This window comes from Oncorhynchus masou, unplaced genomic scaffold, assembly GCF_036934945.1.
Source record: "Oncorhynchus masou masou isolate Uvic2021 unplaced genomic scaffold, UVic_Omas_1.1 unplaced_scaffold_1543, whole genome shotgun sequence".
Classification (NCBI taxonomy): domain Eukaryota; kingdom Metazoa; phylum Chordata; class Actinopteri; order Salmoniformes; family Salmonidae; genus Oncorhynchus; species Oncorhynchus masou.
The window spans coordinates 64085-136173 of record NW_027005475.1 but is presented as its reverse complement, the minus strand read 5'-3'; the positions used below and the strand labels follow the sequence as shown (position 1 = coordinate 136173).

General features: G+C 47.2%; 1 protein-coding gene across 2 annotated transcripts; it reads left to right on the top strand.

The window, feature by feature from the left end:
• Nucleotides 1-22080: 22080 nt before the first annotated feature.
• LOC135531186 (voltage-dependent calcium channel gamma-1 subunit-like) lies at nucleotides 22081-66210 on the top strand. Of its 2 annotated transcripts, XM_064959299.1 has the most exons (5): nucleotides 22081-22269; nucleotides 23696-23738; nucleotides 62684-62758; nucleotides 65503-65640; nucleotides 65853-66210. In XM_064959299.1, the coding sequence occupies exons 1-5, from the start codon at nucleotides 22081-22083 to the stop codon at nucleotides 66095-66097; spliced, it is 690 nt and encodes a 229-aa protein (XP_064815371.1). In that variant the 3' UTR covers nucleotides 66098-66210. The 2 variants fall into 2 exon arrangements, with proteins under 2 accessions (XP_064815371.1, XP_064815370.1); XM_064959298.1 differs by lacking the exon at nucleotides 22081-22269 and having other exon boundaries at nucleotides 23092-23738.
• The last annotated feature ends 5879 nt before the right edge of the window (nucleotides 66211-72089 follow it).

Genomic DNA, 72089 nt, shown 5'->3' with positions numbered 1-72089 from the left:
CATGTATCGTGAGATTTTGAGTGAAAACCTCCTTCCATTAGCAAGGGCATTGAAGATTAAACGTGGCTGGGTCTTTCAGCATGACAATGATCCCAAACACACCGCCGGGCAACGAAGGAGTGGCTTCGTAAGAAGCATTTCAAGGTCCTGGAGTGGCCTAGCTAGTCTCCAGATCTCAACTCCATAGAAAATCTTTGGAAGGAGTTGAAAGTCCATGTTGCCCAGCAACAGCCCCAAAACATCACTGCTCTAGAGGAGATCTGCATGGAGGAATGGGCCAAAATACCAGCAACAGTGTGTGAAAACCTTGTGAAGAGTTACAGAAAACATTTGACCTTTGTCATTGCCAACACAGGGTATATAACAAAGTATTGAGATAAACTTTTGTTATTGACCAAATACTTATTTTCCACCATAATTTGCAAATAAATTCATTAAAAATCCTACAATGTGATTTTCTGGATTTTTAAAAATAATTTTGTCTGTCATAGTTGAAGTGTACCTATAATGAAAATCACAGGCCTCTCTCATCTTTTTAAGTGGGAGAACTTGCACAATTGGTGGCTGACTAAATACTTTTTTTGCCCCACTGTATATGATTAAATGACCATCTGTTATAACAAAAAACACATCCAAACGACTGCTAATTTCCGGATTAAGAATGTGTTGTTGTCCATTTTCAACTTTAGAAGGAAATAGCACCTTTGAATGTGCATACACTGAATGTACAAAACTTTAAGAACACCTGCTCTTTCCTTGACATACAATGACCAGGTCAGTCCAGGTGAAAGCTATGATCCCTTATTGATGTCACCTCTTAAATCCACTACAATCAGTGTAGATGAAAAGGAGGAGAGGTTAAAGAAGGATTTAAGCCTTGAGACAATTGAGACATGGATTGTGTATGTGTGCCACTCAGAGGGTGAATGGGCCATACAAAAGAATCTTTGATGGTAGTTGGTGCCATGCACACCGGTTTGTGTCAAGAACTGCAATGCTGCTGGGTTTTTCATGCTCAACAGTTTCCAGTGTGTGTCAAGAATGGTCAACCAGCCAGGCAACTTGACAACTGTGGGAAGCATTGGAGTTAACATGAGCCAGCATCCCTGTGGAACGCTTTCGACACCTTATAGAGTCCATGCCCTGATGAATTGAGGCTGTTCAAAAGGACAAAAGGGGGTGGAACTTGATATTAGGAAGGTGTTACTAATATTTGGTACACTTAGTGTATGTTTAATTCTTTTTTAAATTGATACTGGATTGATGACATTTCATCCATAACTGCTAAGTCTAAACAGCTGTCTTAAAACTTATCTCTGATACCCTTCATCCTATAGCAATCTCAATTCATCCCCATCTCATCTCATGACATCTCTGTGTCAAATATCATTCCTATTGCTCAGTCCCCATAGAGTCCAGTCCAATATGGCCGACCTGATGATGTCAGTGCAACACCTTTGGACATTCTGCCATCTTTATTTATGTATATGTCAGTCCCCTTCCTTCAGTGTTCTAATCAAAAACCCTACTGAGATTTGACATCGTGGGGGCACTGGTCACAGCAAAAGAGCAGCTAACAAAGCCGACTCGCCCAGGAATTGAGAGAGCACAGGACGTCTTTCAGCTTTTCAACAGCCAGGCAGCTGGTTGGATAAGGATCGAGGACCGACAGAGAATGAATTGGCTGAAAGGGTACCTGTCTGTCTGTCTGCCTGCCTACCTGTCTTTCTGCTCTCTGTCTGGGTAGATGTTTTCTAGATCTCCACCATCTAGTGCAGAACAGAGAAGTCGATCTGAAGGTTGGGAGAAAAGAAAGTGAGCCATCTCTCGAGAGGCCTTGTGACAATCCACATCTCTAACCTGGAGCTCCAGTCATCCATGGCATCATTGTCCTCCAAACTTCTCTTCCATTATGGTTTCTCAGGAAATATTCCATTAAAATTTCTACAGTTCAACCCCTTGAGGTTTGGAGATTCAAGGATTCACTGCTTTATTGCCATTGTTGTGAGGAAGAGAACTGGACTATGGGTGGGGATTTCAAAGTGGATGTTGGTCCCTGAGGGGCCACCGTAAGCAGGAAATGCAGATATAATTCTGGGACCATTGAGAGTAGTTCTAACTCTGTTCTTACTCATCTGTTACCGTTGGAAACAAACGTGTGGTGGTTTGAAATGTGAAAATGTATATACAAAAGTCAAGCCAACACAAACCATGTATAGAGAGAGTATTGCTGAATTCACATCACATCTTTTAGTAGAATAATATATCAAACAAGATGTGATGACGGAAAATAATTTGATAGTTTGTTGCATCGGTCATGCTTTTTACTCATGGAGGTGGATACCATTGTTCCTGTCTGGGATACCATTTAATACACTGAAAACACATTCCTGTTTCTTTCTGTAGAGTGATGAACGTAGAGGGAGAGGAACACATATTTTCTATGACTCTGTGTTCAACAGCTTTAATGTGCTTTCAATGTTCTAAATAGGACTACTATTGAGCCTTGCTGTAATAACAATAAAAAAAAAACACACACACACACACACACACACACACACACACACACACACACACACACACACACACACACACACACACACACACACACACACACACACACACACACACACACACACACACACACACAGTATACCTGTACTCTTCTCCTCTCCTAACTCTGAGGAACTACCTGCTTATTCTCATCACATCTCTGTTAGCTGATATTGCTGTTCTCTATATTTCTTTTAGTCTACATCCAACAGTCAACATAAAGTTGTTGATATGAATGAGAATAAATCAAATTGGGGTACAACCTCTTGTTCATTGGCTTGTGCATGTTTTGTCTGTCATTCTATTGTGTGTCTGATTCCCTTCAACTTCCCTATTGTTTATTCTCTTTCAGGCAAGACAAGTGTAAAACGTATCACATCTCAAATCTAATGCATAGGCATAATAGCACATACAAAGTGTCAGTATTCATGTATTCATTCTCTATGTTTTAAATCAAATCAAATCAAATTGTATTTGTCACATACACATGGTTAGCAGATGTTAATGTGAGTGTAGCGAAATGCTTGTGCTTCTAGTTCCGACAATGCAGTAATAACCAACAAGTAATCTAACTAACATTTCCAAAACTACTGTCTTATACACAGTGTAAGGGGATAAAGAATATGTACATAAAGATATATGAATGAGTGATGGTACACAGCAGCATAGGCAAGATACAGTAGATGGTATCGAGTACAGTATATACATATGAGATGTGTATGATAACAAAGTGGCATAGTTAAAGTGGCTAGTGATACATGTATTACATAAGGATGCAGTAGATGATATAGAGTACAGTATATACCTATACATATGAGATGAATAATGTAGGGTAGGTAAACATTATATTAGGTAGCATTGTTTAAAGTGGCTAGTGATATATTTTACATCATTTCCCATCAATTCCCATTATTAAAGTGGCTGGAGTTGAGTCAGTGTGTTGGCAGCAGCCACTCAATGTTAGTGGTTGCTGTTTAACAGTCTGATGGCCTTGAGATAGAAGCCTTCCTGTAACATCGGGTGGTGTAGGTATCCTGGAGTGCAGGTAGTTTGCCCCCGGTGATGCGTTGTGCAGACCTCACTACCCTCTGGAGAGCCTTACAGTTGTGGGCAGAGCAGTTGCCGTACCAGGCGGTGATACAGCCCGCCAGGATGCTCTCGATGGTGCATCTGTAGAAGTTTGTGAGTGCTTTTGGTGACAAGCCGAATTTCTTCAGCCTCCTGTGGTTGAAGAGGCGCTGCTGTGCCTTCTTCACGATGCTGTCTGTGTGAGTGGACCAATTCAGTTTGTCTGTGATGTGTATGCCGAGGAACTTAAAACTTACTACCCTCTCCACTACTGTTCCATCGATGTGGATAGGGGGGTGTTCCCTCTGCTGTTTCCTGAAGTCCACAATCATCTCCTTAGTTTTGTTGACGTTGAGTGTGAGGTTATTTCCTGACACCACACTCCGAGGGCCCTCACCTCCTCCCTGTAGGCCGTCTCGTTGTTGTTGGTAATCAAGCCTACCACTGTTGTGTTGTCTGCAAACTTGATGATTGAGTTGGAGGCGTGCTTGGCAACGCAGTCGTTGGTGAACAGGGAGTACAGGAGAGGGCTCAGAACTCACCCTTGTGGGGCCCCAGTGTTGAGGATCAGCGTGGTGGAGATGTTGTTGCCTACCATCATCACCTGGGGCGGCCCGTCAGGAAGTCCAGTACCCAGTTGCACAGGGCGGGGTCGAGACCCAGGGTCTCGAGCTTGATAACGAGCTTGGAGGGTACTATGGTGTTGAATGCCGAGCTGTAGTCGATGAACAGCATTCTCACATAGGTATTCCTTTTGTCCAGATGGGTTAGGGCAGTGTGCAGTGTGGTTGAGATTGCATCGTCTGTGGACCTATTTGGGCGGTAAGCAAGTGGGTCTAGGGTGTCAGGTAGGGTGGAGGTGATATGGTCCTTGACTAGTCTCTCAAAGCACTTCATGATGACGGAAGTGAGTGCTACGGGCGGTAGTCGTTTAGCTTAGTTACCTTAGCTTTCTTGGGAACAGGAACAATGGTGGCCCTCTTGAAGCATGTGGGAACAGCAGACTGGTATAGAGATTGATTGAATATGTCCGTAAAAACACACCAGCCAGCTGGTCTGCGCATGCTCTGATGGCGCGGCTGGGGATGCTGTCTGGGCCTGCAGCCTTGCGAGGGTTAACACGTTTAAATGTTTTACTCACCTCGGCTGCAGTGAAGGAGAGTCCGCATGTTTTCGTTGCAGGCCGTGTCAGTGGCACTGTATTGTCCTCAAAGCGGGCAAAAAAGTTATTTAGTCTGCCTGGGAGCAAGACATCCTGGTCCGTGACTGGGCTGGTTTTCTTCTTGTAGTCCGTGATTGACTGTAGACCCTGCCACATACCTCTTGTGTCTGAGCCGTTGAATTGATTATTGGTTTCAATAGAAGCTGGAATTCATGTTAAGCCTCGTTCTTTTTTCTATCCACAGATGAACTGTACAATGTCAGGAACATAAAACACCAATCTTAACTGAGCAAGCAATGCAGGTTTTCAACAGGCTTTTACTATTGATCTGAGAGCTGTACCTTTTTAAAAGCACAAATCAGATGAAACTGTTTTCTTTGTTTCAGATGACGTATCATTGTACATTGCTGGGGAATGATCAGTAATATACAGTAAATAAGAACATACAATGGAGCATTATGAAGCCTGCAGGCTTATCTAATATTCTGCTGAATGGAAAAAAAAGCTACCTCTGGTTTGATTGCACTTCATTTAGTGATCTACAATTCAGGTTGCTCTGAGACCTTGTAGACAACCTCACTCCACTGGTTCTTCTGGACTTCAGTGACTTTGAATACCTTATAGGGCAGAATTAAAACCTCACTCATTTGCATAGGCAGAGTAATATGTCAGGTTACCCCAGAAACATGTTTTGATCTCAAAGCAGGAAACGTTACCGAAAGTGTATCAGGTTTTGAGTTGATAGCTTGAGGTGAAAGAAACAAAACGGATCTCTTTGTCAACAACACTGATTACAAGAAGAGGCAGTTCTGCGGTAGGTGGACCTATATGCTGTTTGACTTAGTTTAAGGATGCGAATGGCATCCGTCCGATAGAAGTGCAGGGAATGGTACTGGAATGTTTTTCCATACAGTGATTTGCCATTTCCAACCACATTGTTGAAGTCAAATTAGAAGGATTGTGATTGAGATTTGGTTTTGGGTTTGTTATTAGTGTATAAATACATAGCATCGGAATGCTCTCTGTTCAGACCACGTTTAGGTGACTTTGCTTTTTGTTTGGCTATCTTCCAGGCTTCATAGAACTTTGAGACACTTGGCCGCTTTAGTGTACATTTCCGTTGTGCAACTTTCATATTTGTCATCAACAGAATCTGGGGCCATGTCCAGTGCGAACGGCTTGGACTGTAAGAACAACATGTCATAGTGTCAAATAAAGACATGCCTGGTCTCCAAATCCAAAGGGATATTTTTGTTCTATGGAAACAGTTCAGCACTTGAAATCACATTTGCATAGTTGGGGGGAGGATGGATTGTATGATGGAGCGATGGCTTGGCTACCCCAGGATGGATTGTATGATGGAGCGATGGCTTGGCTACCCCAGGATGGATTGTATGATGGAGCGATGGCTTGGCTACCCCAGGATGAATTGTATGATGGAGCGATGGCTTGGCTACCCCAGGATGAATTGTATGATGGAGCGATGGCTTGGCTACCCCAGGATGAATTGTATGATGGAGCGATGGCTTGGCTACCCCAGGATGAATTGTATGATGGAGCGATGGCTTGGCTACCCCAGGATGGATTGTATGATGGAGCAATGGCTTGGCTACCCCAGGATGGATTGTATGATGGAGCGATGGCTTGGCTACCCCAGGATGGATTGTATGATGGAGCGATGGCTTGCCTACCCCAGGATGAATTGTATGATGGAGCGATGGCTTGGCTACCCAGGATGGATTGTATGATGGAGCGATGGCTTGGCTACCCAGGATGGATTGTATGATGGAGCGATGGCTTGGCTACCCCAGGATGGATTGTATGATGGAGCAATGGCTTGGCTACCCCAGGATGGATTGTATGATGGAGCAATGGCTTGGCTACCCCAGGATGGATTGTATGATGGAGCAATGGCTTGGCTACCCCAGGATGAATTGTATGATGGAGCGATGGCTTGGCTACCCCAGGATGAAGGTGCTTGTAATAGAGTTTGGTGTAAACACTGATCGAGGGCAATAAATGTCAGTAAAATGTGTATAACAGATGAACAGTGAATAAATATGTCACCAGTGTGTAGTAAAGACAGATGAGGGGACCAACGAGGGGATCAACACCAGCAAAGTGAAAAGGAGACACCAATCAGCCATCCTTTCTTATTCTCACACTCACAGTCACACCCCATATCTAAAAACGAGAGAGAAATCAGTCAAATATGATACAAGAGATTTCAACAAGAACCCAGGACTAACTGTTCCTGTTCCAATGACATTAATACAGAAGCACAATGACATTAATACAGAAGCACAATGACATTAATACAGAAGCACAATGACATTAATACAGAAGCACAATGACATTAATACAGAAGCACAATGACATTATTAAAGAAGCACAATGTGTCACGACTTCTGCCGAAGTTGTTGCCTCTCCTTGTTCGGGCGGTGCTCGGCGTTCGACGTCACCGGTCATCTAGTCATCATTGATCCTTTTTTAATTTTCCATTGGTTTTGTCTTGTCTTCCCACACACCTGTTTTCAATCCCATTCATTACCTGTTGTGTATTTACCCTCTGTTTCCCCTCATGTCTTTGTCAGAGATTGTTCTATTGTCAGTGTAGTTGCTTGTTGTATAGGTGCGCGTGGGTCCTCGTACCCATGTTTGTTTGTATGTGTACATTTTAGTGTGATGGAACATACTACGTGGACTTTATTAAAAACTCCATTTTACACTCCTTTTGACTCTCCTGCGCCTGACTTCCCTGCCATCTATACACCTATGTTTGACAGAATCTCTGACCAATATATATGAAGTCAGCAGGAGAGGACACTATGCCCATGGACCTGGAGGAACGTGTTCAGGAACAAGCGAGGGAGCTTGACTTTATCAGCTCCGTCATGGATCACATTGTCCAGAAAATGGATCGCTGGGAGAGACAGGGAGTTTCTCCAGCGCCACCACCACCACCACCGGAATCTCCCTTGAACGTTTTTCCTCTCCGGAATCGAGGATCCATTTATCCCTACCCACGGGATACAACGGAGATACTGCCGGCTGCCAGGGTTTCCTCCTCAAACTGAACTTATATCTAGCCACGGCCTCCCCAGTACCATCTGACCGTGAGAAGAGTTACGCCCTCGTCTCATGCCTCACCGGGAAAGCCCTGGAATGGGCCAGCGCTGTGTGTAGTAGGGAGGATGCGGCGTTGGACCATTTTGAGGAGTTCACCCGCCAATTCCGGATAGTATTCGATCATCCACCTGAAGGCAAAGCAGCGGGTGAGCTCCTCTATCATCTGAGGCAGGAGACGAGGAGTGCACAGGATTTTGCTTTGGAGTTTAGGACCTTGGCTGCAGGCGCTGGATGGAGCGACAGGGCCCTGATCGACCATTACCGTTGTAGTCTACGCGAGGACGTCCGTCGGGAGCTGGCCTGTAGAGACACCACCCTCACCTTCGACCAGCTGGTGGACATGTCCATCAAGCTGGACAACATGCTGGCTACTCGTGGACGTCTAGATCGGGGTCTGGTTGTTCCATCCTCCCGCACCCTCTCTCCCGAACCTATGGAATTGGGAGGGATGGTGCGCAGGGAGACCGGAGGGGTTCCCGCCGAGCACCATTCATGGTCGCAGAGGGCACACTGCTGGTCGGTGCCGGGTTGGTTCCTCTGGGAATAGAGAGGGCAGGCAGGGCATTCTGGCGTCACCCCAGGTGAGTAGGCACCATTCTCATCCAGAGCCCTCTGCTGCACTAATGTTTGTCTCTGTCTCTTTTCCTGATTTTTCACTGCATTCCCAGTATAAGGCACTAGTAGATTCCGGTGCGGCTGGGAATTTCATTAATAAAAGTCTAGCTCATAGTTTAGGGATCCCTATTGTTCCTGTGGATATGCCTTTCCCTATTCATGCCTTAGATAGTCGACCATTAGGGTCAGGGTTTATCAGGAGGTAACCGCACCTTTGTGTATGATAACGCAGGAGGGTCACAAGGAGAAGATTAGTCTTTTCCTTATTGATTCTCCTGCGTATTCTGTGGTGCTAGGCCTACCCTGGTTAGTTTGTCATAACCCCACTGTTTCTTGGCCACAGAGTGCTCTCACAGGGTGGTCGCGAGAATGCTCAGGTAGGTGTTTAGGGGTTTCCGTTGGTGCTACTACGGTGGAAAGTCCAGACCAGGTCTCCAGCGCATTCCCCGAATATGCCGATTTGTATATGTATATCCCATTTAGCAGACACGACTTACAAGTGCGCCACTTTTTACATATGGGTGGCCCCAGCGGGAATCGATGGCGTTGCGATGCTCTGGCCACACAGGACACGCTCTCGCCTTCTGTAATTGGCCGACTCCAACCACGGTAAAGGAGTTGCAGCGTTTTTTGGGGTTTTCCAATTACTACCGGAGGTGTATCCGGGGTTTTGGTCAGGTAGCAGCTCCCATTACCTCACTGCTAAAGGGGGGCCCGGTGCGCTTGCAGTGGTCGGCTGAGGCGAACAGGGCTTTTGAGCACCTGAAGACTCTGTTTACCTCGGTGCCTGTGCTGGCTCATCCGGATCCCTCTTTGCCATTCATAGTGGAGGTGGACGCATCCGAAGCTGGGATAGGAGCAGTGCTCTCTCAGCGTTCGGGTACGCCACTGAAGCTTTGCCCCTGTGCTTTCTTTTCGAAGAAGCTCAGCCCGGCGGAGCGAAACTATGATGTGGGGAACCGAGAGCTGTTAGCTGTCGTAGAAGCCTTGAAGGTGTGGAGGCATTGGCTTGAGGGGGCTAAACACCCTTTTCTCATCTGGACTGACCACCGCAATCTGGAGTACATCCGGCAGGCGAAGAGATTGAATCCTCGCCAGGCAAGGTGGGCCATGTTTTTCACTCGTTTTGTGTTTACTCTTTCTTACAGACCAGGCTCCCAGAACGTTAAGGCAGACGCATTGTCTCGGCTGTATGACACAGAGGAGCGGTCCATGGATCCCACTCCCATACTCCCAGCTTCGTGTCTGGTGGCACCGGTAGTGTGGGAGCTGGACGCGGACATTGAGCGGGCGTCACGTGCAGAGCCTTCTCCCCCTGAGTGTCCAGCTGGTCGTCTGTACGTTCCGTCTGCTGTCCGCGACCGATTGATATATTGGGCTCACACGTCACCCTCCTCTGGTCATCCTGGGATAGGTCGGACGATGCGCTGTCTTGAAGGGAGGTACTGGTGGCTCACTTTAGCTAAGGACGTGAGGATTTATGTTTCTTCCTGCTCGGTGTGCGCCCAGTGCAAGGCTCCTAGACACCTGCCCAGAGGTAAGCTACAACCTCTACCCGTTCCTCAACGGCCATGGTCGCACCTGTCGGTGGATTTTTTGACTGATCTTCCACCTTCACAGGGTTACACCACGATCCTGGTCGTTGTGGATCGGTTTTCAAAGTCCTGTCGTCTCCTCCCTTTGCCCGGTCTCCCTACGGCCTTACAAACTGCAGAGGCCCTGTTTACACACGTTTTCCGGCACTATGGGGTGCCTGAGGATATAGTGTCTGATCGGGGTCCCCAGTTCACATCAAGAGTCTGGAAGGCGTTCATGGAGCGTCTGGGGATCTTGGTTAGTCTTACCTCAGGTTTTCACCCCGAGAGTAATGGGCAGGTGGAGAGAGTTAACCAGGATGTGGGTAGGTTTCTGCGGTCTTATTGCCAGGATCGGCCGGGGGAGTGGGCGAAGTTCGTGCCCTGGGCAGAGATGGCTCAGAACTCGCTACGTCACTCCTCCACTAACCTTACTCCCTTTCAATGTGTATTAGGGGATCAGCCGGTTCTGGCTCCTTGGCATCAGAGCCAGACCGAGGCCCCTGCGGTGGACAACTGGTTTTGGCACGCTGAGGAAACCTGGGAGGCAGCCCACGTCCACCTTCAGCGTGCCATAAGGCGCCAGAAAATTGGCGCAGACCATCGCCGCAGTGAGGCCCCAGTGTTCGCACCAGGGGACAGGGTCTGGCTCTCGACCCGAAACCTGCCCCTTCGCCTGCTCTGCCGGAAGCTGGGTCCGCGGTTTGTGGGGCCGTTTAAAGTCCTGAGGAGAGTGAACGAGGTATGTTATAGGTTATAACTACCCACTCATTACCGTATTAACCCCTCGTTCCATGTGTCTCTCCTCAGGCCGATGGTGGCTGGCCCGCTCCAGGAGGCTGAAGTGCGTGATGTTCCTCCGCCTCCTCTAGACATCGAGGGGGTTCCGGCGTACTCTGTTTGATCCATTTTGGATTCGAGACGTTGGGTCTAGGGGCCTTCAGTACCTCGTGGACTGGGAGGGGTACGGGCCGGAGGAGAGATGCTGGGTTCCGGTGGAGGACGTGTTAGATCCTTCCATGTTATCAGAATTCCACCGTCTCCATCCAGATCGCCCTGCACCTCGCCCTCCGGGTCGTCCCCGAGGCCGGTGTCGGGGGGGTACTGTCACGACTTCTACCGAAGTCGTTGCCTCTCCTTGTTTGGGCGGTGCTCGGCGTTCGACGTCACCGGTCTTCTAGCCATCATTGATCCTTTTTTCATTTTCCATTGGTTTTGTCTTGTCTTCCCACACACCTGTTTTCAATCCCATTCATTACCTGTTGTGTATTTACCCTCTGTTTCCCCTCATGTCTTTGTCAGAGATTGTTCTATTGTCAGTGTAGTTGCTTGTTGTATAGGTGCGCGTCGGGTCCTCGTACCCATGTTTGTTTGTATGTGTACATTTTAGTGTGATGGAGCATACTACGTGGACTTTATTAAAAGACTACATTTTACACTCCTTTTGACTCTCCTGCGCCTGACTTCCCTGCCACCTATACACCTATGTCTGACACAATGACATTATTAAAGAAGCACAATGACATTAATACAGAAGCACAATGACATTAATACAGAAGCACAATGACATTAATACAGAAGCACAATTACATTAATACAGAAGCACAATGACATTAATACAGAAGCACAATGACATTAATACAGAAGCACAATGACATTAATACAGAAGCACAATGACATTAATACAGAAGCACAATGACATAATTTAGCTCTGTCCTAATGTTCTAAATGTGACTTTCTATTTCTCCATTCGTCTTACGGTGGCAATGGTTCACCTCACACATTTAAAGATTTGAAGTAACTTAGTCAAGAAAGGTGCTATTTCAACAAGGATCTAGGTCTTACTAAGCCTGGTCCAAAGACAGGCATACAAACGCACAGCCTGTCAAATAGTGAATCACTGGCCTGTACTGAAGGTTGACACGAGATGTTTGAATCTCTGCAGTGAAACTCTTTGTATTCTATAATTCAGTAAATGGTCAATCATTTGTATGTTTTAATTACCTTGACAAGGACGTTATGGACATGAAAAGGTAAGATATGATAATATAAGATAAGAAATCTTTCTTCCACACGCTGACCTAACACTCGTCACTTGTCCTGGCTCAGTGCGGTATAACGACTCCTCAAAAGTTACATTCTCTCTCAGTTTGGTAAATGTTTAACTTTATGATTGTTGTTTCAGTAAGTAACTTCCAGATGTTTTTTCTCCAGATTTCACATAAATGTAACATTCTTTCATAAAGAGCACATGTTCAACTTAATAAAAAAACGTTTCCCATCTCAAGAGGTAAAATAAATCAAGTATTTCTAGCGGTCGTTCAGTGGGGAACAGGATGTCCTGTTATGCTCGACCCGCTCAGTTTCCCACCACAAAACAGCAGGTCATGGTCAAGTAAAAAGCAATGACAGTTTTAACACTTTATAAGACTTTATTCACATAAAAAACTGATTTACTGAATGTTCCATTTGGTCTTTATTGAAGGGCACGTCATTTAAAATAGCAGGCTTTAAAAATGTAATATTTGTGCACAACTTATTTAAAAAAAAAACATATTTGGCAATGACATGCAGTACAAGTAGTGGAATGTTAGATAATCAGACTGGTACCCAGGCTACACTGATAGTGAAGCATATTTCAAACTAGATACAGCTTTGCTTAGAGGCTGAAGGTAATATTTGTTTACATGTAACGTGTAGTTGCTTTAGATGAGGTGGAATATATCCTTCTTAGAACAGAAGCAGTGGATAAAAAGGACTGTCGTAATGCTTTCTTTTTCTGTTTTTACTCATTGCTTTCAATACAAGCAGCAGTGCACATGCAAACAAATATCCATCAGTCACATTGCTTTCAATACAAGCAGCAGTGCACATGCTAACAAATATCCATCAGTCACATTGCTTTCAATACAAGCAGCAGTGCACATGCTAACAAATATCCATCAGTCACATCGATCACACTGTCAGGGGAAATATAATCAATCCAAGAAAATAATGCAGGTATAATGTTTTTAACAGGATAGATGTAAGGGAGCTGATAGATTCCACAAGAAAGACATGTCTGCGCTTCACAATATATGTCTTCCAGAAGGATCCGTAACTGAACACGAGACGGAACTGTGCTCCTTAAAGAATCTGAAGTGCCCCTTTAACTCTACTTCATGTGATTGTTGGGTTCTAACTTGAATTATAAACTGGGTGGTTCAAGCCCTGGATGCTGATTGGCTGACAGCTCTGGTATTTCAGACCATATACCAGGGGCATGACAAAACATGTATTTTTACTGCTCTAATTACGTTGATAACCAGTTTATAATAACAATAAAGCTCCTCGGGTGGTTGTGGTATATTGGCCACATACCACACCCCTTGTGCCTTATTGCTTCTGCTTCTTCCTGTCACCACATTAGAACTGATTGATTATGTTACATGAACAAGAAATAAACATGTCAGAGGTCAATGAAGGGTGAAGCAGAACTTTGTGAATGAAAAGTTACTGTGAGAGAAAAGGGGAACAGAGTATATGACCCAGGTCTGTTGAGGAAGGTGAACAGGAGGTCACTGATAAACATTATGGAGAAGTGACTAGAGAAAGAACAACTGCTACCAGACTGCCCAACCCGAAGACAACAGTACAACAGTTAGGCAATGTTGGGCAACAGATAAGGATTTCCAAGAAGTTGAGTACCCCTACTCTTGTCCTGACATATAAATGGTTTTTTGATCATGTGCAGAGTGTGCTTGCAGCTGAGGCACCCAGTGGGTTGAAGACACTTTTTATAGTCTTTTTACTTGGTTTGTTCAGAACCAAACTCTGTCATTTTAGAGTGAAATATGACTCACTTTGGCCTCTGCTCTGAGACATTGTTTGCAAAGGTACATGGATATACCTGTTTTTAAGGAATGACACTGCTCTTAAAAAATGTTAAAACACAGTCACATTGGCCCACAGACAGGAACTAACAGAGAGTGGCTCCATTTCCACCAATCAACTGATTGGTTTCAGATCAGTCACCCACTGGGCACAGATGTCCGTTCAAAGTCTAATTTTGATTTACATTTCAACTAATGTGAATTCAATGTGAAATCAACAAAATATTTCACGATATCATTGGATTTTGGTTAAAAGTTTGGTGAAAAAAATATGAAATTTTGTAAATTCAATCAGTTTTCCACATCGGTTCAATGTCACATAGATTTTGTTTTTAAATGATGTGGAAACAACATTGATTCAACCAGTTTTTGCTCAGTGGGCAGTGTCATACGAAGGAAAGTGATGTGGTGGTTGGACTCACTCAATCAACATACCAACCACATTGGACCAATCAATCAATGGAACCATTTCCCCTCCTGTCCTTCCCTACATTGTTCTATAAAAGCATGAATAAAATAACAGTGGTAGAATGAGAGGAGAGGTTGAAGAAGGAGAGGAGAGGTTAAAGAATGAGAGGAGAGGTTGAAGAATGAGAGGAGAGGTTGAAGAATGAGAGGAGAGGTTGAAGAATGAGAGGAGAGGTTGAAGAATGAGAGGAGAGGTTGAAGAATGAGAGGAGAGGTTGAAGAATGAGAGGAGAGGTTGAAGAATGAGAGCAGAGGTTGAAGAATGAGAGGAGAGGTTGAAGAATGAGAGCAGAGGTTGAAGAATGAGAGGAGAGGTTAAATAATGAGAGGAGAGGTTGAAGCATGAGATGAGAGGTTGAAGAATGAGAGAAGTCACAGGCTGCAGATGGAGACAGACATTTACATTTACATTTAAGTCATTTAGCAGACGCTCTTATCCAGAGCGACTTACAAATTGGTGAATTCACCTTCTGACATCCAGTGGAACAGCCACTTTACAATAGGGCATCTAAATCATTAAAGGGGGGTGAGAAGGATTACTTTATCCTATCCTAGGTATTCCTTGAAGAGGTGGGGTTTCAGGTGTCTCCGGAAGGTGGTGATTCACTCCGCTGTCCTGGCGTCGTGAGGGAGTTTGTTCCACCATTGGGGGGCCAGAGCAGCGAACAGTTTTGACTGGGCTGAGCGGGAACTGTACTTCCTCAGTGGTCGGGAGGCGAGCAGGCCAGAGGTGGATGAACGCAGTGCCCTTGTTTGGGTGTAGGGCCTGATCAGAGCCTGGAGGTACTGGGGTGCCGTTCCCATCACAGCTCCGTAGGCAAGCACCATGGTCTTGTAGCGGATGCGAGCTTCAACTAGAAGCCAGTGGAGAGAGCGGAGGAGCGGGGTGACGTGAGAGAACTTGGGAAGGTTGAACACCAGACGGGCTGCGGCGTTCTGGATGAGCTGTAGGGGTTTAATGGCACAGGCAGGGAGCCCAGCCAACAGCGAGTTGCAGTAATCCAGACGGGAGATGACAAGTGCCTGGATTAGGACCTGTGCCGCTTCCTGTGTGAGGCAGGGTCGTACTCTGCGGATGTTGTAGAGCATGAACCTACAGGAACGGGCCACTGCCTTGATGTTAGTTGAGAACGACAGGGTGTTGTCCAGGATCACGCCAAGGTTCTTAGCGCTCTGGGAGGAGGACACAATGGAGTTGTCAACCGTGATGGCGAGATCATGGAACGGGCAGTCCTTCCCCGGGAGGAGGAGCAGCTCCGTCTTGTCGAGGTTCAGCTTGAGGTGGTGATCCGTCATCCACACTGATATGTCTGCCAGACATGCAGAGATGCGATTCGCCACCTGGTCATCAGAAGGGGGAAAGGAGAAGATTAATTGTGTGTCGTCTGCATAGCAATGATAGGAGAGACCATGTGAGGTTATGACAGATCCAAGTGACTTGGTGTATAGCGAGAATAGGAGAGGGCCTAGAACAGAGCCCTGGGGGACCCCAGTGGTGAGAGCGCGTGGCGAGGAGACAGATTCTCGCCACGCCACCTGGTAGGAGCGACCTGTCAGGTAGGACGCAATCCAAGCGTGGGCCGCGCCGGAGATGCCCAACTCGGAGAGGGTGGAGAGGAGGATCTGATGGTTCACAGTATCGAAGGCAGCCGATAGGTCTAGAAGGATGAGAGCAGAGGAGAGAGAGTTAGCTTTAGCAGTGCGGAGCGCCTCCGTGATACAGAGAAGAACAGTCTCAGTTGAATGACTAGTCTTGAAACCTGACTGATTTGGATCAAGAAGGTCATTCTGAGAGAGATAGCGGGAGAGCTGGCCAAGGACGGCACGTTCAAGAGTTTTGGAGAGAAAAGAAAGAAGGGATACTGGTCTGTAGTTGTTGACATCGGAGGGATCGAGTGTAGGTTTTTTCAGAAGGGGTGCAACTCTCGCTCTCTTGAAGACGGAAGGGACGTAGCCAGCGGTCAGGGATGAGTTGATGAGCGAGGTGAGGTAAGGGAGAAGGTCTCCGGAAATGGTCTGGAGAAGAGAGGAGGGGATAGGGTCAAGCGGGCAGGTTGTTGGGCGGCCGGCCGTCACAAGAAGCGAGATTTCATCTGGAGAGAGAGGGGAGAAAGAGGTCAGAGCACAGGGTAGGGCAGTGTGAGCAGAACCAGCGGTGTCGTTTGACTTAGCAAACGAGGATCGGATGTCGTCGACCTTCTTTTCAAAATGGTTGACGAAGTCATCTGCAGAGAGGGAGGAGGGGGGAGGGGGAGGAGGATTCAGGAGGGAGGAGAAGGTGGCAAAGAGCTTCCTAGGGTTAGAGGCAGATGCTTGGAATTTAGAGTGGTAGAAAGTGGCTTTAGCAGCAGAGACAGAGGAGGAAAATGTAGAGAGGAGGGAGTGAAAGGATGCCAGGTCCGCAGGGAGGCGAGTTTTCCTCCATTTCCGCTCGGCTGCCCGGAGCACTGTTCTGTGAGCTCGCAATGAGTCGTCGAGCCACGGAGCGGGAGGGGAGGACCGAGCCGGCCTGGAGGATAGGGGACATAGAGAGTCAAAGGATGCAGAAAGGGAAGAGAGGAGGGTTGAGGAGGCAGAATCAGGAGATAGGTTGGAGAAGGTATGAGCAGAGGGAAGAGATGATAGGATGGAAGAGGAGAGAGTAGCGGGGGAGAGAGCGAAGGTTGGGACGGCGCGATACCATCCGAGTAGGGGCAGTGTGGGAAGTGTTGGATGAGAGCGAGAGGGAAAAGGATACAAGGTAGTGGTCGGAGACTTGGAGGGGAGTTGCAATGAGGTTAGTGGAAGAACAGCATCTAGTAAAGATGAGGTCGAGCGTATTGCCTGCCTTGTGAGTAGGGGGGGAAGGTGAGAGGATGAGGTCAAAAGAGGAGAGGAGTGGAAAGAAGGAGGCAGAGAGGAATGAGTCAAAGGTAGACGTGGGGAGGTTAAAGTCGCCCAGGACTGTGAGAGGTGAGCCGTCCTCAGGAAAGGAGCTTATCAAGGCATCAAGCTCATTGATGAACTCTCCGAGCGAACCTGGAGGGCGATAAATGATAAGGATGTTAAGCTTGAAAGGGCTGGTAACTGTGACAGCATGGAATTCAAAGGAGGCGATAGACAGATGGGTAAGGGGAGAAAGAGAGAATGACCACTTGGGAGAGATGAGGATCCCGGTGCCACCACCCCGCTGACCAGAAGCTCTCGGGGTGTGCGAGAACACGTGGGCGGACGAAGAGAGAGCAGTAGGAGTAGCAGTGTTATCTGTGGTGATCCATGTTTCCGTCAGTCCCAAGAAGTCGAGGGACTGGAGGGAGGCATAGGCTGAGATGAACTCTGCCTTGTTGGCCGCAGATCGGCAGTTCCAGAGGCTACCGGAGACCTGGAACTCCACGTGGGTCGTGCGCGCTGGGACCACCAGATTAGGGTGGCCGCGGCCACGCGGTGTGGAGCGTTTGTATGGTCTGTGCAGAGAGGAGAGAACAGGGATAGATAGACACATAGTTGACAGGCTACAGAAGAGGCAACGCTAATGCAAAGGAGATTGGAATGACAAGTGGACTACACGTCTCGAATGTTCAGAAAGTTAAGCTTACGTAGCAAGAATCTTATTGACTAAAATGATTGAAATGATACAGTACTGCTGGAGTAGGCTAGCTGGCAGTGGCTGCGTTGTTGACACTACACTAATCAAGTCGTTCCGTCGAGTGTAATAGTTTCTACAGTGCTGCTATTCGGGGGCTAGCTGGCTAGCAAGCAGTGTTGATTACGTTACGTTGCGTTAAAAGAACGACAATAGCTGGCTAGCTAACCTAGAAAATCGCTCTAGACTACACAATTGTCTTAGATACAAAGACGGCTATGTAGCTAGCTAGCTACGATCAAACAAATCAAACCGTTGTACTGTAATGAAGTGAAATGAAAATGTGATACTACCTGTGGAGCGAAGCGGAATGTTGACCGGGTTGTTGAAGTTCTATTCAGTAGACGTTAGCTAGCTGTTGGCTAGCTAGCTAGCAGTATCTCCTACGTTAAGGACGACAAATAGCTGGCTAGCTAACCTCGGTAAATTAAGATAATCACTCTAAGTCTACACACTCTAAACTACACAATTATCTTGGATACGAAGACAGCAAAGACAGCTATGTAGCTAGCTAACACTACACTAATCGAGTCGTTCAGTTGAGTGTAATAGTTTCTACAGTGCTAGTAGACGTCAGCTAGCTGCTGGGCAGATAGCAGTGTAGACTACGTTAGGACGACGAAATACGATAATTACGCAATTATCTTTGATACAAAGACGGCTATGTAGCTAGCTAAGAAGAAATTGCTAAGATTAGACAAATCAAACCGTTGTACTATAATGAAATGTAATGAAAATGTAATGAAAAGTTATACTACCTGCGGACCGAAGTGTAGATGCGACCGCTCGCTCCAACCCGGAACCGGAAACAGAGGCAGTGGGTTTAGATGACCTCAGTTGTGATGACAGTCCTGCCTCTGAAACTAGCCAATCACCAGTGGCTGAAAAAGCAGCGTGTCGACTGACCAACTTCTGTTGGGAGGCCATTCACACCACATGATGATGCAATCCCATCACTTTGTAATTGACCTTTCACAATAGAAGGAGACGTTCAGAGGCGTGATGTGGTCTTTGAAATGCCTATTCATACATAAAGTGAAGGATCTGCGCATCAAATCTATAGCCAATCAATCAACTGAAAATACTTTATTTGGAGAAAAATGCTTACAGTTCCATTACTCCAGTGGCAAAAATCCTGTTATCTAAGATTGTAATCAACCTTTAACTATTCTAAAAGGGTAAACACAGGTAGATGTAGAAACTGTATGAACACCATAGTGGATTGACACTCACTGCAATAGACATAGAAACTGTATGAACACCATAGTGGATTGACACTCACTGCAAAAGATGTAGAAACTGTATGAACACCATAGTGGATTGACACTCACTGCAATAGACGTAGAAACTGTATTAACACCATAGTGGATTGACACTCACTGCAAAAGATGTAGAAACTGTATGAACACCATAGTGGATTGACACTCACTGCAATAGACGTAGAAACTGTATGAACACCATAGTGGATTGACACTCACTGCAAAAGATGTAGAAACTGTATGAACACCATAGTGGATTGACACTCACTGCAAAAGATGTAGATACTGTATGAACACCATAGTGGATTGACACTCACTGCAATAGACGTAGAAACTGTATGAACACCATAGTGGATTGACACTCACTGCAATAGACGTAGAAACTGTATGAACACCATAGTGGATTGACACTCACTGCAAAAGATGTAGAAACTGTATGAACACCATAGTGGATTGACACTCACTGCAATAGACGTAGAAACTGTATGAACACCATAGTGGATTGACACTCACTGCAAAAGATGTAGAAACTGTATGAACATCATAGTGGATTGACACTCACTGCAATAGACATAGAAACTGTATGAACACCATAGTGGATTGACACTCACTGCAATAGACGTAGAAACTGTATGAACACCATAGTGGATTGACACTCACTGCAATAGACATAGAAACTGTATGAACACCATAGTGGATTGACACTCACTGCAATAGACGTAGAAACTGTATGAACACCATAGTGGATTGACACTCACTGCAATAGACGTAGAAACTGTATGAACACCATAGTGGATTGACACTCACTGCAAAAGACGTAGAAACTGTATGAACACCATAGTGGATTGACACTCACTGCAATAGACGTAGAAACTGTATGAACACCATAGTGGATTGACACTCACTGCAAAAGCAACATCTTCCTTACTGTCTAGTTCACATTTACTGATGTTGTAGAATGTAATTTATAATAAAGAGGCATCAGCGCAATGGATCTAGCAGGGGAAATGATCCTTGGATATGAATATCTGATACCAGACTACAAAGGCGATGCGAGCCCTGGAACATTTACATTTAATTGACTTTTTGTATGATATTGCACTCATTAACTGCCAGCCCTCATGATTGCATAATTGCACCTCATAATGTTCCTGTTTTGAATTCTGTTCTGATACGTGCTGGAAGCTAGCGCAACGTTAGCATAACAATAGGCACATTAGTGTAAACTAGCACTATAAACGCTTGTTGATTCATTGTGTGATAGCTGAGTATTAACATGACCCTCCTAGACATGGCCTGGGGCCGGGCTAATCTAATTTATCTTGAGTAATGTTGTCTGTCATTAGCAAAAAAATACAATCGCTCCCTCAGAAGGCCCTAAAATTGTGATCTGCGCTGGGTAAAATTAGCCACCAATTAAAGCTATTTTTCTAAAGACAAAAATGGATAACTCAGAAACGATTAAGGGAGAACATTAAGGAGATCCGCTAAATGGCCTCGGAGTTCACTGCGTAACACTCCCAGGTGAGAGACAGAGACAGACGGACGATGTTGAGCCTATTCACTGTTTCTCATCCTTCACAGGTTGACAGAGGTTCTGTGGTGTGATGATGTTGATCATCATTACCAGGGATGCTGGGGACATGTGTTGTCGCTGTTGGCTGTTGCTTGGCGACACCGCAGGTGGATGGTGTTTGATTCTACACCGAAACAGATAGGAGGTTAGTTGGGGAGACAGGCGGCACGGAAATATACCATTATTACAAATATAGAAAGGTCTCCCAACTGACATGTCATCAGAGATAGAGAGAGAGAGAGGGAGGGAGGGAGAGAAAGGGAGAGAAAGAGAGCGAAAGTGAGAGGAGGAGAGGGAGAGAGCTCAAAAGAGAGAGAGAGAAATTGCTAATCTTTCTCTCAAGAAGGGTGGGAGGAGGTTTGGAGTTGGGTTGAGAAAGAGAGAGGTTTCACAGAGAATGAATCCAGGTGAACAAAAGTGCTAATGAACACAAAGGTCTTGATTCAACTCCATGGGCCTTAGTTTGTCTTCCAGTGTTGCTGATTCCTGTCCATCTGCTGGTTCAGTAGGCTTCTGATTGTGCTTCTGAAGAGCACATTAGTTCTATCAGAGTGCATTCTGTTTCTGTAAGTGTGAAACATTATGATTCTCTGCGGCTTTTTAAGCACATACACGCATTCGTGCACGTGCACATAAACACACACAATTGCACACACACACAATTGCACGCACACACAATTGCACACACACACACACTGCAGAGTGTGCCCTTTTCCCCTTTTGTCACATCGTCACCCTCCATTTATTGTGTTAAAACTGCAGGCTGTGAGAGACTTGACACTACAGAAAATGGGCCCTGCCTAAAGTTGGGCACAGTAGTTTATAAAAAGCCTAGACATCTGTATCCTCATGTCTTACACATTGAAATACAGTATGAAAGGTGTCTATAATGACGATTCTACTATTTCACACTCTGATTCTGTTTCATCCCACACACACACCCTCTGAACCCACACACACCCTCTGAACCCACACACAACCTCTGAACCCACACACCCTCTGAACCCACACACACCCTCTGAACCCATACACATCCTCTGAACCCACACACACCCTGAACCCACACACCTCCTCTGAACCCACACACACCCTCTGAACCCACACACACCCTCTGAACCCACACACACCCGCTGAACCCACACACACCCCACTCACCCACCCCACACTCACTCTCGCAGCACCATGTTGGAGGAGAAGAAAACCAAGGTGAGGATCACGTTCTTCGACCTCCTGGAGGGCATCTCCTGCATGCTGGCTGCCATGGTGACGGACCACTGGACTGTACTGAGCCCGCCGTTCGACAAGTTCAACACCACCTGTGAGACGGCCCACTTTGGCCTCTGGAAGCTCTGCATGAAGACCATCTTCATGGTGGAGGAAGATTTCTCTGATTCTTCATTTCTCTGATTCTGTTTCATTCATTAAGTCCAAGAAAATCCCTTTTTCACTATTTAGTCTGAGGATTCATTCCATTTATATTCCAGTATAGTATAAATTATGGATTTAGTAGCATCTTCAAGCAGCTATACATATAGAATAGCAGACACTTAAAACACAACAACCAAAATAGTATGAAACAGCAGAGGAACAAGTGGAGACACCTGTTGCTATACAATTACATGCCCTTTCAAGGACTTAACTCATTCATCTGCAGAGTGGATGTACTTGAATAACAAAGGATGTATATCGCTAGACAGTGGATTAAATACAATCCTTTCATGATTCCTTAACTGTCAACTATTAAGGTGTAAAGATATATTATCTTTAGTCCTCTGTCGTCCTCTGTTAGATTTAAATATATCCTTGCTTTTCCCGAATTTGGATTGGGTGCAGCAGTCAGGTGCCCCCCCCCCGTGTCTCAGGCCCCTCAGTGATTGGTGGAGAAGTAGATCAGCTCGTAAAAAAGGAACTCTCCCATGAGCCCCTTAAATGGAGCCAGAGAGCAACAAGACACTTTCTGATAGGTAGAAATAACACAGAAATCTATTAAAAAGAACATGTTCTAAATATTCACATTTGATTTCCAGGGTATCTAGAACAACAATTTGGCTTAGATATCAGTCTTTTCCACCTCTGAATCGTCAATGTCGTATAAAAGCTTAGACCAGGTCGAGCCCTCAACCCGTCTGGTTCGATCGTATCCCATCACAGCACCTAACCCCTGACCCCAAGTAGCTCAGACTGGTCGAAGTTGGTAAATATTTCACATCCTTCTTCACAGCAGTGCTGTATAGACTTGGGCTAAACACTGTAAACATGTTCCTGAGAGGGAGCGTAGGAATCTAGGGCACTGTCATCTGGCCCCTTTTCTTCGAGCAGAAGCAGAGATCTGTGGATGGAGAGAGAGAGAGATGGAGAGAGAGAGAGAGAGAGAGAGAGAGAGAGAGAGAGAGAGAGAGAGAGAGAGAGAGAGAGAGAGAGAGAGAGAGAGAGAGAGAGAGAGAGAGAGAGAGAGAGAGAGAGAGATATTTTGTGCTTTATTGAGGCTGCTGGAGAAGACTAATTCTTAATACTCCGTTCAAGGAGCTAGACAATCTCACAGGGACCTGTACTATAATACACAACCACACACACACACTTCATACACTCTCTCAGCACCATGTTGGAGGAGAGGAAGACCAAGGTGAAGATCACGTTCTTCGTCATCCTGGTGGGCATCTCCTGCATGCTGGCTGCCATGGCGACGGACCACTGGACTGTACTGAGCCCGCCGTTCGACAAGTTCAACGCCACCTGTGAGACGGCCCACTTTGGCCTCTGGAAGCTCTGCATGAAGACCATCTTCATGGTGGAGGAGGACCCTGAGGGCCAGGGCTGTGGCCCCATCAGTCTGCCCGGAGGTAAGGGCTGCTTCTACCCTCCGTCTCTGTTAGGGTCAGGGAGTCTACCCAGAGCTAGGGGTCCTTTACTGTAGATCCTCCAGGTGGTACGCAGAACTGAGTGATCTCCACTTGTTTGGCCAGCAAGTCAAAATAGGCTATATATTGTAAAAATGTAGGTTTAAAGGTTTAAAATTGAATTTATGACTTTGTGACTGTGCCAGCTGGTGACCACCCTGCAGAGCTGCCTCCAGTACATGAGTCATCCCAATAAATGCCAACCTGCAGGTGGTGCAGTGTGATTGTTTCTAACCCTCTGTGTCAGTTCGTGTAAGGTTGTGTCCCAAATGATACCCTATTCCCTACACAGTGTACTACTTCTGACCAGACACAACATAGGTAATAGTGTGCCATTTGGGACACAGACAGAGATGAACAACTAGCAGAGCAGTAAATGTCTCTTTGCTCTCCTGTCTCTGTGTTAATGTCTGCTTGCCAGGAAGGTGTTTGTTTCTAACCTGTTTCTTCTGAGGCTAAAAGAACACGGTTAACCCCTTTCTCTGTCCAGTAGTGTCTCCCCAGAGGCAAGGGGTGATTGACCATATCTGTCTCTATTAGTGAGCTACAGTAAGGGTGAGGGGTTACATGGGCTGCAGAAATTCATCTCCTGGCTTTCAGTCATTGTATCATCTTGTTGCTGGTGGGGGTCGTTACCAATATGCGGCCTTCCAATTAGAATTTGGCTAACTTGTCAGGGATTCAGGGACTCTCCCCCTGCTTTTCTGTCTGAGCGTACAGTAAACCTGCCCCTCTCCAGTTCCATCTCTGCAGATGTCAGATGGTAGAGGAGAGAGAGCTGAGAGTGAGTGGTGTGAGTGTACTGCCCTCTCATATACACACACACACACACGCACGCACGCACGCACCCAGAGTTACTGTGTGTGCCTGTGTGTGCCTGTGTGTGTGTGTGTGTGTGTGTGTGTGTGTGTGTGTGTGTGTGTGTGTGTGTGTGTGTGTGTGTGTGTGTGTGTGTGTGTGTGTGTGTGAGAGAGAGAGAGAGAGAGTTTAACTATGTGTGTTTCACTTGCTCTGGCAATGTAAGCATACAGTGCCTTGTGAAAGTATTTGGCCCCCTTGAACTTTGCGACCTTTTGCCACATTTCAGGCTTCAAACATAAAGATATAAAACTGTATTTTTTTTTCTGAAGAAGCGATAATATTGAAATGGAAGGAGTATCAGACCACTGCAAATCTACCAAGACCTGGCCGTCCCTCTAAACTTTCAGCTCATACAAGAAGAAGACTGATCAGAGATGCAGCCAAGAGGCCCATGATCACTCTGGATGAACTGCAGAGATCTACAGCTGAGGTGGGAGACTCTGTCCATAGGACAACAATCAGTCGTATATTGCACAAATCTGGCCTTTATGGAAGAGTGGCAAGAAGAAAGCCATTTCTTAAAGATATCCATAAAAAGTGTTGTTTAAAGTTTGCCACAAGCCACCTGGGAGACACACCAAACATGTGGAAGAAGGTGCTCTGGTCAGATGAAACCAAAATTGAACTTTTTGGCAACAAACGTTATGTTTGGCGTAAAAGCAACACAGCTCATCACCCTGAACACACCATACCCACTGTCAAACATGGTGGTGGCAGCATCATGGTTTGGGCCTGCTTTTCTTCAGCAGGTACAGGGAAGATGGTTAACATTGATGGGAAGATGGATGGAGCCAAATACAGGACCATTCTGGAAGAAAACCTGATGGAGTCTGCAAAAGACCTGAGACTGGGACGGAGATTTGTCTTCCAACAAGACAATGATCCAAAACATAAAGCAAAATCTACAATGGAATGGTTCAAAAATAAACATATCCAGGTGTTAGAATGGCCAAGTCAAAGTCCAGACCTGAATCCAATCGAGAATCTGTGGAAAGAACTGAAAACTGCTGTTCACAAATGCTCTCCATCCAACCTCACTGAGCTCGAGCTGTTTTGCAAGGAGGAATGGGAAAAAATTTCAGTCTCTCGATGAGCAAAACTGATAGAGACATACCCCAAGCGACTTACAGCTGTAATCGCAGCAAAATGTGGCGCTACAAAGTATTAACTTAAGGGGGCTGACTAATTTTGCACGCCCAATTTTTCAGTTTTTGATTTGTTAAAAAAGTTTGAAATATCCAATAAATGTCGTTCCACTTCATGATTGTGAAAAATTGGGCGTGCAATATATATATTCAATTCAATTCAATTAAGGGCTTTATTGGAAAAGCTCTGTCTATATATATATATATAGAGAGAGAGAGACAGAGCGAGAGGGTTTTCTTTGCCATGAAAAAGGAACATAAATTTGACATACTAATTAGGTTCAGGCTAAAAATACTTGAATCAGTTATAGAATCCATTGCACTTTATAGTTGTCAGGTCTGGGGTCCGCTCACCAACCAAGAATTCACAAAATGAGACACACACCAAATTAAGACTCAGCATGCAGAATTCTGCAAAAATATCCTCTGTGTACAACGTAAAATATCAAATCGTGTATGCAGAGCGGAATTAGGCCGATACCTGCTAATTATCAAAATCCAGAAAAGAGCTGTTAAATTCTACACCCACCTAAAAGGAAGCGATTCCCAAACCTTCCATAACAAAGCCATCACTTACAGAGAAATTAACCTGGAGAAGAGCCCCTAAGTAAGCTGGTTCTGAGGCTCAGCTCACAAACACAAACAGACCACACAGAGCCCCAGGACAGCAACACAATTAGACCCAACCAAATCATGAGAAAACAAAAATATAATTATTTGACACATTGGAAAGAATTAACAAAAAAACTGCCAAAGGCAGACCTGGCTCTCAAGAGAAGACAGGCTATGTGCACACTGCCCACAAAATGAGGTGGAAACTGAGCTGCACTTCCTATCTTCCTGCCAAATGTATGACTTTTTTAGAGATACGTACTTCCCTCAGATCACACAGACCAACAAAGAATTAGAAAACAAATCCAATTTTTATCAACTTCTATATCTATTGGGTGAAATACCACAGTGTGCAATCACAGCAGCAAGATTTGTGAACTGTTGCCACAAGAAAAGGGTAACCAGTGAAGAACAAACACCATTGTAAATACATCCTATATTTAGGATTATTTATAACTATTTTCACATCATTACAACACTGTATATGATTGACATTATATGACATTTGAAATGTCTTTATTCTTTTGGAACTTTGTGAGTGTAATGTTTACTATTATTTTGATTGTTTATTTCACTTTTGTTTATTATCTATTTCACTTGCTTTGGGAATATTAACATATGTTTCCCATGCCAATAAAGCCCTTTAAATTGAAATTGAGAGAGAGAGAGACAGGTTTAACTGTGAGGGAGAGACAGAGAGAAAGAGACAGGGAGAGAGTGAGAGAGACAGAGAGAGACAGAGAGAGACAGAGAGAGAGAGAGAGAGAGAGAGAGACAGAGAGAGAGAGATAGAGACAGAGAGAGAGAGAGAGAGAGAGAGAGAGTGAGAGAGAGTGAGAGAGAGAGACAGAGACAGAGAGAGATAGATAGAGACAGAGAGAGACAGAGAGAGAGAGAGAGACAGAGACAGAGAGAGACAGAGAGAGAGAGGGGAGAGAGAGACAGAGACAGAGACAGAGACAGAGAGCGAGAGCGAGAGCAAGAGTGAGAGCGAGAGCGACAGAGACAGAGATAGAGACAGAGACAGAGAGAGACAGAGAGAGAGAGGGGAGAGAGAGACAGAGACAGAGACAGAGAGCGAGAGCAAGAGTGAGAGCGACAGAGATAGAGATAGAGACAGAGACAGAGAGACAGAGACAGAGAGAGAGAGCGGCTGGTTTGTGTGTGTGAGTGTGGACAAGACAGAGCTGCTCTTCCTCCTGGGGAAGGCCTACCCGCTCCATAACATCTCCATCACAGTTGACAACTCCAGTGTCCCCCTCACAGAGTGCAAAGAACCTTTACGTGACCCTGGACAACATCCTGTCGTTCTCTGCAAACATCAAAGCACTGACATGATATTGCAGGTTCATGCTCTACAACATCCATAGAGCATGACCCTACCTCACACAGGAAGTGGCACAGGTCCTAATCCAGGCACTTGTCATCTCCCATCTGGACTACTGCAACTCGCTGTTGGCTGGGCTCCCTGCTTGTGTCACCAAACTCCTGCAATTTATCCAGAACACCGTTCAACCTTCCCAAGTTCTCCCATGTCACCCCGCTCCACAGCCCATCCCACTGGCTTCCAGTCGAAGCTCACATCCAATACAGACCATGGTACTTACCTATGGAGCAGAAAGAGAAACTGTCTCTTCCTTCCTTCAGGCTCAAACCGTACACTCCAACCTGAGTACTCCGTTCTGCCACCTCTGGTCTCTAGGCCCTCCCACCTCAACAGGAGGTCAGCACCCGCTCAGCCCAGTCAAAGCTCTTCTCCTTCATGGCACCCTAATGGTGGAACCACCTTCCCCCTGAAGAGGCCCTGCCCTGTCTTCCAAAAACATCTGAAATCCCGCCTCTTCAAAGAGTATCTTGAATAATTCCACAGCACCCCCGTTTAGGAAATTGCCTTCCGTAAACTAAAATTCAGACTTGCTAGTCCAACTGAGTGACTTGACTCGCTAGTCCAACCGAGGTGTGTGAATTGACTCGCTAGTCCAACCGAGGTGTGTGAATTGACTCGCTAGTCCAATCGGGGTGTGTGAATTGACTCGCTAGTCCAACCGAGCTGTGTGAATTGACTCGCTAGTCCAACCGAGGTGTGTGAATTGACTGGCTAGTCCAACTGAGGTGTGTGAATTGACTCGCTAGTCCTATTGGGGTGTGTGAATTGACTCACTAGTCCAACCGGGGTGTGTGAATCTTGCTAGTCCTAGTGATGTGTGTAAATTGACTCGCTAGTCCAACCGAGGTGTGTGAATTGACTCGTGAAACTGGATGTGCTAGATGTACTACATTCAGTCGTTCACACTTAGAAGAAAGGCAGTGGGAACTGTCTAATTACATCTGTGGAAGCCATGAGGATGTGGAAGACAGGCAGTGGGAACTGTTTAATTACATCTGTGGAAGCCACGAGGATGTGGAAGACAGGCAGTGGGAACTGTCTAATTACATCTGTGGAAGCCACGAGGATGTGGAAGACAGGCAGTGGGAACTGTCTAATTACATCTGTGGAAGCCATGAGGATGTGGAAGACAGGCAGTGGGAACTGTCTAATTACATCTGTGGAAGCCATGAGGATGTGGAAGACAGGCGGTGGGAACTGTTTAAATACAGGTGTGGAAGCCATGAGGATGTGGAAGACAGGCAGTGGGAACTGTCTAAATACAGGTGTGGAAGCCATGAGGATGTGGAAGACAGGCAGTGGGAACTGTCTAAATACACGTGTGGAAGCCATGAGGATGTGGAAGACAGGCAGTGGGAACTGTCTAAATACACGTGTGGAAGCCATGAGGATGTGGAAGACAGTTCCCACTGCCTGTCTAAATACAGCTGTGTAAACCATGAGGATGTGGAAGACAGGCAGTGGGAACTGTCTAAATACAGCTGTGGAAACCATGAGGATGTGGAAGACAGGCAGTGGGAACTGTCTAAATACATCTGTGGAAGCCATGAGGATGTGGAAGACAGGCAGTGGGAACTGTCTAAATACAGGTGTGGAAGCCATGAGGATGTGGAAGACAGGCAGTGGGAACTGTCTAAATACAGGTGGGGAAACCATAAAGATGTGGAAGACAGGCAGTGGGAACTGTCTAAATACATCTGTGGAAGCCATGAGGATGTGGAAGACAGGCAGAGTGGGAACTGTCTAAATACATATGTGGAAGCCATGAGGATGTGGAAGACAGGCAGTGGGAACTGTCTAAATGCAGCTGTGGAAACCATGAGGATGTGGAAGACAGGCAGTGGGAACTGTCTAAATACAGCTGTGGAAACCATGAGGATGTGGAAGACAGGCAGTGGGAACTGTCTAAATACAGCTGTGGAAACCATGAGGATGTGGAAGACAGGCAGTGGGAACTGTCTAAATACAGCTGTGTAAACCATGAGGATGTGGAAGACAGGCAGTGGGAACTGTCTAAATACAGCTGTGGAAACCATGAGGATGTGGAAGACAGGCAGTGGGAACTGTCTAAATATGTCTGTGGAAGCCATGAGGATGTGGAAGACAGGCAGTGGGAACTGTCTAAATATGTCTGTGGAAGCCATGAGGATGTGGAAGACAGGCAGTGGGAACTGTCTAAATACATCTGTGGAAGCCATGAGGATGTGGAAGACAGGCAGTGGGAACTGTCTAAATATGTCTGTGGAAGCCATGAGGATGTGGAAGACAGGCAGTGGGAACTGTCTAAATATGTCTGTGGAAGCCATGAGGATGTGGAAGACAGGCAGTGGGAACTGTCTAAATACATCTGTGGAAGCCATGAAGATGTGGAAGACAGGCAGTGGGAACTGTCTAAATACAGGTGTGGAAGCCATGAGGATGTGGAAGACAGGCAGTGGGAACTGTCTAAATACAGCTGTGGAAACCATGAGGATGTGGAAGACAGGCAGTGGGAACTGTCTAAATACAGGTGTTGAAGCCATGAGGATGTGGAAGACAGGCAGTGGGAACTGTCTAAATACATCTGTGGAAGCCATGAAGATGTGGAAGACAGGCAGTGGGAACTGTCTAAATACAGGTGTGGAAGCCATGAGGATGTGGAAGACAGGCAGTGGGAACTGTCTAAATACATCTGTGGAAGCCATGAAGATGTGGAAGACAGGCAGTGGGAACTGTCTAAATACAGGTGTGGAAGCCATGAGGATGTGGAAGACAGGCAGTGGGAACTGTCTAAATACATCTGTGGAAGCCATGAGGATGTGGAAGACAGGCAGTGGGAACTGTCTAAATACAGGTGTTGAAGCAATGAGGATGTGGAAGACAGGCAGTGGGAACTGTCTAAATACATCTGTGGAAGCCATGAGGATGTGGAAGACAGGCAGTGGGAACTGTCTAAATACATCTGTGGAAGCCATGAGGATGTGGAAGACAGGTAGTGGGAACTGTCTAAATACACCTGTGGAAGCCATGAAGATGTGGAAGACAGGCAGTGGGAACTGTCTAAATACAGGTGTGGAAGCCATGAGGATGTGGAAGACAGGCAGTGGGAACTGTCTAAATACAGGTGTTGAAGCCATGAGGATGTGGAAGACAGGCAGTGGGAACTGTCTAAATACATATGTGGAAGCCATGAAGATGTGGAAGACAGGCAGTGGGAACTGTCTAAATACAGGTGTGGAAGCCATGAGGATGTGGAAGACAGGCGGTGGGAACTGTCTAAATACACGTGTGGAAGCCATGAGGATGTGGAAGACAGGCAGTGGGAACTGTCTAAATACATCTGTGGAAGCCATGAGGATGTGGAAGACAGGCAGTGGGAACTGTCTAAATACAGGTGTGGAAGCCATGAAGATGTGGAAGACAGGCAGTGGGAACTGTCTAAATACATCTGTGGAAGCCATGAAGATGTGGAAGACAGGCAGTGGGAACTGTCTAAATACAGGTGTGGAAGCCATGAGGATGTGGAAGACAGGCAGTGGGAACTGTCTAAATACATCTGTGGAAGCCATGAAGATGTGGAAGACAGGCAGTGGGAACTGTCTAAATACAGGTGTGGAAGCCATGAGGATGTGGAAGACAGGCAGTGGGAACTGTCTAAATACACCTGTGGAAGCCATGAAGATGTGGAAGACAGGCAGTGGGAACTGTCTAAATACAGGTGTGGAAGCCATGAGGATGTGGAAGACAGGCGGTGGGAACTGTCTAAATACAGGTGTGGAAGCCATGAGGATGTGGAAGACAGGCAGTGGGAACTGTCTAAATACAGGTGTTGAAGCCATGAGGATGTGGAAGACAGGCAGTGGGAACTGTCTAAATACAGGTGTGGAAGCCATGAGGATGTGGAAGACAGGCAGTGGGAACTGTCTAAATACACGTGTGGAAGCCATGAGGATGTGGAAGACAGGCAGTGGGAACTGTCTAAATACACATGTGGAAGCCATGAGGATGTGGAAGACAGTTCCCACTGCCTGTCTAAATACAGCTGTGTAAACCATGAGGATGTGGAAGACAGGCAGTGGGAACTGTCTAAATACAGCTGTGGAAACCATGAGGATGTGGAAGACAGGCAGTGGGAACTGTCTAAATACATCTGTGGAAGCCATGAGGATGTGGAAGACAGGCAGTGGGAACTGTCTAAATACAGGTGTGGAAGCCATGAGGATGTGGAAGACAGGCAGTGGGAACTGTCTAAATACAGGTGTGGAAACCATAAAGATGTGGAAGACAGGCAGTGGGAACTGTCTAAATACATCTGTGGAAGCCATGAGGATGTGGAAGACAGGCAGAGTGGGAACTGTCTAAATACATATGTGGAAGCCATGAGGATGTGGAAGACAGGCAGTGGGAACTGTCTAAATGCAGCTGTGGAAACCATGAGGATGTGGAAGACAGGCAGTGGGAACTGTCTAAATACAGCTGTGGAAACCATGAGGATGTGGAAGACAGGCAGTGGGAACTGTCTAAATACAGCTGTGTAAACCATGAGGATGTGGAAGACAGGCAGTGGGAACTGTCTAAATACAGCTGTGGAAACCATGAGGATGTGGAAGACAGGCAGTGGGAACTGTCTAAATACAGGTGTGGAAGCCATGAGGATGTGGAAGACAGGCAGTGGGAACTGTCTAAATACATCTGTGGAAGCCATGAAGATGTGGAAGACAGGCAGTGGGAACTGTCTAAATACAGGTGTGGAAGCCATGAGGATGTGGAAGACAGGCAGTGGGAACTGTCTAAATACATCTGTGGAAGCCATGATGATGTGGAAGACAGGCAGTGGGAACTGTCTAAATACAGGTGTTGAAGCCATGAGGATGTGGAAGACAGGCAGTGGGAACTGTCTAAATACATCTGTGGAAGCCATGAGGATGTGGAAGACAGGCAGTGGGAACTGTCTAAATACATTTGTGGAAGCCATGAGGATGTGGAAGACAGGCAGTGGGAACTGTCTAAATACACCTGTGGAAGCCATGAAGATGTGGAAGACAGGCAGTGGGAACTGTCTAAATACAGGTGTGGAAGCCATGAGGATGTGGAAGACAGGCAGTGGGAACTGTCTAAATACAGGTGTTGAAGCCATGAGGATGTGGAAGACAGGCAGTGGGAACTGTCTAAATACATATGTGGAAGCCATGAAGATGTGGAAGACAGGCAGTGGGAACTGTCTAAATACAGGTGTGGAAGCCATGAGGATGTGGAAGACAGGCGGTGGGAACTGTCTAAATACACGTGTGGAAGCCATGAGGATGTGGAAGACAGGCAGTGGGAACTGTCTAAATACATCTGTGGAAGCCATGAGGATGTGGAAGACAGGCAGTGGGAACTGTCTAAATACAGGTGTGGAAGCCATGAAGATGTGGAAGACAGGCAGTGGGAACTGTCTAAATACAGGTGTGGAAGCCATGAGGATGTGGAAGACAGGCAGTGGGAACTGTCTAAATACATCTGTGGAAGCCATGAAGATGTGGAAGACAGGCAGTGGGAACTGTCTAAATACAGGTGTGGAAGCCATGAGGATGTGGAAGACAGGCAGTGGGAACTGTCTAAATACATCTGTGGAAGCCATGAAGATGTGGAAGACAGGCAGTGGGAACTGTCTAAATACAGGTGTGGAAGCCATGAGGATGTGGAAGACAGGCGGTGGGAACTGTCTAAATACAGGTGTGGAAGCCATGAGGATGTGGAAGACAGGCAGTGGGAACTGTCTAAATACAGCTGTGGAAACCATGAGGATGTGGAAGACAGGCAGTGGGAACTGTCTAAATACATCTGTGGAAGCCATGAGGATGTGGAAGACAGGCAGTGGGAACTGTCTAAATACAGGTGTGGAAGCCATGAGGATGTGGAAGACAGGCAGTGGGAACTGTCTAAATACAGGTGTGGAAACCATAAAGATGTGGAAGACAGGCAGTGGGAACTGTCTAAATACATCTGTGGAAGCCATGAGGATGTGGAAGACAGGCAGAGTGGGAACTGTCTAAATACATATGTGGAAGCCATGAGGATGTGGAAGACAGGCAGTGGGAACTGTCTAAATGCAGCTGTGGAAACCATGAGGATGTGGAAGACAGGCAGTGGGAACTGTCTAAATACAGCTGTGGAAACCATGAGGATGTGGAAGACAGGCAGTGGGAACTGTCTAAATACAGCTGTGGAAACCATGAGGATGTGGAAGACAGGCAGTGGGAACTGTCTAAATACAGCTGTGTAAACCATGAGGATGTGGAAGACAGGCAGTGGGAACTGTCTAAATACAGCTGTGGAAACCATGAGGATGTGGAAGACAGGCAGTGGGAACTGTCTAAATATGTCTGTGGAAGCCATGAGGATGTGGAAGACAGGCAGTGGGAACTGTCTAAATATGTCTGTGGAAGCCATGAGGATGTGGAAGACAGGCAGTGGGAACTGTCTAAATACATCTGTGGAAGCCATGAAGATGTGGAAGACAGGCAGTGGGAACTGTCTAAATACAGGTGTGGAAGCCATGAGGATGTGGAAGACAGGCAGTGGGAACTGTCTAAATACAGCTGTGGAAACCATGAGGATGTGGAAGACAGGCAGTGGGAACTGTCTAAATACAGGTGTTGAAGCCATGAGGATGTGGAAGACAGGCAGTGGGAACTGTCTAAATACATCTGTGGAAGCCATGAAGATGTGGAAGACAGGCAGTGGGAACTGTCTAAATACAGGTGTGGAAGCCATGAGGATGTGGAAGACAGGCAGTGGGAACTGTCTAAATACATCTGTGGAAGCCATGAAGATGTGGAAGACAGGCAGTGGGAACTGTCTAAATACAGGTGTGGAAGCCATGAGGATGTGGAAGACAGGCAGTGGGAACTGTCTAAATACATCTGTGGAAGCCATGATGATGTGGAAGACAGGCAGTGGGAACTGTCTAAATACAGGTGTTGAAGCCATGAGGATGTGGAAGACAGGCAGTGGGAACTGTCTAAATACATCTGTGGAAGCCATGAGGATGTGGAAGACAGGCAGTGGGAACTGTCTAAATACATCTGTGGAAGCCATGAGGATGTGGAAGACAGGCAGTGGGAACTGTCTAAATACACCTGTGGAAGCCATGAAGATGTGGAAGACAGGCAGTGGGAACTGTCTAAATACAGGTGTGGAAGCCATGAGGATGTGGAAGACAGGCAGTGGGAACTGTCTAAATACAGGTGTTGAAGCCATGAGGATGTGGAAGACAGGCAGTGGGAACTGTCTAAATACATATGTGGAAGCCATGAAGATGTGGAAGACAGGCAGTGGGAACTGTCTAAATACAGGTGTGGAAGCCATGAGGATGTGGAAGACAGGCGGTGGGAACTGTCTAAATACACGTGTGGAAGCCATGAGGATGTGGAAGACAGGCAGTGGGAACTGTCTAAATACATCTGTGGAAGCCATGAGGATGTGGAAGACAGGCAGTGGGAACTGTCTAAATACAGGTGTGGAAGCCATGAAGATGTGGAAGACAGGCAGTGGGAACTGTCTAAATACAGGTGTGGAAGCCATGAGGATGTGGAAGACAGGCAGTGGGAACTGTCTAAATACATCTGTGGAAGCCATGAAGATGTGGAAGACAGGCAGTGGGAACTGTCTAAATACAGGTGTGGAAGCCATGAGGATGTGGAAGACAGGCAGTGGGAACTGTCTAAATACATCTGTGGAAGCCATGAAGATGTGGAAGACAGGCAGTGGGAACTGTCTAAATACAGGTGTGGAAGCCATGAGGATGTGGAAGACAGGCGGTGGGAACTGTCTAAATACAGGTGTGGAAGCCATGAGGATGTGGAAGACAGGTAGTGGGAACTGTCTAAATACACCTGTGGAAGCCATGAAGATGTGGAAGACAGGCAGTGGGAACTGTCTAAATACAGGTGTGGAAGCCATGAGGATGTGGAAGACAGGCAGTGGGAACTGTCTAAATACAGGTGTTGAAGCCATGAGGATGTGGAAGACAGGCAGTGGGAACTGTCTAAATACATATGTGGAAGCCATGAAGATGTGGAAGACAGGCAGTGGGAACTGTCTAAATACAGGTGTGGAAGCCATGAGGATGTGGAAGACAGGCAGTGGGAACTGTCTAAATACATCTGTGGAAGCCATGAAGATGTGGAAGACAGGCAGTGGGAACTGTCTAAATACAGGTGTGGAAGCCATGAGGATGTGGAAGACAGGCGGTGGGAACTGTCTAAATACACGTGTGGAAGCCATGAGGATGTGGAAGACAGGCAGTGGGAACTGTCTAAATACATCTGTGGAAGCCATGAGGATGTGGAAGACAGGCAGTGGGAACTGTCTAAATACAGGTGTGGAAGCCATGAAGATGTGGAAGACAGGCAGTGGGAACTGTCTAAATACATCTGTGGAAGCCATGAAGATGTGGAAGACAGGCAGTGGGAACTGTCTAAATACAGGTGTGGAAGCCATGAGGATGTGGAAGACAGGCAGTGGGAACTGTCTAAATACATCTGTGGAAGCCATGAAGATGTGGAAGACAGGCAGTGGGAACTGTCTAAATACAGGTGTGGAAGCCATGAGGATGTGGAAGACAGGCAGTGGGAACTGTCTAAATACACCTGTGGAAGCCATGAAGATGTGGAAGACAGGCAGTGGGAACTGTCTAAATACAGGTGTGGAAGCCATGAGGATGTGGAAGACAGGCGGTGGGAACTGTCTAAATACAGGTGTGGAAGCCATGAGGATGTGGAAGACAGGCAGTGGGAACTGTCTAAATACAGGTGTTGAAGCCATGAGGATGTGGAAGACAGGCAGTGGGAACTGTCTAAATACAGGTGTGAAAGCCATGAGGATGTGGAAGACAGGCAGTGGGAACTGTCTAAATACACGTGTGGAAGCCATGAGGATGTGGAAGACAGGCAGTGGGAACTGTCTAAATACACATGTGGAAGCCATGAGGATGTGGAAGACAGTTCCCACTGCCTGTCTAAATACAGCTGTGTAAACCATGAGGATGTGGAAGACAGGCAGTGGGAACTGTCTAAATACAGCTGTGGAAACCATGAGGATGTGGAAGACAGGCAGTGGGAACTGTCTAAATACATCTGTGGAAGCCATGAGGATGTGGAAGACAGGCAGTGGGAACTGTCTAAATACAGGTGTGGAAGCCATGAGGATGTGGAAGACAGGCAGTGGGAACTGTCTAAATACAGGTGTGGAAACCATAAAGATGTGGAAGACAGGCAGTGGGAACTGTCTAAATACATCTGTGGAAGCCATGAGGATGTGGAAGACAGGCAGAGTGGGAACTGTCTAAATACATATGTGGAAGCCATGAGGATGTGGAAGACAGGCAGTGGGAACTGTCTAAATGCAGCTGTGGAAACCATGAGGATGTGGAAGACAGGCAGTGGGAACTGTCTAAATACAGCTGTGGAAACCATGAGGATGTGGAAGACAGGCAGTGGGAACTGTCTAAATACAGCTGTGGAAACCATGAGGATGTGGAAGACAGGCAGTGGGAACTGTCTAAATACAGCTGTGTAAACCATGAGGATGTGGAAGACAGGCAGTGGGAACTGTCTAAATACAGCTGTGGAAACCATGAGGATGTGGAAGACAGGCAGTGGGAACTGTCTAAATATGTCTGTGGAAGCCATGAGGATGTGGAAGACAGACAGTGGGAACTGTCTAAATATGTCTGTGGAAGCCATGAGGATGTGGAAGACAGGCAGTGGGAACTGTCTAAATACATCTGTGGAAGCCATGAGGATGTGGAAGACAGGCAGTGGGAACTGTCTAAATATGTCTGTGGAAGCCATGAGGATGTGGAAGACAGGCAGTGGGAACTGTCTAAATATGTCTGTGGAAGCCATGAGGATGTGGAAGACAGGCAGTGGGAACTGTCTAAATACATCTGTGGAAGCCATGAAGATGTGGAAGACAGGCAGTGGGAACTGTCTAAATACAGGTGTGGAAGCCATGAGGATGTGGAAGACAGGCAGTGGGAACTGTCTAAATACAGCTGTGGAAACCATGAGGATGTGGAAGACAGGCAGTGGGAACTGTCTAAATACAGGTGTTGAAGCCATGAGGATGTGGAAGACAGGCAGTGGGAACTGTCTAAATACATCTGTGGAAGCCATGAAGATGTGGAAGACAGGCAGTGGGAACTGTCTAAATACAGGTGTGGAAGCCATGAGGATGTGGAAGACAGGCAGTGGGAACTGTCTAAATACATCTGTGGAAGCCATGAAGATGTGGAAGACAGGCAGTGGGAACTGTCTAAATACAGGTGTGGAAGCCATGAGGATGTGGAAGACAGGCAGTGGGAACTGTCTAAATACATCTGTGGAAGCCATGAGGATGTGGAAGACAGGCAGTGGGAACTGTCTAAATACAGGTGTTGAAGCCATGAGGATGTGGAAGACAGGCAGTGGGAACTGTCTAAATACATCTGTGGAAGCCATGAGGATGTGGAAGACAGGCAGTGGGAACTGTCTAAATACATCTGTGGAAGCCATGAGGATGTGGAAGACAGGCAGTGGGAACTGTCTAAATACACCTGTGGAAGCCATGAAGATGTGGAAGACAGGCAGTGGGAACTGTCTAAATACAGGTGTGGAAGCCATGAGGATGTGGAAGACAGGCAGTGGGAACTGTCTAAATACAGGTGTTGAAGCCATGAGGATGTGGAAGACAGGCAGTGGGAACTGTCTAAATACATATGTGGAAGCCATGAAGATGTGGAAGACAGGCAGTGGGAACTGTCTAAATACAGGTGTGGAAGCCATGAGGATGTGGAAGACAGGCGGTGGGAACTGTCTAAATACACGTGTGGAAGCCATGAGGATGTGGAAGACAGGCAGTGGGAACTGTCTAAATACATCTGTGGAAGCCATGAGGATGTGGAAGACAGGCAGTGGGAACTGTCTAAATACAGGTGTGGAAGCCATGAAGATGTGGAAGACAGGCAGTGGGAACTGTCTAAATACAGGTGTGGAAGCCATGAGGATGTGGAAGACAGGCAGTGGGAACTGTCTAAATACATCTGTGGAAGCCATGAAGATGTGGAAGACAGGCAGTGGGAACTGTCTAAATACAGGTGTGGAAGCCATGAGGATGTGGAAGACAGGCAGTGGGAACTGTCTAAATACATCTGTGGAAGCCATGAAGATGTGGAAGACAGGCAGTGGGAACTGTCTAAATACAGGTGTGGAAGCCATGAGGATGTGGAAGACAGGCGGTGGGAACTGTCTAAATACAGGTGTGGAAGCCATGAGGATGTGGAAGACAGGCAGTGGGAACTGTCTAAATACAGGTGTTGAAGCCATGAGGATGTGGAAGACAGGCAGTGGGAACTGTCTAAATACATATGTGGAAGCCATGAAGATGTGGAAGACAGGCATTGGGAACTGTCTAAATACAGGTGTGGAAGCCATGAGGATGTGGAGGACAGGCAGTGGGAACTGTCTAAATACAGGTGTGGAAGCCATGAGGATGTGGAAGACAGGCAGTGGGAACTGTCTAAATACATATGTGGAAGCCATGAAGATGTGGAAGACAGGCATTGGGAACTGTCTAAATACAGGTGTGGAAGCCATGAGGATGTGGAAGACAGGCGGTGGGAACTGTCTAAATACACGTGTGGAAGCCATGAGGATGTGGAAGACAGGCAGTGGGAACTGTCTAAATACATCTGTGGAAGCCATGAGGATGTGGAAGACAGGCAGTGGGAACTGTCTAAATACAGGTGTGGAAGCCATGAGGATGTGGAGGACAGGCAGTGGGAACTGTCTAAATACATCTGTGGAAGCCATGAGGATGTGGAAGACAGGCAGTGGGAACTGTCTAAATACAGGTGTGGAAGCCATGAGGATGTGGAAGACAGGCAGTGGGAACTGTCTAAATACATCTGTGGAAGCCATGAGGATGTGGAAGACAGGCAGTGGGAACTGTCTAAATACACCTGTGGAAGCCATGAAGATGTGGAAGACAGGCAGTGGGAACTGTCTAAATACAGGTGTGGAAGCCATGAGGATGTGGAAGACAGGCAGTGGGAACTGTCTAAATACAGGTGTTGAAGCCATGAGGATGTGGAAGACAGGCAGTGGGAACTGTCTAAATACATATGTGGAAGCTATGAAGATGTGGAAGACAGGCAGTGGGAACTGTCTAAATACAGGTGTGGAAGCCATGAGGATGTGGAAGACAGGCGGTGGGAACTGTCTAAATACACGTGTGGAAGCCATGAGGATGTGGAAGACAGGCAGTGGGAACTGTCTAAATACATCTGTGGAAGCCATGAGGATGTGGAAGACAGGCAGTGGGAACTGTCTAAATACAGGTGTGGAAGCCATGAGGATGTGGAGGACAGGCAGTGGGAACTGTCTAAATACATCTGTGGAAGCCATGAGGATGTGGAAGACAGGCAGTGGGAACTGTCTAAATACAGGTGTGGAAGCCATGAGGATGTGGAAGACAGGCAGTGGGAACTGTCTAAATACATCTGTGGAAGCCATGAGGATGTGGAAGACAGGCAGTGGGAACTGTCTAAATACACGTGTGGAAGCCATGAGGATGTGGAAGACAGGCAGTGGGAACTGTCTAAATACAGGTGTGGAAGCCATGAGTATGTGGAAGACAGGCAGTGGGAACTGTCTAAATATGTCTGTGGAAGCCATGAGGATGTGGAAAACAGGCAGTAGGAACTGTGTAAATACAGGTGTGGAAGCCATGAGGATGTGGAAGACAGGCAGTGGGAACTGTGTAAATACAGGTGTGGAAGCCATGAGGATGTGGAAGACAGGCAGTGGGAACTGTCTAAATACAGGTGTGGAAGCCATGAAGATGTGGAAGACAGGCAGTGGGAACTGTCTAAATATGTCTGTGGAAGCCATGAGGATGTGGAAGACAGGCAGTGGGAACTGTGTAAATACAGGTGTGGAAGCCATGAGGATGTGGAGGACATGCAGTGGGAACTGTCTAAATACAGGTGTGGAAGCCATGAGGATGTGGAAGACAGGCAGTGGGAACTGTCTAAATACAGGTGTGGAAACCATGAGGATGTGGAAGACAGGCAGTGGGAACTGTCTAAATACAGGTGTGGAAGCCATGAGGATGTGGAAGACAGGCAGTGGGAACTGTCTAATTACATCTGTGGAAGCCATGAGGATGTGGAAGACAGGCAGTGGGAACTGTCTAAATACAGGTGTGGAAGCCATGAGGATGTGGAAGACAGGCAGTGGGAACTGTCTAAATACAGGTGTGGAAGCCATGAGGATGTGGAGGACAGGCAGTGGGAACTGTCTAAATACAGGTGTGGAAGCCATGAGGATGTGGAAGACAGGCAGTGGGAACTGTGTAAATACAGGTGTGGAAGCCATGAGGATGTGGAGGACAGGCAGTGGGAACTGTCTAAATACAGGTGTGGAAGCCATGAGGATGTGGAAGACAGGCAGTGGGAACTGTCTAAATACAGGTGTGGAAGCCATGAGGATGTCGAAGACAGGCAGTGGGAACTGTCTAAATACAGGTGTGGAAGCCATGAGGATGTGGAGGACAGGCAGTGGGAACTGTCTAAATACAGGTGTGGAAGCCATGAGGATGTGGAAGACAGGCAGTGGGAACTGTCTAAATACATCTGTGGAAGCCATGAAGATGTGGAAGACAGGCAGTGGGAACTGTCTAAATACAGGTGTGGAAGCCATGAGGATGTGGAAGACAGGCAGTGGGAACTGTCTAAATACACCTGTGGAAGCCATGAAGATGTGGAAGACAGGCAGTGGGAACTGTCTAAATACAGGTGTGGAAGCCATGAGGATGTGGAAGACAGGCAGTGGGAACTGTCTAAATACACCTGTGGAAGCCATGAAGATGTGGAAGACAGGCAGTGGGAACTGTCTAAATACAGGTGTGGAAGCCATGAGGATGTGGAAGACAGGCAGTGGGAACTGTCTAAATACAGGTGTTGAAGCCATGAGGATGTGGAAGACAGGCAGTGGGAACTGTCTAAATACATATGTGGAAGCCATGAAGATGTGGAAGACAGGCATTGGGAACTGTCTAAATACAGGTGTGGAAGCCATGAGGATGTGGAAGACAGGCGGTGGGAACTGTCTAAATACACGTGTGGAAGCCATGAGGATGTGGAAGACAGGCAGTGGGAACTGTCTAAATACATCTGTGGAAGCCATGAGGATGTGGAAGACAGGCAGTGGGAACTGTCTAAATACAGGTGTGGAAGCCATGAGGATGTGGAGGACAGGCAGTGGGAACTGTCTAAATACATCTGTGGAAGCCATGAGGATGTGGAAGACAGGCAGTGGGAACTGTCTAAATACAGGTGTGGAAGCCATGAGGATGTGGAAGACAGGCAGTGGGAACTGTCTAAATACATCTGTGGAAGCCATGAGGATGTGGAAGACAGGCAGTGGGAACTGTCTAAATACACCTGTGGAAGCCATGAAGATGTGGAAGACAGGCAGTGGGAACTGTCTAAATACAGGTGTTGAAGCCATGAGGATGTGGAAGACAGGCAGTGGGAACTGTCTAAATACATATGTGGAAGCTATGAAGATGTGGAAGACAGGCAGTGGGAACTGTCTAAATACAGGTGTGGAAGCCATGAGGATGTGGAAGACAGGCGGTGGGAACTGTCTAAATACACGTGTGGAAGCCATGAGGATGTGGAAGACAGGCAGTGGGAACTGTCTAAATACATCTGTGGAAGCCATGAGGATGTGGAAGACAGGCAGTGGGAACTGTCTAAATACAGGTGTGGAAGCCATGAGGATGTGGAGGACAGGCAGTGGGAACTGTCTAAATACATCTGTGGAAGCCATGAGGATGTGGAAGACAGGCAGTGGGAACTGTCTAAATACATCTGTGGAAGCCATGAGGATGTGGAAGACAGGCAGTGGGAACTGTCTAAATACACGTGTGGAAGCCATGAGGATGTGGAAGACAGGCAGTGGGAACTGTCTAAATACACGTGTGGAAGCCATGAGGATGTGGAAGACAGGCAGTGGGAACTGTCTAAATATGTCTGTGGAAGCCATGAGGATGTGGAAAACAGGCAGTAGGAACTGTGTAAATACAGGTGTGGAAGCCATGAGGATGTGGAAGACAGGCAGTGGGAACTGTGTAAATACAGGTGTGGAAGCCATGAGGATGTGGAAGACAGGCAGTGGGAACTGTCTAAATACAGGTGTGTAAGCCATGAAGATGTGGAAGACAGGCAGTGGGAACTGTCTAAATATGTCTGTGGAAGCCATGAGGATGTGGAAGACAGGCAGTGGGAACTGTGTAAATACAGGTGTGGAAGCCATGAGGATGTGGAGGACAGGCAGTGGGAACTGTCTAAATACAGGTGTGGAAGCCATGAGGATGTGGAAGACAGGCAGTGGGAACTGTCTAAATACAGGTGTGGAAACCATGAGGATGTGGAAGACAGGCAGTGGGAACTGTCTAAATACAGGTGTGGAAGCCATGAGGATGTGGAAGACAGGCAGTGGGAACTGTCTAATTACATCTGTGGAAGCCATGAGGATGTGGAAGACAGGCAGTGGGAACTGTCTAAATACAGGTGTGGAAGCCATGAGGATGTCGAAGACAGGCAGTGGGAACTGTCTAAATACAGGTGTGGAAGCCATGAGGATGTGGAGGACAGGCAGTGGGAACTGTCTAAATACAGGTGTGGAAGCCATGAGGATGTGGAGGACAGGCAGTGGGAACTGTCTAAATACAGGTGTGGAAGCCATGAGGATGTGGAAGACAGGCAGTGGGAACTGTCTAATACATCTGTTCCGCTATGTTCCGGCAAGTATTCACTCAAAACTGCCTGTGAATGGGTGTTCGATTAGATGGCCACATGGTTTTGTTCAAGGAGGAAATTCACTGGGACAATTGTTGCCATTCAATGCATTGCTGCATACCATTCAACCACAATCTGTTGTATTGTGGATCCAGTTGTGTTTGGTGGCTATAGACTTCACTACAGACAGATGTAGGATCATAATCTGACCTATTTTGTCACATCAAAAATAATCCTGCAGCAACAGGAATTGAACGTTTTGTCCATAATGTTTTGATCAGTGGTTAAACTACTAGATTAGATCAATTTAATAGTCACATGTACAGGGTTACAGATGTATTACAGGGTACAGTGAAATTCAGGTAGCTGACTAGTGATGGTCTGGGGTTAGAAGCTTTTGGCCAGTGTGTTGCGTGTAGTTGCCGTACCAGGCGATGGTGATGGTGCTCCTGTAGAACACAGCAAGCACCCTTGGAGACAGCCCACATTTCTTCATCCTCCTGTTAGATTAGGGGCTGTTAGTGACCCAGAGGGAAGTGAGGCATAATGGGATTTATCCAGGTTTCCAGCCACACAGTCACCTGATGTTATGTGTTAGCTGCTCATTAAGACACACTGTTGGGGCTGGGGGTTGGACAGGGGTTGGGTGTGAGGCAGAATACATAAACAGAGCGCAGCGCCAGCAAAGAATATTACATTGTGTGAAAAACACCACAGGATCATACACGCCTAAATGTCTACCCGTGGTGGGAGTCAGGGTGACTCACCTTAATAACATGCTTTGTATTCCAAACCGATTGGAGCTGATCACCGCGTGGCATGCGCTCCCATTCATTTCCGTTCACTCCTGTTCGCCGTACACTTTTGTCATTTACTGCCGTAATTACAAGGCATTTTGTCTTCCGCAACAAGATGCCTTGATGACATTTGAAAACGGACTTCCCTATAAATGACGCATGACTTCTTGACTGGTTTTAAATCAAACAAACACTTTAATGAACACCACCATCACGTCAGCCAGGAAATAACACTGGGGCATATTGTTGGAGTGATGGATGGTTTAATGTCTCTCGCTCTATCTCTCTGTGTGTGTGTGTGTGTGTGTGTGTTTCTCTGTGGTGTGTGTGTGTGTGTGTGTGTGTGTGTGTGTGTTTTTCTCTGTGTGGTGTGTGTGTGTTTCTCTATGTGGTGTGTGTGTGTGTTGGGAGGAATGTAAGTGGCTCACAGACAGATAGACAGTAGATAGTAGGCAGTTGAATTACATGTTCATTTGGAAGGAAGGGGCCAGATGGTTATTGGCTTAACTCTCAGGAGGGTAGTATTTTTGGAGTCCCTGGGCAAGGCAATTAGTTCAGGATGAGACACAGCTGGATAAATGGAGATGGGGGCAAACTGTAGTTTCTCAACCCCGGTGTTCTGGAACTGTAGTGTTTCTCAACTCCAGTGTTCTATAACTGTAGTGTTTCTCAACCTCAGTGTTCTGGAACTGTAGTGTTTCTCAACCCTGGTGTTCTGGAACTGTAGTGTTTCTCAACCCTGGTGTTCTATAACAGTAGTGTTTCTCAACCTCAGTGTTCTGGAACTGTAGTGTTTCTCAACCCTGGTGTTCTGGAACTGTAGTGTTTCTCAACCCTGGTGTTCTGGAACTGTAGTGTTTCTCAACCCTGGTGTTCTATAACAGTAGTGTTTCTCAACCTCAGTGTTCTGGAACTGTAGTGTTTCTCAACCCTGGTGTTCTGGAACTGTAGTGTTTCTCAACCCTGGTGTTCTGGAACTGTAGTGTTTCTCAACCCTGGTGTTCTGGAACTGTAGTGTTTCTCAACCCTGGTGTTCTATAACAGTAGTGTTTCTCAACCCTGGTGTTCTATAACTGTAGTGTTTCTCAACCCCGGTGTTCTATAACAGTAGTGTTTCTCAACCTCAGTGTTCTGGAACTGTAGTGTTTCTCAACCCTGGTGTTCTATAACTGTAGTGTTTCTCAACCCCGGTGTTCTATAACAGTAGTGTTTCTCAACCTCAGTGTTCTATAACTGTAGTGTTTCTTAACCTCTGTGTTCTATAACTGTAGTGTTTCTCAACCCTGGTGTTCTATAACAGTAGTGTTTCTCAACCTCAGTGTTCTGGAACTGTAGTGTTTCTCAACCCTGGTGTTCAGGAACTGTAGTGTTTCTCAACCTCAGTGTTCTATAACTGTAGTGTTTCTCAACCTCTGTGTTCTGGAACTGTAGTGTTTCTCAACCTCTGTGTTCTATAACTGTAGTGTTTCTCAACCTCAGTGTTCGATAACTGCAGTGTTTCTCAACCCCAGTGTTCTGGAACTGTAGTGTTTCTCAACCCTAATGTTCTATAACTGTAGTGTTTCTCAACCTCAGTGTTCTATAACTGTAGTTATATGATAAAAAGTGAGCTTAAAAATTAAGTTTAGAAAATTAATTTTAAAAATGGGGACCATTGCACACGTTATGGGCATGACCTCTCCGGATATAAATGTGTTGAGTTGATCCAGTAGGTTCTGGATCTCCAGACTTCTTCCCTTTCCTTCCCAGACTCCTCGAACTGCCCTCCCTCCCTCCCTCCCTCCCTCCCTCCCTCCCTCCCTCCCTCCCTCCCTCCCTCCCTCCCTCCCTCCCTCCCCCTCCCTCCCTCCCCCTCCCTCCCTCCCTCCCTCCCTCCCCATACCTTTCTCACTACCTGACCACTCCCTCCATCCCTCCCTCCATCAATCCCTCCCTGTACATTTCTCCCTACCAGTTCCCTCCCTCCCCCATCCCTCCCCCCGTACCTTTCTCACTACCTGTCCCCTCACTCCATCCCTCCCTCCCTGTACATTTCTCCCTACCAGTTCTCTCCCTCCCTCCATCCCTCCCTCCCTCCCCGTACCTTTCTCACTACCAGTTCTCTCCCTCCCTCCATCCATCCCTCCCTCCATCCCTCCCTTCCCTCCCTTTCTCCCTACCAGTTCTCTCCCTCACTCCATCCATCACTTCCTCCATCCCTCCCTCCCGTACCTTTCTCCCTACCAGTTCCCTCCCTCCCCGTACCTTATTCCCGACCAGTTCTCTCCCTCCCTCCATCCATCCCTCCCTCCATCCCTCCCTCCCAGTACCTTTCTCCCTACCAGTTCTCTCCCTCCATCCATCCCTCCCTCCTTCCCACCCTCCCCGTACCTTTCTCCCTACCTGTTTCCTCCCTCCCTCCATCCCTCCCTCCCTCCCCCCTGTACCTTTCTCCCTACCAGTTTCCTCCCTCCCTCCCTGTACCTTTCTCCCTACGAGTTCCCTCCCTCCCTCCATCCCTCCCTCCATCCCTCCCCCCCGTACCTTTCTCCCTACCAGTTTCCCCCTCCCTCCCCGTACCTTTCTCCCTACCAGTTCCCTCCCTCCCTCCCCGTACCTTTCTCCCTACCAGTTCCCTCCCCCTACAAGTCCCTCCATCCATCCCTCCCTCCCCGTACCTTTCTCCCTCCCTCCCTCCCTGTACCTTTGTCCCTACCTGTTTCCTCCCTCCCTCCCCCCTACATCCCTCCCTTCCCGTACCTTTCTCCCTACCAGTTCCCTCCCTCCCTCCATCCATCCCTCCCTCCCCGTACCTTTCTCCCTCCCTCCCTCCCTGTACCTTTGTCCCTACCTGTTTCCTCCCTCCCTCCCCGCATCCCTCCCTTCCCGTAACTTTCTCCCTACCAGTTCCCTCCCTCCCCGTACCTTTCTCCCTACCAGTTCCATCCCTCCCCGTAACTTTCTCCCTACCAGTTCCCTCCCTCCCTGTACCTTTCTCCCTACCAGTTCCATCCCTCCCTCCATCCCTCCCTCCCCGTACCTTTCTCCCTACCAGTTCCCTCCCTCCCTGTACCTTTCTCCCTACCAGTTCCCTCCCTCCCTCCATCCATCCCTCCCTCCCCGTACCTTTCTCCCTCCCCCCCTCCCTGTACCTTTGTCCCTACCTGTTTCCTCCCTCCCTCCCCGCATCCCTCCCTCCCCGTACCTTTCTCCCTACCAGTTTCCTCCCCCTCTCCCATACCTTTCTCCCTACCAGTTCACTCCCTCCCTCATCCTCAGCCTCCCAAAAGGTAAGCCTTCCCCCAGACAGTCAGGCAAGACAGACCCTCCCTGCCTCCAGTTCCTAGTCCCCCTCCCCCTCCACCTCCACCTCCACCTTCACCCCACGTGCCATGAGACAGTGGGCCCCATTTTCACACCAGTTTCTCAGCCTGCTCAGTCGAGGGTGAGTGAGGGCTAAAGTGGTGAGTTTCTTTAAATGCCCAGATGTAGCTTTGAGCAAACATGTTGGCACTTAAACACCTAATCCGTTTTTCCGCTTTGTGTTTGCTTGTCCTTGTTCTTGGCACGGAGCTTAGACTAGCTGACAGCAGAGGGTTTTGTGTGCGCATGTGTGTGTGTGTGTGTGTGTGTGAGCAACATACTGTAGCATTCAGTAAACAACTTGGCAGGTGTGTGGATTCAGTGGTGGTGACGGAGATTTTGGTGGTGGTGGTAATGGTGATGTGTGGGTGACGGTGGTGGTGGTGGTGATAGTGACGGTGGTGGTGATGGTAATGGTGACTGTGGTGGTGAAGGTGGTGATAAAGTAAGATAGTAGCTGGACAACTACAGTAATGGGACTTGTTTTTATTTTGAACTAAACCATAGATTGTAACTTTGTTCTCTGAGGAGGGTCATGCCATTAAAATTACACACACACGCGCACACACATGCACAGACACACACACCCCTGAGTACCACCCTAGGCCGTTGAGACCCAGTTATGAATGCTTGCTGCGGGTCAGCCTTTTTAAAATCACCCTGATTCACATTGACCCAGAATCTGATGGTCATTCTGCACCTGGACTTAAAAATAACCATTTCCCCCTCACCATTCCCTCGCATACAGCCACTGTTCTCCTGTTGACAATGCCATCTCCCCTTAAGCACTGCTACCAGAAGCAAGCCATTTACAGGGGTTAAATTGAGGGCAGAAAGGTAGTGGACTTCTTTCCACTTTGATTGGAAAGAGTAGAAAACACAAGTAAACCTCCTGTTAAAAGTTCATTCATTTTGAAGACCATTACCTCATGTCTAGGACCCCACATCCATTGTCGAGAGAGGCTGAGGGAAAGGAAGAGGATGTAGTATGAGTGAAGAGGGTTAAGGATGAGTGAAGAGGAGGAAGGAAGAAGATGGATGAGGAGGAGAGGAAAGAAAGAAGAAGGATGGATGCGGGAAGGAGGGGGAAGAGGGAGATGAAGAGGAATATCGGGAGGATAGGAGGGGGAGGAGAAGAAGGAAGGATGCGGGAAGGAGGGGGAAGAGGGAGATGAAGAGGAATATCGGGAGGATAGGAGGGGAGGAGAAGAAGGAAGGATGCGGGAAGGAGGGGGAAGAGGGAGATGAAGAGGAATATCGGGAGGATAGGAGGGGAGGAGAAGAAGGAAGGATGCGGGAAGGAGGGGGAAGAGGGAGATGAAGAGGAATATCGGGAGGATAGGAGGGGAGGAGAAGAAGGAAGGATGCGGGAAGGAGGGGGAAGAGGGAGATGAAGAGGAATATCGGGAGGATAGGAGGGGGAGGAGAAGAAGGAAGGATGCGGGAAGGAGGGGGAAGAGGGAGATGAAGAGGAATATCGGGAGGATAGGAGGGGAGGAGAAGAAGGAAGGATGCGGGAAGGAGGGGGAAGAGGGAGATGAAGAGGAATATCGGGAGGATAGGAGGGGGAGGAGAAGAAGGACTATATTTTTTAAACCTTTATTTAACGAGGCAAGTCAGTTCAGAACAAATTCTTATTTACAATGACGGCCTACCCCGGCCAAACCTGGACGAGGCTGGGCCAATTGTGTGCCGCCCTATGGGACTCCCAATCACGGGCCGGTTATGATACAGCCTGGAGAAGGGTGTAGAGGAAACAGAGGAAGATGAATAGGGAGGATAGAGAAAGAAGAGGATGAGGTCTAATGGAGGAATGAAAATCGAAACTGACAGGCGAGACCACCTCCTAATTGCCTACTTCACTGGAATGAAGTTCCCTTATTAACCACAAGGTCAATGATACGGCCCCAAATATTATCCCCAGAATCTCACATATCAGCAGCATGTGAGTCTTCACAGCCTATGTACAGTATATGTGTTGAGTGCTGTTGTATTGGCAAAGAGTATCTCTCTCAGTGGTTGGCAACACAAAGCAAGGGTGCCTCTAAGGCAGGGCTATTCATCACTTACCTTACAAGAACCGGAGCCTGCTGGTTTTCTGTACTACCTGATAAGTAATTGCACACACCTGGTTTACCAGGTCTAAATCAGTCCCTGATTGGAGAGCAACAATTTAAAAAAACAGCGGAACTGGCTTCCAGGTTCAGAGGTGAGTTTGAGGGCTCTATAGCCTGATGAAACTGCCTTTCTTTACCTTCTCTACTTTAAACAGTTGTGTATGTTTAGTCATTCTCCTAGTTCCAGTCCCAGGAGAGGTATACATTTAGCCTGATCCCATACCTGTTTGTGCTCCTGTACCACAGTGTCCACAATAGTTGGCTTTACAGCACCAACAGGTCTGAGAACAGGCTAACATTCAGCTGTGTGTACAGTATGATATCTATCTGGGTTAAAGAGACAACATTCAGCTGTGTGTACAGTATGATATCTATCTGGGTTAAAGAGACAACATTCAGCTGTGTGTACAGTATGATATCTATCTGGGTTAAAGAGACAACATTCAGCTGCTTGTACAATATGATCTCTATCTGTGTTAAAGAGACAACATTCAGCTGCTTGTACAATATGATCTCTATCTGGGTGGTTAAAGAGACAACATTCAGCTGTCTGTACAATATGATATCTAGCTGGTTAAAGAGCAACATTCAGCTGCTTGTACAATATGATATCTAGCTGGGTTAAAAACCTCTTGAAACTCTGGGGGCGCTATTTCATTTTTGGATGAAACACGTTCCCGTTTTAAACAAGATATTTTGTCACAAAAAGATGCTCGACTATGCATATAATTGATAGCTTTGGAAAGAAAACACTGAATTCTCCAGAACTGCAAAGATATTGTCTGTGAGTGCCCTAGAACAGGTGCTACAGGCAAAACCAAGATGAAACGGCAACCAGGAAATGAGCAGAATTTTTGAGGCTCTGTTTTCCATTGTCTCCTTATATGGCTGTGAATGCGCCTGCCCTATATATCGTTTCCCCAAGGTGTCTGCAGCATTGTGATGTATTTGTAGGCATATCATTGGAAGATTGACCATAAGAGACTACATTTTCCAGGTGTCCGCCCGGTGTCCTCCGTCGAAATTGGTGCGTCATTTTCAGCTGCTGGTATTTTTCCATGGGATTCTGAGGGGAAAGCAGGCTTCCACGAACGGCATATCAATGAAGAGATATGTGAAAAAACACCTTGAGGATTGATTCTAAACAACGTTTGCCATGTTTCGGTCAATATTATGGAGTTAATTCGGAAAAAGTTTGACGTTTTGGTGACTGAATTTTTGGTTCGTTTCGGTAGCCAAATGTGATGTACAAAACGGAGCGATTTCTCCTACACAAAGATTCTTTCAGGAAAAACTGAACATTTGCTATGTAACTGAGAGTCTCCTCATTGAAAACATCTGAAGTTCTTCAAAGGTAAATGATTTTATTTATTTGGTTATCTGGTTTTTGTGAAAATGTTGCGTGCTAAATACTACGCAAAATGCTAAGCTAGCTTGCAATACTCTTACACAAATGCTTGATTTGCTATGGTTCAAAAGCATATTTTGAAAATCTGAGATGACAGTGTTGTTAAGAAAAGGCTAAGCTTGAGAACAGGCATATTATTTTCATTTCATTTGCGATTTTCAGAAATTGTTAACGTTGCGTTATGCTAATGAGCCTGAGGCTGTATTCACAATCCCGGATCCGGGATGGGTAGTATCAAGAATAAAGAGACAACATTCAGCTGTGTGTACAATATGATATCTAGCTGGTTAAAGAGACAACATTCAGCTGCTTGTACAATATGATATCTAGCTGGTTAAAGAGACAACATTCAGCTGCTTGTACAATATGATATCTAGCTGGTTAAAGAGACAACATTCAGCTGCTTGTACAATATGATATCTAGCTGGTTAAAGAGACAACATTCAGCTGCTTGTACAGTATGATATCTAGCTGGGTTAAAGAGACAACATTCAGCTGCTTGTACAATATGACATCTAGCTGGTTAAAGAGACAACATTCAGCTGCTTGTACAATATGACATCTAGCTGGTTAAAGAGACAACATTCAGCTGCTTGTACAGTATGATATCTAGCTGGGTTAAAGAGACAACATTCAGCTGCTTGTACAATATGACATCTAGCTGGTTAAAGAGACAACATTCAGCTGCTTGTACAATATGACATCTAGCTGGTTAAAGAGACAACATTCAGCTGCTTGTACAGTATGATATCTATCTGGATTAAAGTGCTACATGCAGTCTCCTGGATAAAAGCAGTGGTTCTGCCAAGATAAAGCAGAACCACAGTATATCCTCTGTTTAAGTGTCATACCAAGTATCTCTTACCACAAGTCTTCTCTTCCAGCCTGCATTGACACAGGCACATATACAGTACAATCACCTCTCTGATGGAAATAGTCCAGCCAAATGGAGCTGATATTCAGGCATGAAAGCTTGGGCATGCTCTCACCTCCCCATCCTCTCCACTGCCACCTCCCCTTCCTGTCCCATTCCAAGGGCCTTTACTTGAAAAAACACACCAGCAAAAAAACAGAGCAGCTAGTTGCTAAGCTACGTCTTTAGTTAGTTTCCATCCTGGGGAACAAACATGGGAGCAGAGGATAGGGGAAAGGGAGGGAGCAAGAGAGGGAGATAGGTAGAGTGGAAGAGGAGGGAAGAAGAGTAGAGGGAATAGAGGGAGAGAGGAAGAGGGGTCTCCTTGGTCTATACATGCAAACCGCTCCATCACTCTGTGCAGGGAAACAGACCATACCTCTCCATCCCTCTGTCCAAGGAAACAGACCACACCTCTCCATCCCTCTGTCCAGGGAAACAGACCATACCTCTCCATCCCTCTGTCCAAGGAAACAGACCACACCTCTCCATCCCTCTGTCCAGGGAAACAGACCATACCTCTCCATCACTCTGTCCAGGGAAACAGACCATACCTCTCCATCACTCTGTCCAGGGAAACAGACCATACCTCTCCATCACTCTGCCCAAGGAAATAGACCATACCTCTCCATCACTCTGTCCAGGGAAACAGACCATACCTCTCCATCACTCTGTCCAGGGAAACAGACCATACCTCTCCATCACTCTGTCCAGGGAAACAGACCATACCTCTCCATCACTCTGTCCATGGAAACAGACCATACCTCTCCATCACTCTGCCCAAGGAAACAGACCAAATCTCTCCATCACTCTGTCCAGAGAAACAGACCATACCTCTCCATCACTCTGTCCAGGGAAACAGACCATACCTCTCCATCACTCTGCCCAAGGAAATAGACCATACCTCTCCATCACTCTGTCCAGGGAAACAGACCATACCTCTCCATCACTCTGTCCAGGGAAACAGACCATACCTCTCCATCACTCTGTCCAGGGAAACAGACCATACCTCTCCATCACTCTGTCCATGGAAACAGACCATACCTCTCCATCACTCTGCCCAAGGAAACAGACCAAATCTCTCCATCACTCTGTCCAGAGAAACAGACCATACCTCTCCATCACTCTGTCCATGGAAACAGACCATACCTCTCCATCATTCTGTCCAGGGAAACATACCATACCTCTCCATCACTCTGTCCAGGGAAACAGACCATACCTCTCCATCACTGTAAAGGGAGATAGGAAACAGACCATACCTCTCCATCACTCTGTCCAGGGAAACAGACCATACCTCTCCATCACTCGTTCCAGGGAAACATACCATACCTCTCCATCACTCTGTCCAGGGAAACATACCATACCTCTCCATCACTCTGTCCAGGGAAACAGACCATACCTCTCCATCACTCTGTCCAGGGAAACATACCACACCTCTCCATCACTCTGTCCAGGGAAACATACCATACCTCTCCATCACTCTGTCCAGGGAAACATACCATACCTCTCCATCACTCTGTCCAGGGAAACATACCATACCTCTCCATCACTCTGTCCAGGGAAACATACCACACCTCTCCATCACTCTGTCCAGGGAAACATACCATACCTCTCCATCACTCTGTCCAGGGAAACAGACCATACCTCTCCATCACTGTAAAGGGAGATAGGAAACAGACATTACCTCTCCATCACTGTACAGGAGATAGGAAACAGACCATACCTCTCCATCTCTGTAAAGGGAGATAGGAAACAGACCATACCTCTCCATCACTGTACAGGAGATAGGAAACAGACCATACCTCTCCATCACTGTACAGGGAGATAGGAAACAGACCATACCTCTCCATCACTGTACAGGGAGATAGGAAACAGACCATACCTCTCCATCACTGTACAGGGAGATAGGAAACAGACCATACCTCTCCATCACTCTGTCCAGGGAAACAGACCATACCTCTCCATCACTCTGTCCAGGGAAACATACCATACCTCTCCATCACTCTGTCCAGGGAAACATACCATACCTCTCCATCACTGTAAAGGGAGATAGGAAACAGACCATACCTCTCCATCACTCTGTCCAGGGAAACAGACCATACCTCTCCATCACTCTGTCCAGGGAAAAAGACCATACCTCTCCATCACTCTGTCCAGGGAAACAGACCATACCTCTCCATCACTCTGTACAGGGAGATAGGAAACAGACCATACCTCTCCATCTCTGTAAAGGGAGATAGGAAACAGACCATACCTCTCCATCACTGTACAGGGAGATAGGAAACAGACCATACCTCTCCATCACTGTCCAGGGAGATAGGAAACAGACCATACCTCTCCATCACTGTACAGGGAGATAGGAAACAGACCATACCTCTCCATCACTGTACAGGGAGATAGGAAACAGACCATACCTCTCCATCTCTGTAAAGGGAGATAGGAAACAGACCATACCTCTCCATCACTGTAAAGGGAGATAGGAAACAGACCATACCTCTCCATCACTGTACAGGGAGATAGGAAACAGACCATACCTCTCCATCTCTGTAAAGGGAGATAGGAAACAGACCATACCTCTCCATCACTTTGTGCAGGGAAACAGACCACACCTCTCCATCCCTCTGTCCAGCGAAACAGACCATACCTCTCCATCACTCTGTCCAGGGAAACAGACCATACCTCTCCATCCCTCTGTCCAGGTAAACAGACCATACCTCCCATCACTCTGTCCAGCGAAACAGACCATACCTCTCCATCACTCTGTCCAGGGAAACAGACCATACCTCTCCATCCCTCTGTCCAGGTAAACAGACCATACCTCTCCATCACTCTGTCCAAAGAAACAGACCATACCTCTCCATCACTCTATCCAGGGAAACAGGCCATACCTCTCCATCACTCTGCCCAAGGAAATAGACCATACCTCTCCATCACTCTGTCCAGGGAAACAGACCATACCACTCCATCACTCTGTCCAGGGAAACAGACCATACCTCTCCATCACTCTGCCCAAGGAAACAGACCAAATCTCTCCATCACTCTGTCCAGGGAAACAGACCATACCACTCCATCCCTCTGTCCAGGGAAACAGACCATACCTCTCCATCACTCTGTCCAGGGAAACAGACCATACCTCTCCATCCCTCTGTCCAGGGAAACAGACCATACCTCTCCATCACTCTGTCCAAGGAAACAGACCATACCTCTCCATCACTCTGTCCAGGGAAACAGACCATACCCCTCCATCACTCTGTCCAAGGAAACAGACCATACCTCTACATCACTCTGTCCAGGGAAACAGACCATACCTCTCCATCACTCTGTCCAGGGAAACATACCATACCTCTCCATCACTCTGTCCAGGGAAACAGACCATACCTCTCCATCACTGTACAGGGAGATAGGAAACAGACCATACCTCTCCATCACTCTGTCCAGGGAAACAGACCATACCTCTCCATCACTGTAAAGAGAGATAGGATACAGACCATACCTCTCCATCACTCTGTCCAGGGAAACAGACCATACCTCTCCATCACTCTGTCCAGGGAAAAAGACCATACCTCTCCATCACTCTGTCCAGGGAAACAGACCATACCTCTCCATCCCTCTGTACAGGGAGATAGGAAACAGACCATACCTCTCCATCTCTGTAAAGGGAGATAGGAAACAGACCATACCTCTCCATCACTGTACAGGGAGATAGGAAACAGACCATACCTCTCCATCACTGTCCAGGGAGATAGGAAACAGACCATACCTCTCCATCACTGTACAGGGAGATAGGAAACAGACCATACCTCTCCATCACTCTGTCCAGGGAAACAGACCATACCTCTCCATCACTGTAAAGAGAGATAGGAAACAGACCATACCTCTCCATCACTGTACAGGGAGATAGGAAACAGACCATACCTATCCATCTCCGTACAGGGAGATAGGAAACAGACCATACCTCTCCATCACTGTGCAGGGAGATAGGAAACAGACCATACCTCTCCATCTCTGTAAAGGGAGATAGGAAACAGACCATACCTCTCCATCACTGTACAGGGAGATAGGAAACAGACCATACCTCTCCATCACTGTAAAGGGAGATAGGAAACAGACCATACCTCTCCATCACTGTCCAGGGAGATAGGAAACAGACCATACCTCTCCATCACTGTAAAGGGAGATAGGAAACAGACCATACCTCTCCATCACTGTCCAGGGAGATAGGAAACAGACCATACCTCTCCATCACTCTGTCCAGGGAGATAGGAAACAGACCATACCTCTCCATCACTGTAAAGGGAGATAGGAAACAGACCATACCTCTCCATCACTGTCCAGGGAGATAGGAAACAGACCATACCTCTCCATCACTGTACAGGGAGATAGGAAACAGACCATACCTCTCCATCACTGTACAGGGAGATAGGAAACAGACCATACCTCTCCATCTCTGTAAAGGGAGATAGGAAACAGACCATACCTCTCCATCTCTGTAAAGGGAGATAGGAAACAGACCATACCTCTCCATCTCTGTAAAGGGAGATAGGAAACAGACCATACCTCTCCATCACTGTACAGGGAGATAGGAAACAGACCATACCTCTCCATCACTGTACAGGGAGATAGGAAACAGACCATACCTCTCCATCTCTGTAAAGGGAGATAGGAAACAGACCATACCTCTCCATCACTTTGTGCAGGGAGATGCATACAGGTATGCTTTTTTTTAAAGCGAACTTTCTTAGATTAAGAGAATTTAGACATCTTTTGATCAGAGCGATTCAAATCTAAGATTATACATGGTTGTTTCTCTGGAGCAAAACATGAGAATGACAAAGTAATCAAGTAATCAAAGTAACATGAGTATGACAAAATAATCAAAAAATGTTGGCTATGCGAATTAGAGGTGACAAAGAGATCTCAAATTGGATTTTCATTTTCTATGGGTTTAATAAAAATAATTATTTATTTAATTTTCAGAAAATAATCTCATAGTGCATAAAAATCAAAACAGAAAACAACACATTTAAATTGAGATAGTAGAGATGGAGATTGAATGTCTATATTTGGTTTGTGATGAAAGGCTGTGAGTTGAGGCAGTTTGGATTGGAAATGCAGTGTACCTTCAGGGGAGGGGACATCGATGGTCCAGGCAGAGAGAAACAAAGACAATCTGACAAACAGACCTGTAGAGCTTCATCAGGGCACCACATCTGCTTTTCCGACGGTCAGGTCCTCCATACGACCCTCTCCTCTGTAGGTACTGGTCCTCCATAGGACCCTCTCCTCTGTAGGTACTGGTCCTCCATAGGACCCTCTCCTCTGTAGGTACTGGTCCTCCATAGGACCCTCTCCTCTGTAGGTACTGGTCCTCCATAGGACCCTCTCCTCTGTAGGTACTGGTCCTCCATAGGACCCTCTCCTCTGTAGGTACTGGTCCTCCATAGGACCCTCTCCTCTGTAGGTACTGGTCCTCCATAGGACCCTCTCCTCTGTAGGTACTGGTCCTCCATAGGACCCTCTCCTCTGTAGGTACTGGTCCTCCATAGGACCCTCTCCTCTGTAGGTACTGGTCCTCCATAGGACCCTCTCCTCTGTAGGTACTGGTCCTCCACATGACCATCTCCTCTGTAGGTACTGGTCCTCCACATGACCCTCTCCTCTGTAGGTACTGGTCCTCCATAGGACCCTCTCCTCTGTAGGTACTGGTCCTCCATAGGACCCTCTCCTCTGTAGGTACTGGTCCTCCATAGGACCCTCTCCTCTGTAGGTACTGGTCCTCCATAGGACCCGCTCCTCTGTAGGTACTGGTCCTCCATAGGACCCTCTCCTCTGTAGGTACTGGTCCTCCATAGGACCCTCTCCTCTGTAGGTACTGGTCCTCCATAGGACCCTCTGTAGGTACTGGTCCTCCATAGGACCCTCTCCTCTGTAGGTACTGGTCCTCCATAGGACCCTCTCCTCTGTAGGTACTGGTCCTCCATAGGACCCTCTCCTCTGTAGGTACTGGTCCACCATAGGACCCTCTCCTCTGTAGGTACTGGTCCTCCATAGGACCCTCTCCTCTGTAGGTACTGGTCCTCCATAGGACCCGCTCCTCTGTAGGTACTGGTCCTCCATAGGACCCTCTCCTCTGTAGGTACTGGTCCTCCATAGGACCCTCTCCTCTGTAGGTACTGGTCCTCCATAGGACCCTCTGTAGGTACTGGTCCTCCATAGGACCCTCTCCTCTGTAGGTACTGGTCCTCCATAGGACCCTCTCCTCTGTAGGTACTGGTCCTCCATAGGACCCTCTCCTCTGTAGGTACTGGTCCTCCATAGGACCCTCTCCTCTGTAGGTACTGGTCCTCCATAGGACCCTCTCCTCTGTAGGTACTGGTCCTCCATAAGACCCTCTCCTCTGTAGGTACTGGTCCTCCATAGGACCCTCTCCTCTGTAGGTACTGGTCCTCCACATGACCATCTCCTCTGTAGGTACTGGTCCTCCACATGACCATCTCCTCTGTAGGTACTGGTCCTCCACATGACCCGCTCCTCTGTAGGTACTGGTCCTCCATAGGACCCTCTCCTCTGTAGGTACTGGTCCTCCATAGGACCCTCTCCTCTGTAGGTACTGGTCCTCCACATGACCCTCTCCTCTGTAGGTACTGGTCCTCCACATGACCCTCTCCTCTGTAGGTACTGGTCCTCCACATGACCCTCTCCTCTGTAGGTACTGGTCCTCCATAGGACCCTCTCCTCTGTAGGTACTGGTCCTCCATACGACCCTCTCCTCTGTAGGTACTGGTCCTCCATAGGACCCTCTCCTCTGTAGGTACTGGTCCTCCATAGGACCCTCTCCTCTGTAGGTACTGGTCCTCCATAGGACCCTCTCCTCTGTAGGTACTGGTCCTCCATAGGACCCTCTCCTCTGTAGGTACTGGTCCTCCATAGGACCCTCTCCTCTGTAGGTACTGGTCCTCCATAGGACCCTCTCCTCTGTAGGTACTGGTCCTCCATAGGACCCTCTCCTCTGTAGGTACTGGTCCTCCATAGGACCCTCTCCTCTGTAGGTACTGGTCCTCCATAGGACCCTCTCCTCTGTAGGTACTGGTCCTCCACATGACCATCTCCTCTGTAGGTACTGGTCCTCCACATGACCATCTCCTCTGTAGGTACTGGTCCTCCACATGACCCGCTCCTCTGTAGGTACTGGTCCTCCATAGGACCCTCTCCTCTGTAGGTACTGGTCCTCCATAGGACCCTCTCCTCTGTAGGTACTGGTCCTCCACATGACCCTCTCCTCTGTAGGTACTGGTCCTCCACATGACCCTCTCCTCTGTAGGTACTGGTCCTCCACATGACCCTCTCCTCTGTAGGTACTGGTCCTCCATAGGACCCTCTCCATAGGACCCTCTCCTCTGTAGGTACTGGTCCTCCATACGACCCTCTCCTCTGTAGGTACTGGTCCTCCATAGGACCCTCTCCTCTGTAGGTACTGGTCCTCCACATGACCCTCTCCTCTGTAGGTACTGGTCCTCCATAGGACCTTCTCCTCTGTAGGTACTGGTCCTCCATAGGACCCTCTCCTCTGTAGGTACTGGTCCTCCACATGACCCTCTCCTCTGTAGGTACTGGTCCTCCATAGGACCCTCTCCTCTGTAGGTACTGGTCCTCCACATGACCCTCTCCTCTGTAGGTACTGGTCCTCCATAGGACCCTCTCCTCTGTAGGTACTGGTCCTCCATAGGACCCTCTCCTCTGTAGGTACTGGTCCTCCATAGGACCCTCTCCTCTGTAGGTACTGGTCCTCCACATGACCCTCTCCTCTGTAGGTACTGGTCCTCCATAGGACCCTCTCCTCTGTAGGTACTGGTCCTCCATAGGACCCTCTCCTCTGTAGGTACTGGTCCTCCACATGACCCTCTCCTCTGTAGGTACTGGTCCTCCACATGACCATCTCCTCTGTAGGTACTGGTCCTCCACATGACCATCTCCTCTGTAGGTACTGGTCCTCCACATGACCCGCTCCTCTGTAGGTACTGGTCCTCCATAGGACCCTCTCCTCTGTAGGTACTGGTCCTCCACATGACCCTCTCCTCTGTAGGTACTGGTCCTCCATAGGACCCTCTCCTCTGTAGGTACTGGTCCTCCAGGTACTGGTCCTCCATAGGACCCTCTCCTCTGTAGGTACTGGTCCTCCATAGGACCCTCTCCTCTGTAGGTACTGGTCCTCCATAGGACCCTCTCCTCTGTAGGTACTGGTCCTCCATAGGACCCTCTCCTCTGTAGGTACTGGTCCTCCATAGGACCCTCTCCTCTGTAGGTACTGGTCCTCCATAGGACCCTCTCCTCTGTAGGTACTGGTCCTCCATAGGACCCTCTCCTCTGTAGGTACTGGTCCTCCATAGGACCCTCTCCTCTGTAGGTACTGGTCCTCCATAGGACCCTCTCCTCTGTAGGTACTGGTCCTCCATAGGACCCTCTCCTCTGTAGGTACTGGTCCTCCATAGGACCCTCTCCTCTGTAGGTACTGGTCCTCCATAGGACCCTCTCCTCTGTAGGTACTGGTCCTCCATAGGACCCTCTCCTCTGTAGGTACTGGTCCTCCATAGGACCCTCTCCTCTGTAGGTACTGGTCCTCCATAGGACCCTCTCCTCTGTAGGTACTGGTCCTCCATAGGACCCTCTCCTCTGTAGGTACTGGTCCTCCATAGGACCCTCTCCTCTGTAGGTACTGGTCCTCCATAGGACCCTCTCCTCTGTAGGTACTGGTCCTCCATAGGACCCTCTCCTCTGTAGGTACTGGTCCTCCATAGGACCCTCTCCTCTGTAGGTACTGGTCCTCCATAGGACCCTCTCCTCTGTAGGTACTGGTCCTCCATAGGACTCCATAGGTACTGGTCCTCCACCCTCTCCTCTGTAGGTACTGGTCCTCCATAGGACCCTCTCCTCTGTAGGTACTGGTCCACCATAGGACCCTCTCCTCTGTAGGTACTGGTCCTCCATAGGACCCTCTCCTCTGTAGGTACTGGTCCTCCATAGGACCCTCTCCTCTGTAGGTACTGGTCCTCCATAGGACCCTCTCCTCTGTAGGTACTGGTCCTCCATAGGACCCTCTCCTCTGTAGGTACTGGTCCTCCATAGGACCCTCTCCTCTGTAGGTACTGGTCCTCCATAGGACCCTCTCCTCTGTAGGTACTGGTCCTCCATAGGACCCTCTCCTCTGTAGGTACTGGTCCTCCATAGGACCCTCTCCTCTGTAGGTACTGGTCCTCCATAGGACCCTCTCCTCTGTAGGTACTGGTCCTCCATAGGACCCTCTCCTCTGTAGGTACTGGTCCTCCATAGGACCCTCTCCTCTGTAGGTACTGGTCCTCCATAGGACCCTCTCCTCTGTAGTTACTGGTCCTCCATAGGACCCTCTCCTCTGTAGGTACTGGTCCTCCATAGGACCCTCTCCTCTGTAGGTACTGGTCCTCCACATGACCCGCTCCTCTGTAGGTACTGGTCCTCCATAGGACCCGCTCCTCTGTAGTTACTGGTCCTCCATAGGACCCGCTCCTCTGTAGGTACTGGTCCTCCATAGGACCCTCTCCTCTGTAGGTACTGGTCCTCCACATGACCCGCTCCTCTGTAGGTACTGGTCCTCCATAGGACCCGCTCCTCTGTAGGTACTGGTCCTCCATAGGACCCGCTCCTCTGTAGGTACTGGTCCTCCATAGGACCCTCTCCTCTGTAGGTACTGGTCCTCCACATGACCCGCTCCTCTGTAGGTACTGGTCCTCCATAGAACCTGCTCCTCTGTAGGTACTGGTCTGACATTGCCAAACATATAACACCCAACTTGGGTGATGCCATGGCTGCTGAAAAGCGCACGAAAGCCACCACATCTAGGCAGCAGTTAAACTTTTACTGCAGTGGGCTGAATCAGGGCCACACAGAGTGTTTCTTGGTCATCTTAAATAAATCGACTTTGAAACAAAAGTAAAAACCTCACACACATGGTTATGGACTTTCACACAGAAACACTGGATTTTAGGCAAAGTTTTTGAAGTAATATTTATTAATGAGGAAATGATCCAAACTATTCTGCCATCTCGGGACACAGCATGCTGTACTTGTTGTTATTCCTCCTGACACATGAAACAATAACAATTTAAATCCAAACAGCCAGCTATAAGCCAAAAATATAGACTTTTCATCCTAATTCTTCAACTCTGAGAGTCAAGACCACGAGATGTAAGTGATCAACCCCCAGAGAAGTCAAACCCCCCAAATGGATTTTAATAATGACACAAAAAACACAAAAAATAACAAAATGAATTTCAACATTTATAGATCTCTCTGCCTAGAAGACCCCACGGTGCGACGGCAACCACGGAAGTGGTCTTTGAAAAAATAAAATGGCTGCCAGGCTCATTGGTAGTGCTGGAGCATTGGGAGGCTGATTACAACCCAGAGCCATCATGCACCTGGACCCACTTCAATACATGTTTTCATCTCTTTCCCTCCGCAGCCAAGAACTGCTCCTACTTCAAACACTTCACTAAGGAAGAAGAGGCCAAAGGGTTCGAAGCCAAAACTCAGAAAGGTGAGTTCTCTTTCTCCTTCGTTACAGGCTTCTGGTGAATGAGCCACAGTGCAACTTTTTTTCAAATACATTCGGTCAGATTCACCAGTGTGAAATTCTCGGTGGCGATTTTAAACAATTTATAACTTCAGTTTTGAGTTGTAAATTGAGTAATACATGAGTACAATTCCATCAAATATGGTGCATTTCCTTAAATATCAGAACTGTTAATCCTTGTTTTCAAGCAATGAGAGGCCTATGCTGTTGAGGGGGAGGCATGGTGAACAGGAATGAGATGTATACTATGTGTCTATGGGAATGCTCATTGGGCTCTCAGCATGACAATAAAACACATTCAGTCAAAACACAGACATGAATGGTACCCTCTGTGATTGGCGAACACTTTCTCTCTCCCTTTCCCTTTCCCTTTCTCTCACACACACACACACACACACACACACACACACACACACACACACACACACACACACACACACACACACACACACACACACACACGCTATTAGTTATTATCCCCGCGTCAGGGGAAAAAAACGAGATCTTTCCGCATCTCACAATGCTCTACTCAAAACAGATGCTATTCTAGGAGACTACTGCAGATTCCTTACAAATATAAATTGCTGTGTGCAGAGTATGCTGTAAGCGTGACAACACTCATTAAGACAGACAGGTAGAAAGCTAGCATGGCTAGCCATCAGCAGGATTTACTGGTTGAAGGTGAAGTAACTTTTGAGTGTTATGGAGTTGACTGGTGATATTAGTACAGGAGCTAGAACCCAGTTGTAATGAAACATGTTTTAACTACGTGTGTCCTTATTGTAATGAACACGATGGGAGACAGAGAGCTGGTTTTAAGCGCAGGGCGCAGCAGGTGTTTATTGTGAAGGACCACAGGAGGAGGCAGGTAGCTGGGTCCAGGGGCAGGCAGGTCATACACAGGAGGAGGCAGGTAGCTGGGTCCAGGGGCAGGCAGGTCATACACAGGAGGAGGCAGGTAGCTGGGTCCAGGGACAGGCAGAAGGTCATACACAGGAGGAGGCAGGTAGCTGGGTCCAGGGGCAGGCAGAAGGTCATACACAGGAGGAGGCAGGTAGCTGGGTCCAGGGGCAGGCAGGTCATACACAGGAGGAGGCAGGTAGCTGGGTCCAGGGGCAGGCAGGTCATACACAGGAGGAGGCAGGTAGCTGGGCCCAGGGGCAGGGGCAGGCAGGTCATACACAGGAGGAGGCAGGTAGCTGGGTCCAGGGGCAGGCAGGTCATACACAGGAGGAGGCAGGTAGCTGGGTCCAGGGGCAGGCAGGTCATACACAGGAGGAGGCAGGTAGCTGGGCCCAGGGGCAGGGGCAGGCAGGTCATACACAGGAGGAGGCAGGTAGCTGGGTCCAGGGGCAGGCAGGTCATACACAGGAGGAGGCAGGTAGCTGGGTCCAGGGGCAGGCAGGTCATACACAGGAGGAGGCAGGTAGCTGGGCCCAGGGGCAGGGGCAGGCAGGTCATACACAGGAGGAGGCAGGTAGCTGGGTCCAGGGGCAGGCAGGTCATACACAGGGGGTTCAAAAAGGCAACAGTACTGGCAGAGAAAAGGCTAGTAACGTCATCCGGGAGATTACGCAACAGTTGTCAACAGGAAATCCGATAGGCTAAAGTACAGGTAGGGAATAGGCAAAAGGCTCCGTTAGTGAGGCAGGCAACACTATCATACACAGGAGGAGTACATTACGGGGAAACCAGAGCGCCATATAGAAGTGTGTCACAAAACAAACAATACCTCACAATGATTGGGTGCAAATAACTGAACTAAATAGTGTGTGATAATGACATACAGGTGTGTGAACAGATGATCAGAATCCAGGTGATTGGGATCTGGAGAGTGAGCTGCATTCAGGGGATCTATGTGTTTGAGAGTGTGAGTTGGAAGCAGACGTTACACTTGTGGACCTATTGGCTGTGCCTATGTCCCAAATACCTCTACAGACTCTAGTCAAAAGTAGTGCACTACTGTCTATAAGAAATAGGGTGCCATTTGGGACGCATCCATAATAATCCCTAGCAGGTCGGTATCACAGGCAGAGGCAGCCCACCGTAACGTCTGAGGTCACACGCATGTAGACACAGATTGTATGTCTCCCTCTGTGTCTCTCCACAGCCAAGCCATGACAAAAGTAGCTACTTGAGTGGAACGATAACGTTTATTTCACGCTCCATGTTCTCCTGCTGCTCAGTCAGGGCGTTACGACGGGAAAGTGAGCCCTGGCTTGTCGTAATCTGTACAATGGGCCTGGAGGGTTAGAGAGGAGAGTTGGATGAGTCACCTGGAGACAAGGCTTCTTTCTTCATCACTCCTCCCCTAGAAGCAGTGCTAATAGACGGTTTTAGTGTATTGTAGCATGGTTAAACCAGACTGAATGCTGAGCTCAGTGAAACAGTGGGGATCGCACCATTCAGTCTGCTGGTTCAACCAGGCTAACTATATAGCCAGTGATGGTTAACGAAGACATTGTTCAAGAGGGCACTCTGCTGTATTCTCTTCATGCTGATTAAGGTTAAGTGGAGGGGGGTGGGTTAGTGGGAGTTCCAATGCCTTAGAATGGGAGATGGGTTACAGTAAGAACTGAATGATTTTCTGTTGGAAATCAAGATGGAAAGATTTAAAAAAAGATTTAAAAAAAATCCAGTTTTCCATCTCTCTCTCTCTCTCTCTCTCTCTCTCTCTCTCTCTCTCTCTCTCTCTCTCTCTCTCTCAGAGTACAACCTCTCAGCAGCGGCCATTGCTGTGTTCAGCCTGGCCTTCATGACCCTGGGGTTGCTGTGTGTCGTGTGCTCCTTCGGGAAGGGGAGGGACTACCTGCTGAGGCCTGCTGGGATGTTCTTTGCCTTCGCAGGTCAGACACATCTACTTTGACTGAGATATTCACGTCATACATCAGGCATGACTACAAAGAACATTGTACATGTTTCTGCCTGTCCATCCAGGTTCATCAGCTATTTGTTCATTTGTTTGTTAGTTTGTTAATTAGTTTTACCTTTCTGTCTCTCCATCCGTCCGTCCGTCTGCCCATCCATCCATCCTCACCTGTACCCCTTCTCCCTCTAGGTCTCTGCATCATCATCTCTGTTGAGGTGATGCGGAACTCCACCAAGCGGATGATTGACAGCGAGGAGACCGTCTGGGAACAGTACTACTACTCCTGGTCATTTGAATGTGCCTGCACCTCCTTCGTCCTCCTGGTCTTCAGTGGTCTCAGCCTGTTGATCATCTCCATGCCTCAGATGCCACGCAACCCCTGGGAGACCTGTATGGACGCAGAGCCAGACTCCATGGAGCCCTTAGACGAGTAGTAGATCAGATTAGACCTGCCCAGATCAACCCCTGGGAGACCTGTATGGACGCAGAGCCAGACTCCATGGAGCCCTTAGACGAGTAGTAGATCAGATTAGACCTGCCCAGATCAACCCCTGGGAGACCTGTATGGACGCAGAGCCAGACTCCATGGAGCCCTTAGACCTGTAGTAGTCCAGATCAGATTAGACCTGCCCAGATCAACCCCTGGGAGACCTGTATGGACACAGAGCCAGACTCCATGGAGCCCTTAGACTAGTAGTAGTAGTAGATCAGATTAGACCTGCCCAGATCAACCCCTGGCAGACCTGTATGGACGCAGAGCCAGACTCCATGGAGCCCTTAGACGAGTAGTAGATCAGATTAGACCTGCCCAGATCAACCCCTGGGAGACCTGTATGGACACAGAGCCAGACTCCATGGAGCCCTTAGACTAGTAGTAGTAGTAGATCAGATTAGACCTGCCCAGATCAACCCCTGGGAGACCTGTATGGACACAGAGCCAGACTCCATGGAGCCCTTAGACTAGTAGTAGTAGTAGATCAGATTAGACCTGCCCAGATCAACCCCTGGGAGACCTGTATGGACACAGAGCCAGACTCCATGGAGCCCTTAGACTAGTAGTAGTAGTAGATCAGATTAGACCTGCCCAGATCAACCCCTGGGAGACCTGTATGGACGCAGAGCCAGACTCCATGGAGCCCTTAGACTAGTAGTAGACTCCACTAGAACAGACCAGACTAGTCTAGACCAGGGGAATCTTCAACAAAGGCTGCCAAAACCATACATGTTTTTATAGAATCCAACTGAAGATAAACTAAATTGAGGCTGGTGGTGGGGGCAACAGAGTTAAGGATACAGATGAATGAGAGTGGGGCACCCCACCTAAGTAATAGTAGAAGGGGAAACACTGCACTACACTGCTTAGTTTTAAGTGTACAGATCAAGATGTAAGGCAGGATCTCTGAGCAGTCCTCGAGGGCCACAGATTTTCCTTTCTTTGGTCCTTAACTGATACATTTCTGTCATTGATTGCAGAGAGTGTCCGCTCTCCTGGTCCATATCATCTGTTACTAAGCAACAGACACTGTGACACTTGAGGACTGCCCTGATATAGGGTGCGTTAGTACATTCACCATGGCAACTTACTTCGATTTCAGAACACTCGCGCAGTGTGTCGCGAACAGCGCAGAATAATTTATGAATTTACGAACTGCCTAAACTCTGTTGTTATGACAGATTTAAGTAAACATCGGCTAAAAAATGGAATTAAATTGTTGCCAGTAACGCAGTTACAGTCACTAACCCTCTTGATGACATGAAAACACTCGAGCACTAATAGCAGCTCTGCATGGGTGAGTAACATGTTCAGAGTGAAGTGTTTTCTCGTTTATGTCCGGAAGTAGCTAGCAAGCAAGCTAAGCAAGTTTAGCCAGTTGGCTTGGGATCTTGACGGCCGATGTGAAGTCAGAATGCTCAGATCAACCCTACACCTCGACCAGAGTGTCCAGTGTACACTCTGAACGCTCCGAGATCGAAACACTCTGAAGTTATGAACGGACAATCTGACAACACTCTGAATTTACAAACACTCAAAGCACACTCCGAGTGCACTCTGACACTCTAAAGTGAATTTACGAACGCACCTATAATGTACAGTATTAAAATGTGGCTTTTGCTATAAAATGACCACAGAGACAGAAAGAGCTGAAGAACGTGGCAACATAGTGAGCTGCTACTCTGTGTAATTTAATAGAGTTTGAGCTGTCTTGTACACTTCTAATATACATTTCCGCTCTAGTGTTCTACATTTTTGTAATGAAATAAGTTAATGCTTTAATGAACGTTACATTGTAAATGTTCACCCCTCCCGGCAGCTACAAACAATGTGTATTTATTTAACATGTATCAATGGATTAAACCATATTGAAGCTCCAGTGCAATGCCTGTACACAGATCTACTGTATTAGTTAGGGCGCTACACTGCTGCTTGTTGTTTACATAGGGAACCTAGAATGTACATCGTGTATACAGTACTTGTATGTTTTAAACATGGGCCTATGAAGATGATATATATTATGTTGTTTTGTGTTCAATAGTAGCTTCATCAAACAATCTGTTACAATCTAGCTTGAACACAAAACATTCAAGCCCACCACAGTGATTATTGGACAGATACATTGTCTTCACTGAATGGCAATATCTCCCATTGTGTACCTCTCCTCATATTGTTTTCTCTCTATCTCTCCCTCTCCCTCTCTACTGTCTAATTATCTCCCTCTCCCTCTCCCTCTCTACTGTCCAATTATCTCCCTCTCCCTCTCTACTGTCTAATTATCTCCCTCTCCCTCTCTACTGTCTAATTATCTCTCTCTCCCTCTCCCTCTCTACTGTCTAATTATCTCTCTCTCCCTCTCCCTCTCTACTGTCTAATTATCTCCCTCTCCCTCTCTAATTATCTCTCTCCCTCTCCCTCTCTCTCTACTGTCTAATTATCTCTCTCTCCCTCTCCCTCTCTACTGTCTAATTATCTCTCTCTCCCTCTCCCTCCCTCTCCACTGTCTAATTATCTCCCTCTCCCTCTCTACTGTCTAATTATCTCCCTCTCCCTCTCTGCTGTCTAATTATCTCCATCTCTACTGTCTAATTATCTCCCTCTCACTCTCTACTGTCTAACTATCTATCTATCCCCCCTCTCTTCCCATCTGTTTCACTTAAAGTTCCAAATCAAAAGATGAAGTGTGAGAATGTTTCAAGGGGGTTGTGATAAATTCCTTTCTTTCTATTGACACAGGACAGTTGTTACATAATGAATTATCTTCAAAGTATTATAGCCAGCTGAACAAGTTAAATTGTAGTGATTTTCAGTCAACAAGCGACAGGCATGTTCTGTTTTTGGGGAACACTGTTGTATAGGTACTGATTTCAATAGCTACAAAGCATTAATGTTCTGTGTTGACAGATTCAAGTACATCTAAACACAAACACCCCTTGTTCTCACCCATCTAAGCACCGAACCCATTGTTTTGTGCCAGGTTCTCTGACAGGTACAGTATAATATCTGTTTTCTACAAGGCCTAACCATTGCTGTTTTGCTGTGAGCACATAGTCATAGAGTTATTAAAGAGACAATCTGGAGTTCAAACAACAACAAAGGAACACCCTGCCACAGCTAAGGGATGAGACTCGAGATACAATGTGTGACCATTCTCAATGTGTAGACAGAGCTATGGATGCAAGGACTGGCCATCCTTTAGATCAATTATAGTTTTAACCATGTTTTGAGGATATACAGGGTTTGTTTACAATTACATTGTGGAGTAAAAAAAAGCTTATATTTTGGGTTCTGATGTGGTATGACAGTTGAACCAAGCCAATGAGGCATTTCAATGGGAATTAATCAAAATAATAACGGATGTCGCTATCGCAGATTGCCCCTTTAAGCAGAGATATATTTGACATATATAGACCTTTTATTCCCTTCCCTCAGCCAGAAACCCCACAGCTTCATCTCTAAACCACCATGACACGCTTTCACTTCTATTTCATTCAGAAAGCTGTTCTAAATTGAGAGACAAATGTTTTCTAAATGCTCCGTAGACAAGGCGTCTTGGAGGTCATGGCTTCTGTGAGAAGAAGCCGTAATGGATGCAGAACACTGATCGACATCCCAAATGGCACCCTATTCCCTGTATAGTGCACTACGTTTGTCCAGAGCCCAATTGGTGCCATTTGGGAAACAGCACACTGAGCTCACAAATCATTTCTATCTCTGCTCCCCTCAGAGCCAATGTTCACCGGCAGACAGACAGCTTAAAGTAGTAGGCTGTGTCTCTGTCTTCCTGCAGTGGACCCAGGCAGCAGAACACGCCGCTCTACTTTTAACCCTCTAGCTGCTGTAGCACCCTATTCCCTTTATAGTGCATTCAATTTGACCAGGGTCCATGGCCAAAAGTAGTCCACTATATAGGGAATAGAGTGCAATTTGGTATGCAGTCTCTGTCTGCAGTGAACCCAGGCAGCAGCAGGCATGTCTCTGTACCTTTACAGAAGGGTTCTTAAAGGGTTCTCTGTTTGTCCCCATAGATAACACTTTTTGGTTCGAGGTAGAACCCTTTGGAGTGAAAGAGGTTTTACTAAGAACCTGTTAGTGGTGAAAATGTTCTACATAGAACCTTAGTGGAAAGGTATTAGTGGAAGGGTTCCACTTGGAACCAAAAATAGTTATTTTCAAAAAGTTATTCTTTGGGGACAACGGATTAACCTTTTCTGGTTCTAGGTAGCACCTTATTTTCTTAAAGTGTACCCTTGTCAGCCTCCAACACATCATCCTTGTCATACACACAAGTGTTTTATTTTTCTAAAAGAATGATAAAACCAAGCTTCAGTTCTTCAGGTGTTTATGATCAAAATCCCCCACTTGATTACAACTTAATAAAATAGAGCTTTATAAATGATTAAGTGTCATGTGGATTCATTAATGAATGATTCATGTACTCATAACCACCACAGCACAAATGCATTAAATGCACAGAACCACGTAATCACTTTATTTGTATTTTCCCATGGATAGAGAGTACGAACTTGTTCCCCATCACAACAGAGAGTACGTACCTGTTCCCCATCACAACAGAGAGTACGAACCTGTTCCCCATCACAACAGAGAGTACATAACTGTTCCCCATCACAACAGAGAGTACGAACCTGTTCCCCATCACAACAGAGAGTACGTACCTGTTCCCCATCACAACAGAGAGTACGAACCTGTTCCCCATCACAACAGAGAGTACGTACCTGTTCCCCATCACAACAGAGAGTACGTACCTGTTCCCCATCACAACAGAGTACGTACCTGTTCCCCATCACAACAGAGAGTACGTACCTGTTCCCCATCACAACAGAGAGTACGTACCTGTTCCCCATCACAACAGAGTACGTACCTGTTCCCCATCACAACAGAGAGTACGTACCTGTTCCCCATCACAACAGAGAGTACGTACCTGTTCCCCATCACAACAGAGAGTACGAACCTGTTCCCCATCACAACAGAGAGTACGTACCTGTTCCCCATCACAACAGAGAGTACGAACCTGTTCCCCATCACAACAGAGAGTACGTACCTGTTCCCCATCACAACAGAGAGTACGAACCTGTTCCCCATCACAACAGAGTACGTACCTGTTCCCCATCACAACAGAGAGTACGAACCTGTTCCCCATCACAACAGAGAGTACGTACCTGTTCCCCATCACAACAGAGTACGTACCTGTTCCCCATCACAACAGAGAGTACGTACCTGTTCCCCATCACAACAGAGAGTACGTACCTGTTCCCCATCACAACAGAGAGTACGAACCTGTTCCCCATCACAACAGAGAGTACGTACCTGTTCCCCATCACAACAGAGAGTACGAACCTGTTCCCCATCACAACAGAGAGTACGAACCTGTTCCCCATCACAACAGAGAGTACGTACCTGTTCCCCATCACAACAGAGAGTACGAACCTGTTCCCCATCACAACAGAGAGTACGTACCTGTTCCCCATCACAACAGAGAGTACGTACCTGTTCCCCATCACAACAGGGACCGACTGGGACCAGACTGTCATACCAGCCCATGTTTCCCTCAAGTCCCTCATTATTAGCTTAAAAATGATCTTTATGTGTGACATGTAGACCAGCCCACTGAGCTACAGATGAATCAGTGTAGACCAGCACACTGAGCAACTGTAACGGCGTTCTTCGTTTGTCGAAAGAGAGTCGGACCGAAATGCAGCGTGTTGGTTACTCATGTTTTTAATAGAACAAATGACGATACATGAAAATAACAAAAAAACAACAAACGGAACGTGAAAAACCTATACAGCCTGTTTTTTTAAATAAAAATAATTTATTATCTTCAATACCATTCATTCTTTACAAATCATAATTTATATACATACACAAATAATGATATTTTTAATTAAACTAATTAAATTAAACTAAACATA

What these genes read in the sequence shown, in the direction of transcription:
- LOC135531186 (XM_064959298.1), top strand. Translation starts at nt 23,498, where the DNA reads ATGTTGGAGGAGAGGAAGACCAAGGTGAAGATCACGTTCTTCGTCATC. An exon ending in CCCCATCAGTCTGCCCGGAG is followed by an intron (nt 23,739 to 62,683) that starts GTAAGGGCTGCT and finishes TTCCCTCCGCAG; the next exon opens with CCAAGAACTGCTCCTACTTC. An exon ending in GATGTTCTTTGCCTTCGCAG is followed by an intron (nt 65,641 to 65,852) that starts GTCAGACACATC and finishes TTCTCCCTCTAG; the next exon opens with GTCTCTGCATCATCATCTCT.